At 40.8% G+C, this 70,000-nt stretch overlaps 3 protein-coding genes across 4 annotated transcripts in view; all 3 read right to left on the bottom strand.

Annotated features, from left to right (window-relative positions):
* The window catches only part of LOC123509294, a 3,562-nt gene extending 1,434 nt beyond the window's left edge, over positions 1-2,128 (bottom strand). Inside the window, exons 1-2 of the mRNA XM_045263508.1 lie at positions 2,083-2,128; positions 1,470-1,591 (exon numbers count right to left, since the gene is read on the bottom strand). Coding sequence (XP_045119443.1) covers positions 1,470-1,591; positions 2,083-2,118 — 158 coding nt within the window. The 5' untranslated portion in view covers positions 2,119-2,128. The remainder of the gene's footprint in view (positions 1-1,469; positions 1,592-2,082) is intronic.
* A 14,413-nt stretch (positions 2,129-16,541) lies between these two features.
* LOC123509293 (proline-rich extensin-like protein EPR1) lies at positions 16,542-42,380 on the bottom strand. The gene is made up of 6 exons (XM_045263507.1): positions 42,252-42,380; positions 26,836-26,922; positions 22,994-23,041; positions 22,014-22,135; positions 20,405-20,534; positions 16,542-18,087 (listed from the first exon to the last, which is right to left on the bottom strand). Exons 1-6 carry the CDS (start codon positions 42,282-42,284, stop codon positions 16,960-16,962), a joined length of 1,548 nt encoding a protein of 515 aa, XP_045119442.1. The 5' UTR covers positions 42,285-42,380; the 3' UTR covers positions 16,542-16,959.
* Positions 42,381-68,449: 26,069 nt separating this feature from the next.
* Positions 68,450-70,000, bottom strand: part of LOC123509295 — a 6,470-nt gene continuing 4,919 nt past the window's right edge. The window contains exons 6-7 of one of the 2 annotated variants that reach the window (XR_006676173.1): positions 69,210-69,407; positions 68,450-69,095 (exon numbers count right to left, since the gene is read on the bottom strand). Coding sequence is in view for 1 of the 2 variants with exons in the window: in XM_045263509.1 (XP_045119444.1) it covers positions 69,276-69,407 (132 nt within the window). In the remaining variant the exon portion in view is untranslated. Of the gene's footprint in view, positions 69,408-70,000 lie in introns of both variants that reach the window. The other variant, XM_045263509.1, reaches the window with a different exon arrangement.

Below are 70,000 nucleotides of genomic sequence, written 5' to 3' on the forward strand. Positions count from 1 at the left end.
TATTTGGTGATTTTGTACAGCTTCAGAAACTCATGTGGGGGATTAAAATAGTGAAGACTGTGGCCATTAATCTTCTGACCTCCATAGACCCTTCATAATGTCAATAAAATGATCTAATGGTACACAAATCTCAAGGTAGAAATGTGTCCCAGTACTGAAGGGGTTAAGGTCATGAATATTTCTTGCTCCAACTTTTATCCAAATTGTGGTTGTCTTCTCTCTCTCTCTCTCTCTCTCTCTCTCTCTCTCTCTCTCTCTCTCTCTCTCTCTCTCTCTCTCTCTCTCTCTCTAAGGTGCTGGTGACAGATTATTAAGATTTTCTACATTACTGACACATACTTCCTCTGTGTGTAATTCACCTCGGTCGCCTGTTGGTCACCCAGCCAGTCTTCCCCATTACGGAGCGAGGTCAGAGCTCATAGACCGATCTTCGGGTAGGACTGAGACCACAACACACTCCACACACGGGACAGCGAGGCCACAACCCCTCCAGTTACACCCCGTACCTATTTACTGCTGCCTCAACACACCCTACACATTAACACACCACAACACACTCCACACACCGGGACAGCGAGGCCACAACCCCTCCAGTTACACCCCGTACCTATTTACTGCTGCCTCAACACACCCCACACATTAACACACCACAACACACTCCACACACCGGGACAGCGAGGCCACAACCCCTCCAGTTACACCCTGTACCTATTTACTGCTGCCTCAACACACCCTACACATTAACACACCACAACACACTCCACACACCGGGACAGCGAGGCCACAACCCTCCAGTTACACCCCGTACCTATTTACTGCTGCCTCAACACACCCTACACATTAACACACCACAACACACTCCACACACCGGGACAGCGAGGCCACAACCCCTCCAGTTACACCCCGTACCTATTTACTGCTGCCTCAACACACCCTACACATTAACACACCACAACACACTCCACACACCGGGACAGCGAGGCCACAACCCCTCCAGTTACACCCCGTACCTATTTACTGCTGCCTCAACACACCCTACACATTAACACACCACAACACACTCCACACACCGGGACAGCGAGGCCACAACCCTCCAGTTACACCCCGTACCTATTTACTGCTGCCTCAACACACCCTACACATTAACACACCACAACACACTCCACACACCGGGACAGCGAGGCCACAACCCCTCCAGTTACACCCCGTACCTATTTACTGCTGCCTCAACACACCCTACACATTAACACACCACAACACACTCCACACACCGGGACAGCGAGGCCACAACCCCTCCAGTTACACCCCGTACCTATTTACTGCTAGGTGAACACACCCCACACATTAAGAGGCTTGCCCATTTGCCTCGCCGCTTCCCGGGACTCGAACCTGGGCCTCTCGATTGTGAGTCGAGCGTGCTAACCACTACACTACGCGGTGTGTGTGTGTGTGTGTGTGTGTGTGTGTACCTTTTCCTACAGTCAAATGTCCAGTGGTCCGTCAGTTCTGTTGGTATCTCAGCAGGACAGATGTAGTACTTCAGTTCCACGTAGTTCTTGTCCACGTCAAATGTTGATGCCACTGTTAAATGCTGCAGAGAGAGAGAGAGAGAGAGAGAGAGAGAGAGAGAGAGAGAGAGAGAGAGAGAGAGAGAGAGAGAGAGAGAGAGAATTTTTTAAACAACAATAAAAGAAAGAAAAACAAACAATTTAATACAATATACAAATTAAATATAACAAAAAAACATGCCTAATTTTTTTTTTCATCTATTTTTATTATTGGAACATTTTAAAACAACAAGAATGAAAATGAAGCCAGTCGATAAATAAATAAATAAATAAATAAATAAACAAATAAACAAATAAATTAGTGAATATAAATACAATAACAAAAAAAAGATGGTTATTTTATTTATTTATTTATTTATTTATGAGAAAAAATAATAAATAAATAAATAGATAAATAAATCATATATACACAATAACTAGAATAACATGCTAACTTTATTTATTTATTTATTTATTTTTATTTTATTTAATGTATTTATGAATTAATTGTGAGTTAGTGTGTGTGTTTACTTACTTGTCCAGGCACTAGTTGTGTATCAGGGTCCATCATCACTCCACCGGAGGTCCTTTAATTCCGGCACCATCTTTGTAGCAATCTTCTGTATCCTTTCCAATTTCTTATATCCTTTTTAGAGTGTGGAGACCACACCACTGCTGCATATTCCAGCCTTGGGCGTATCTCTCTTGTGATGATTTTTTCATCATATCTTTATCCATGTAATATGCCACTCTTATATTAGTCAACATCTTATATGATAGTCCAAATATCTTGCTTATGTGTTTATCAGGGCTCAGATTTTCTTGTATGATCACTCCAAGATCTTTTTCCTCTTTAGTCTTCATTATTTGTTCCTCTCCCATCAAATAGTTCCATACTGGTCTTCTCTTACTCTTTCCTAGTTCCATTATGTGGCATTTCTTGGCATTAAACTCCAATTTCCACTTCTTGCTCCATTCATAGATCTTGTTTAAATCTTCCTGCAACAGCAGACAGTCCTCTCTGGTTTTGATAACTCTTAGCAGCTTTGCATCATCAGCATCTTATAATTTTATATAACTGTTTACCCCAATGTTCTTCATATTGTTTACATAAACTTGAAACATAATGGGGACTAACACTGACCCTTGTGGCACTCATGCTAGTTACTTTACCCCAAGATGAGTATGTATCTCTGATCACAGTTCTCATTTCCTATCCTTCAAATAATCTCTTGTCCATTGTAGCAAGGTTCCTCTTTAGTCCTCCTTATTTGTTCCTCTATCAAATTTCCAAAGGTCTTCTCTTAGTCTTCCTAGTGCCAGTGACTTTCTCATTAAACTCCAATTTCCACTTCTTGTCCAGGTATACTGTTTAAATCTTCCCATCCATCTCTGGTTTTGATAACTCTTAGCAGTTTGCATGCAATAACTCTGGAGTTTAGAAGCTTAATAAGTTTACATACACATGGGGGCTAACACTGCCCTGTCCTGAACCCAAATTGTCTGTTCGATATGACTCATTTCTATCCTTCTTCTCTTGTCCAGAAATTTGAGTCCTCATGTTTTTTCTTTGATAATTATTTTTAATGTCCAGGTATACTGTGTCATCCATCTCTGTTTTCCAGTAACTTCACATGACCGCCCTAACCCAAATTGTCTGTTCGATATGACTTGCTCCTCTTCTAGAAATTTGACCCATTTTTCTTTGATAATTATTTCACATAACTTCCCTGACACTAAGTGACACTGGTCTGTAGTTTAGTGGTTCAGTTGCCTTTCCTCCTTTAAATATCGGTATTACGTTGGCTGTCTTCCACTCTTGTGGAACTTTCCCTTCATTTATTGAACTTTTAATTATTTCCCAAATTGGCTCCAGTAATTGCTCTTTACATTCTTTTAACACCCAGCCTGATACACCAGCCACCCCCATTGCTTTTCTGACTTCCAACTTATCCAGTAATCTTCCAATATCCTGTTTGTGCACTGCAATCTCCTGTAATCCTTGGCAATCCAATGTCCTATTAGGTTCTGTGAAATCATCTTGTGCAGTGAATACTGTTTTGAAGCTCTCATTCATTATTTCACACATTTCCTTCTCTGTTTGGTATGTCTTCCCTTCTTTAATTAGTTTTTCAATTGTTTCCTTATTCTTTGTTTTGCCGTCAATTTATAAACTTGTAGAAAAGTTTGGGTTCATCTTTGCTTTTATCCACTACATCCTTCTCAAACTGTCTTTCTTCCTCTCTCCTTACTCTGATATATTCATTTGTAGCATCTTTGTCCTGGCGACTATTAGAGTCATTTCCTGCTTTAAGAGTTTCCTCCACACTTTATCCTTTGCTTTTTTTGCTTGCATGCATCTACCATTGTACCAAGCAGGTATTTTTTCTGAACTCTATAAACAGGAACAAACTTTTTACTCCTTCATTGTATATTGGTAAGAATATGTCACATTTCTCTTGTACAGTCTTCCTGCTCATAATATTACTCCACTCAATATCAGCAAAATAACTTGCATAATTTAGTCTCTCTCCTTTATAGTCAGTCCTCTCTGTAACTTATCTCATCTTCCTCCTGCATTTGCATCTCTAATGTCACCTGATCACTTTTCCCCATTGGACTAAGGTATTGTATGATTGGAGGGGACTCTGGTTTCTTAGTGAAGACAAGGTCAAGCAACGATGGTTCTTCTTCCCCCTGTACCTTGTGGACTCCTCCACCCACTGGTCCATTGTATTAACCATAATCAACTGTAACACTTTCTCACTCCACTGCCCACCATTGTCCATTACTTCCATCTCTCCTCAGTTTATTTTTGTACAGTTGAAGTCTCCAACTAAGAGTATTCTTCTATCTCTTCTTATCATGTTATCTCGGCACTTTATCGCCTCTCTTTGCATATCTTTGTGCTCTTCTGATCCCCATGTATTAGTCTTTGGTGGAACATATGTAACTAATCTTTCTTTTCTTCAAATCTTCTGTTCTGATTGTTACTCCCAATGCTTCCACTTTGTCCTCTCCATATTGCACATCCTCCACACATATGTTATCACCAACCATTATTAGCACTCCTCCTCCTCCTCCCCCTTTATCCTTCCTGTCCCTCCTCCAGGCATTATATCCTTCCTCTTATAAGTTGACATGGATCTCTTCTGTTCTCAGTTTTGTTTGAACGATGCACACTACATCCAGCTTCTTCTCTTTCAAACAATCCTGACCTTCCAATATGCTTGATAACAAACCATCTTTGTTAGTACAAGTCACTCTTCATTCATTGCCTCCTCCACCACCTCCTCTTTCTTCCGTAGCTACCACTTCTTTACTCTCATGTCCAGAACACTACACTAAAAATTCTTCTTCTCTATCTCGGCCCTTTTCTTGTTTTTTTTTTTTTTCTTCTTCTTAGCTTCACTTCTTAGCACTTTCTCCTTTTCCCTTTCCTCTAAGTTCATATCTCTTTTTATCCATGTTTCCTTGTGATCGACTTCATCGGCCAGCTTCCCTTTTCTAGCCATAATTTCCTCCACAGCCACCTGAGATCTCATTTCACCTTCATTGGTCACCTACACCCCTTCACTATATCTTCCCACCCTAGTCTTCCAAATCTAAACGCGGCTTTCTGGCTGGGCTCCTTAGGGAATAGCAGGCCTTCCAGCTCTGCCAAGTCTACAAGAACTAGCAAATTAGACCTCCGTGTACACAAGTAAGAGGCGTATAAAATGTTTTAACGAAAATTTTGTATCTCAAATATTAAAAGAAATTAATTCAAAGAAAAATCAACATTTCACGCTTACGATATGCACATGACAAGAACAAATACTGGCACCTGTGTGATAGTGTTGCTGTGAAAACGTTATAGTCTTTATTCAACGTTCACCATAGTCCTTAGTAAGACAAATGGTGCAACAACTGTGTTCCAAATACAATACAAATGAATATCTAAAAAAGAAAAAAATGAGGTTATTCGTGTATAAGATAAAATATTTTTGACTCCATTCACGCGGCAACACTTATTACTGTCCAAGGCGCGCCCTGCCTGCGTGACACAATGGGGGACAAGGGCACGTGTCACGGTGGTAGATACCTATCCACACACACACACACACACACACACACACACACAGTGCGAATTTAAGGATGGAAATTAGATATAGGAATAAGAAAGGATTGTCACGGAGAGAGAGAGAGAGAGAGAGAGAGCGGAGGTGAGGGAGGAAGGGAGAGAGCGATAAATGAGAGCTGGGTCAGGTCACACACTTGGCCATTCAAATTCTGGGTGAAACGTGGCACCAGTGGAAGGTCTGCTTTTCCCTAAGGAGACACGCCAAAAAAACCGCGTTTATATTTGGAAGAATATAATCACTTCCTCCACCTCCTGGTCAAATTCTTGTGTGGTGTCTTGTACTCGTTTGATAACAGTTTTGGCCATTTCCCTTTCTTCACTTCCCTCATGGTGGTGGTGGTGGTGGTGGTGGTGGGACCGACTGCCACTTTTCCAGGACCTTCTCTTCTTTTATACATGAGGAGGAAAAGGAGGAGGAGGAGGAGGAGGAGGAGGAAGAGGAGGAGGAGTTTCGAAAGATGTTTTCTTTATTTTGTTTTGAAAATTTTTGAAAAAGTCTTGGCGCCAATACTTTTTCTCATTTATATAAACATGTCAGAAGGAGTGAACAGCTACATAAATCTGTTTGCAGATGATACGAAACTGTGCAGAGTTATAAAGCAAAAGAGGATTGTGAAATACTGCAAGAAGACCTAAACAAGAACTGGGAATGGAGTAAGAAGTGGGAGATGGAATTCACTGTGAACAAAAGCCATGTCATGGAAATGGGAAAGAGTGAAAGACGACCCGTGGGAATCTATAAGATGGGAGATGGAGTAGAACTGGAGAAAGTCAAAAAGGAAAAGGACTTAGGAGTGACGATGGAAGAAAACAATCAACCAGTAAGCCATATTGATAGAATTTTTAGAGAAACATATAATTTGCTAAGGAATATTGGAGTAGCATTTCACTACATGGACAAAGAAATGATGAAGAAATTGATAAGTACTATAATAAGACCCAGATTGGAATATGCAGGAGTAGTGTGGACCCCTCATAAAAAGAAACACATAAGGAAGTTGGAGAGACTACAAAAAATGGCTACAAGAATGGTTCCAGAATTTGAAGGGATGACATATGAGGAGAGACTAAAGGCTATGGATCTACCAACCCTGGAACAGAGAAGAGAGAGAGAGGGATCTGATACAAGTTTATAAATTGATCAGCGGAATGGACCAAGTGGATAATGAGAAACTGATCCTGAGAGAAGAATATGACACTAGAAGCACAAGATCACATAGTAAAAAGCTGAGGAAGGGAAGATGTCTGAGAGATGTTAAAAAATATAGTTTCCCGCAAAGATGTGTTGAGACGTGGAACAGTTTGAGTGAGGAAGTGGTGTCACCAACGAGTGTGCAGAGCTTGAAAGAAATTTTGGATAAGTGTAGATATGGAGACGAGGCCACACGACCGTAAAGCCCTGTAAAACTACAACTAGGTAGCTCAGTGGTTAGAGCGCTGGCTTCACAAGCCAGATGACCGGGGTTCGATTCCCCGGCCGGGTGGAGATATTTGGGTGTGTCTCCTTTCACGTGTAGCCCCTGTTCACCTAGCAGTGAGTAGGTACGGGATGTAAATCGAGGAGTTGTGACCTTGTTGTCCCGGTGTGTGGTGTGTGCCTGGTCTCAGGCCTATCCGAAGATCGGAAACAATGAGATCTGAGCTCGTTCCGTAGGGTAACGTCTGGCTGTCTCATCAGAGACTGCAGCAGATCAAACAGTGAATCACACACACACCGTATAGTGTAGTGGTTAGCACTCTCAGCTCACCACTGAGAGGGTCCGGGTCCAAATCCCGGACGCGGCGAGGCAAATGGGCGTGGCTCTTAATGTGTAGGGTGTATTGAGGTAGCAGCAAGTAGGTACGGGGTGTAACTGGAGGGGTTGTGGCCTCGCTGTCCCGGTGTGTGGAGTGTGTTGTGGTGTGTTAATGTGTAGGGTGTGTTGAGGCAGCAGTAAATAGGTACAGGGTGTAACTGGAGGGTTGTGGCCTCGCTGTCCCGGTGTGTGGAGTGTGTTGTGGTGTGTTAATGTGTAGGGTGTGTTGAGGCAGCAGTAAATAGGTACGGGGTGTAACTGGAGGGGTTGTGGCCTCGCTGTCCCGGTGTGTGGAGTGTGTTGTGGTGTGTTAATGTGTAGGGTGTGTTGAGGCAGCAGTAAATAGGTACGGGGTGTAACTGGAGGGGTTGTGGCCTGTGTGTGGAGTATGTTGTGGTCTCAGTCCTACCGGAAGATCGGTCTATGACCTGTGAGCTCGCTCCATAATGGGGAAGACTGGCTGGGTGACTAGCGGGCGACCGTGCACACACACACACACAGACACACACACAGCAAATAGTGGGGCCCGCAGATGGCAGCTGCGTTGCCCCGCGCTACGGCAAGGCTGATGCGTTGCCGCAGCCAAGCAGTCTCTCGAGGCTCCCCGCTGCGTTGGGTGATTCTTCAGCCAATTATGCCAATATCATCCAGTAAGTCACTGAAGTCTGGCCCGAGCACACCGCTGGTCTCCACAGCAAGCGGTGAAAAATCATACCTCCGGGCCAGGTTCTCGTAGCGACGGCGCTTGCGATGTTCGGCGGCGCGAGCGGCTGCCCCAGCAGCCAAGGCACAGTCATTAATGTGGGTGCTGCAGAAGGTGTTGACGCAGGTGGCATCCCACATCAACATCTTGCCTCGTCTGAAGGGAAAGACTGTAATGCCGTCTGGGCGGCGTCCGTCTCCACGATCCAGGCCTCGGGATTCAAGGGTGGCCATTATCCCAGCGGCAGCCAGGGCGCGGTACAGCGTGGCGTGGCAGGCGTCCGGGGTTCCGCTGGCAGGACAGACTGTGGTGGCCTATCATGTTTTATATCCATATGTATAAATAGTAAAGCTATTTAGCCTGAGTGAATGCCTGTGTATGTGCCTGTAGTGGTTAGCACGCTCGACTCACAATCGAGAGGGCCGGGTTCGAGTCCCGGTAAGCGGCGAGGCAAATGGGTAAATGGCAAATGGGTAAATAGGTACGGGGTGTAACTGGAGGGGTTGTGGCCTCGCTGTCCCGGTGTGTGGAGTGTGTTGTGGTGTGTTAATGTGTAGGGTGTGTTGAGGCAGCAGTAAATAGGTACGGGGTGTAACTGGAGGGGTTGTGGCCTCGCTGTCCCGGTGTGTGGAGTGTGTTGTGGTGTGTTAATGTGTAGGGTGTGTTGAGGCAGCAGTAAATAGGTACGGGGTGTAACTGGAGGGGTTGTGGCCTCGCTGTCCCGGTGTGTGGAGTGTGTTGTGGTCTCAGTCCTACCCGAAGATCGGTCTATGAACTCTGAGCTCGCTCCGTAATGGGGAAGGCTGGCTGGGTGACTAGCGGGCGACCGTGCACACACACACACACACACACACACACACACACACACACACACACACACACACACACACACGAGACATTTTTCACGATCTAGATAAAAGGTATCACATATTTGTTTATATTTTTTTTTCTATCACTATGTCTTGAGTCTCTCTCTCTCTCTCTCTCTCTCTCTCTCTCTCTCTCTCTCTCTCTCTCTCTCTCTCTCTCTCTCTGGTATTAGGTTTAAGGTCACGTATTTACAATAACGTGTGATGTCATGGCGCTGTACACTTTAAAGGCCTCTACTTATTGTTTTTATTCTATTTTTTTACTTTTGTCCATAGGTTAGGTTAGGTTATTTATCTAATCTAACTGTATGTGTTTATGTATGTGTATGTGTATGTGTATGGGTGTGTGTGGGGAGCAGGGACAGTGACATTTAGGTTCTCTTCCGATAAGTTGCTCAGTACAAGGTTTGGCAGTCACAGTTCAGGATATTCCGGAAAAATAATACAACTTGATTCTTTCAGTACTGGGACATATTTCTATCATGAGATTTCTGTACCATTTGACCATTTTATTGACATTAGGAAGGGTCTATGGTGGGCAGAAGATTAATGGCCACAGTCTTCACTATTTTAACCCATTCAGTACTGGGATACATTTTTATCTTGAGATTTGTGTACGATTAGACCATTTTATTGACATTAGGAAGGGTCTATGGAGGGCAAAAGATTAATGGCCACAGTCTTCACTATTCTGCTCCCCCACAAGAACTTCTGAAGCTGCATAAAATCAGTAAATAGTTGGCAGAATGAATATGGAAAGGCGTCATGGTACTGAAGGGGTAACAGAAGGCTCGGGGTAAGATGATCAGAAAAGTGTGATTTTTTTCTTGTTCCTTCTTCCGTGTTCGTCTTCGTTCCCTCTGATCCATTTTCCAGTGGCATTCAGTCTGTTTTCCACTCTGAACTCATGTCTGGAAAGAAAAGCCTTCAAGCTGAGAGAAGAAAATAAAACCAGGTAAGCAGGTGACGTCACGTTATCACTGACCAGCCTACTGACCGTCGCTCTCTCTCTCTCTCTCTCTCTCTCTCTCTCTTGGAACACACCAATAAAATAACAGCTTTGTTAACTGAGCGCCTTTATTAAGCAGTTCACCGTTCTCCATCACAAGGTGTTTTGCAGTTTAAGTGCTGAACCACTTAAAGTTGCTTTTTCTTTCTTTCTTTCTTTGTTTTTACATGCTGTACCAAACTTTGGCTCCAGCAGTGGGCCCAGTGGTAGGCTGCCTAGCCTTTTAGTGGTAGCTTGAGGCTGTATTCTTGTTCTGGATCACAAGGGTAGATGGGAACGCACATTCCTTCCACTTCCTTCCAGCAGCCGGTGCACGGCGGCCTCACCACATTGATATAACGATCGTCCCCTGCCAACAGCGGCGTCGGCAGCAGCAGCAGCAGCAGGAAGAAACTGCAGCCCAGCAACAGGAGAGGCTTTGATGTCACCATGACGGTGGTCAGGGTGGTTCTGTGCAGAACACCGTAACTGCAAGGCTATTTATATACAAAGAGGTGTGTGTGTGTGTGTGTGTGTGATTATTGCCAATCCCTGAAAATTTTCTTGCCCTACACAGACTTCGCCTTAGATTCTCGGCGTCGTGCCAGCCAGCAGGGCTACGCAGAGCCTTCTGCAGGTTTCGGAGTGCATGTCTTCGGGTGATATCGGGGCGACAGCTGGAGTTACCGCCCCGTGCCTTCACAAACACAACCTACAATTGTAGTGTACTTATTTATGCCTTACAGTTGCCTGCAGCGCCTTCTACGGCTCAGCATGAAAAGGTTCCTATACTTCTTAGTAAATCCTATTGTGTTGTGTGGAATCTGTGCCGTTTTTCCCTGATGAATAGAATTGATATTGCAGATTACAAACGTGACCATCTTGTGACATAGGCAGTGATACGTACTGGGGAGTTAAAGACAGAAATAAGGCTGCCTTCCTAACAAAATCCAACAGTTTTGTTCAACACAATTCTTGTTTTCTTGCTTTTTTACGCCAAAAAAACAGGAACAGGAAGACTTTTACAGACTAATTCACCTGTTAGGCCTATAGACTTGTTATTATACACACATACAGTAGATACATTGTGCAGATTGCTATGGTTATATGCTTAATTGCTGCTGATTCTCTCTCTCTCTCTCTCTCTCTCTCTCTCTCTCTCTCTCTCTCTCTCTCACACACACACACACACACACACACACACACACACACACACACACATATATATATATATATATATATATATATATATATATATATATATATATATATATATATATATATATATATATATATATATATATATTATCGCACAGTATCCATAATTTTGTTTGTATATGCTGTTTAGAATAGGTTTCGCTGCATTTTCATGATCTCATTAAATAGTACAGTGTACGGTAATTGTTTATAGTACATCCCCGTTCCCCCACTGGCTTTCCCTCCCAGGCTCCCACCCAGTAGTCAGCCTGACTCAGCCACAGCCAGTCCCACGGTGCTGTGTGTACACGACCTGCTGGAATTAGCCTGTTCGCATTTCGTAACTTGGCAGTCAGCATCTTGACACCAGACACCTTCACATTCTTTCAGTTTTGCTGGTAAAATATTAAATACGTGTCTGGGCAAGTTTTACAAGGTAACACAAGTGAATCTTTGCACATTAACGCATCTGAAAGTTAAGTTAATTAATTTGATGATGTTTTGCGGCATATGACATCGTTTGAGGCTCTGATGATATTCTTACAACTTACATTTGCATCATGGCAAGCAATGTGTCACTTTCTGCTGACCTCAACAGCCTATACCGGTATATACTTTCATTGGAATGTACTAAACAATAGGCAAATCCATGTAATGAATAGAAAATATAATTTTGTGATGCATCAGATTTTTCCAGTACGAAAACTGTACCCTCGGCAAGCCACAACAGTGGCACAGCGCGCTCCAACATGGCAGGACTCGACCGTGGCCTCCCCCACACACCTTTCTTTGCTACGTCGTACGTCTGCCAACGATGGTGGTTCTTCACAGGCTAATTAGCTTCGTCTGTAGGAGGTGACAGTGAGTTCCATCATTTTTAACACTTTCACATAAAAGGTATGAACCGAAATCAACATCCTTCTATTGGTACTGCTCACACTTACGGGAAAAGACAACTACTTCTGTAGCTTTATCATACAGTACAGTCAATAAAGCCTAATCGTGCACCAGTGAGTAACAAAGATAACACTAAGGTTGAAGTTTTCCTTTAAATACATCTTTGTAGCGATTCGTGTAGTACTTTTTTCTGCATTTCTTTTTTTTTTTTTTTTTTAGATTAACCAAGTCACCCTTTTACCCGGGAAATCAGAGAAAATAAAAAAAATTGTAGCGTTGATAGGTAGCTGCCGGACTAATTACACCCTCGCTGCGAACTTGTTATTGTTTGTTGCTGACTTGCTGTCTGTCTTGTTCCAAACACACACACACACACACATACGGGACACGATTAGTTTACTCCCCACCCGTAAACACACACAGCCAGCACCAAACACCACCACCACTACTATGTATACATAAGGTGAGTTTATCTGTGATGGGTTCACCATAACACTCCTCCTCCTCAGGCTGCAGTGTCAGGATTTCAGGATAGTTTTTGAGGTTCTTTCTTTCTTTTGTGTGTTTTGGTTAGCTGTGGTGGTGGAAACAGTCGGACAGACAAACATTGACTGAAAGGTCAACAAACAGTCGATCAGGTCAGCGGGAGGCAGGGCGTCCCTATTATGTTGCTTCATTTTTCATTCATTGAGCCAGACATGACTCAGAGTGGAGCCACATGTGTACCCGACAGCCATACTATGTACCCGACATGGCCTGCTATTGGTGTGATGAGAGAATGATTGAGAAAGGGTGCCTAACTCGCCCCATCAACCCCCAGCGGCTGCCTCCCCTGGGGCCTGACCTTACCCCGTCTGAGTTCCTCCTCCGCCCCGCTACCACAGATCCGCTCGGCCGCTGGTTCAAATACTTTTTCATCTTTTCCCAACTCCATTACCCGGTGTCTGTATTGTGTTTTTAGGGTTTCTATGAATGTTTTGTTGCCTTTGAAGTGTGTCCCGCGCCTGTGTGCGGTAAATAAGTCGCGCTTAGCGGTGTTTTGTGGGGTAAATAAGAGACCTCATTACGGTCAAAATTTCCACTTCGCCATTTATGACCTTTTTTTTTATTTCAGGCTATAACTGGGCCTTTTTTTTATACTTGTTTTATACATAAATATGTTTCATTGGTTCACTTCTGGCTGTAGCTAACTGTTGGACGCCTGAGAAGAGAGTTTATATTGTCTAGTATTTTTCAAAAGAAATATGAAGTGGAAATGGCAGCCATTTCCACTTCATATTTAATGGCTGGACAGTCTAGGAGTTTTATAAGTGAATTTTTTTTCATATATATAATTTATAACATAATTAATTTACACAATGCTTTAAAACTAGTGAGGCAGGAAATGTTTTGATATTGTGGATAATAGTTAAAGTATCTATCAAGTCATAAAATATCAAGCATTCTGGTCTGGTTTAATTTCTTTTATAAGTTGATTTTAGAATGAGTTCCGTTACGAACGTAAACTACCAACTGTCACCAGCCCGCCCGCCAGCACCAGGGGTGTGACGTCACCAGGTGGGCGGGGCTGGTTGCCTGGCTTTACTCCCGCCTGTGTTTAGGTAATTTTGGCACACTTAGCATTGTTTTGCCGCCACTGGTGTCACTAAATGGAGCCACATGACTAAACATGGGTATCAAATGTTCAGATACAACTGTCATTGGCAAGTTTTGGTGTGGCGAAGACTTAAATGAGATAGTACTGGTGATGGTGGTGGCGTTGGCGGCGGTGGTAGTGGTATATAGTGACGGTCACGCTGGTCTTCTTGAAATTATTATCTTTGTCTCTTTATCTTTGAATAAACTTTCTCTATCTTTAAATGACGTTTCTTTCTATCTTGAAGCTATGAAGGTGGTAGAAGTGATTGAAAAAGATTTCTGAGTGTTTGAGCTGAAATGTTACCCTGAAAACCGTAAATAGCGCTAACATAACATAAATAATAGGATAACAAAGGGCCACCAGGGCCCATCTAGGTTATCCTGTATCAGTCGCACAGCGACCTTGTCATCAGTACTTAAAGATACACTTACAAGTACACAATACATTATATACTAATTCTAAATATTTGGCCCATTAACAGGGCTAAGTCCTGCAGCGAAATCCTCTACAATTTGTGGTCCCCATACATGGGGATCATGTCTTGTTCTCAAATGATGTTAACTGAATATCCTCTCCTTGTAAGTCCAAATATCATAAAGATGCGCCACTTCAACTAGAACCTTTAAAAATGTGTTTTCTCCCGTCAGTAATGCAGAGATGTTAATCTGTCACTAGAATCATAAAAATACCCTTAAAAACCAGAGTGTCTTCATCTAGAACGTTTAAAAAGTGTTTCTCTTCACAATAATGCAGAAATGTTAATCTGTCACTAGAACAATAAAAACACCATTAAAAACCCATATCACCTCAATGAGAGACTTTCAGAAAAGTGTTTCTCCTCACAACATTAAGGCAGAAATATTTATATTGTTTATTATTATTATGACAGGTCACAAGGAGAGGATGAGGAAGAAAGTGGAGTAGCCGTGACTTATTAAAGAGAAACAGAAGAAGATGATGATGATGATAAAGGAGGAGGAGGACGAGGAAAAAAAGGAAATAATATCACAGCCTCGCAACATGAAGACGAAAAATAAGGAGGGAGAGAAAGTGAAGATGGGAAAAAGAGTGAATGAAGATGAGAAGACAAGGTAAGATGATAAATAAGATGAAGATAGTCACGTAGTAGTAGCAGTAGTAGTAGTTAATAGTAGCCTAACCAAACTAAGATAGAATTGAGTTAGTGTTCATTCTGCAAAAGTAAGCTTGATATCGGAAAAACAAGAATTTTTTTTTTTTTATTAACTTCACGAGACCTAACTGGAGAGACTGTCAAGAAAAGTAGTAGTAGTAGTAGTAGTAGTAGTGTTATGTATTATGAATTTCTAAAGCGTCATGTTTTATTTTCATTTATTTAGTTGTGTGATTTTTTTTCGATGCTGTAACACACACACACACACACACACACACACACACACACACACAAAAAAAAATATATAAGTAAAATAATAAGATAAGCAAAGATAAAAAAAAAAAAAGGAATACTGTATATGTTTTATGAAATTCTGATTCTCTCCTAAAAATAAAAAAGAAAAGAAAAGAAAAATAATGATAATATATATATATATATATATATATATATATATATATATATATATATATATATATATATATATATATATATATATATATATAAAACAGCCAAAGATCACTTAATATAATTTTCTCTTTCCTTCATTTCATTTTTCATTTTTTTATATATATTCATTTGTTTATTTATTTATTTATTTATTTATTTATTTACTTACATCACGTGGGCATTTTATGGGAATTTCTGGGCTAAAGGTGATACTTTTTGTGGCGCCTCCTATCTCAAAGCCCACCCGCTAGGAAACCGTTGCCCGGAGTGAGGAAGCCCAACCTACACTCTGACCGTGGACAGGATTTGAACCCTTGCGCTTGGAGACTCCTCGGACCCCAAAGCACGCAGGGGTCCACTGTACCACTGTAGTGAGGTATTTATTTTATTTATTATTTTGTAAAGATGTGTTGGGTTAAAGAAAAGGAAAGAAATAGTTCAATGGTTTTTATTTCCAAAGGTGCTTGGAAGACACAACGGGGCAAGAGAGTTGCTGCTTTTGTTATTTCTGCATTTTCACAACAGGCTCGGAAATTACTGTTATTATTATTATTATTATTATTATTATTATTATTATTTTCTTAGATCTTTTTCCTCCATTTTCATTTATATAACAAGTCTGGAAAATAAAAAAAATAAAAAGACTGATATTTCCTGTTTCAAGACATTATTATTATTATTATTATTATTATTATTATTATTATTATTATTATTTTCTTAGATCTTTTCCTCCACTTTCATTTATGTATCAAAGTCTGGAAAATGATAAAAGAAAAGAAAAAAATGAATATCTTTTGCTGTATGGAGGCATTTCTACTTTTTCTTTCTTTTTTTTTTTTGCTTTCCATTTTTATAAGTTCAGGAATCAATATTTTTACCAGTTTTTAAGTTCAAACATTTACACACGTCCAGATTTTTTTGTGGCAGAATTAATGTTTTTTTTTTTTTTTCAAAGTTAGGTTAGGTTAAGTTTAATTTTAGTTTAGTTCCAGATTTTGTGCTTTCCAAACTTCATAAATTCCTGATGTTTGAGAATTCTGGGTATTTTCAGTTCAGTTAGGTTAGATTAGGTTAAGTTTCATAATTTCCTGATGATAGAATTTCATGCTTTCCAGACCTCATAGATTCCTGATGTTTGAGAGTTCTGGGTATTTTCAGTTCAGTTAAGTTGGGTTTCTTTCAAGTGTAGTTCCAGATGTTATACTTTCTAGCCTTCATGATTTTCCGATGATTGAGTTTTCATGCTTTCCAGATCTCATAAATTCTTGATGATAGAGCATTTGGTATTTTCAGTTAAGTTAGGTTAGGTTTGGTTAGGTTTCTCTCAAGTTTAATTCTAGATATTGTACTTTCCAGGCTTCATAATTTCCTCATGATAGAGTTTTCATGCTTTCCAGACTCGTAAATTCCTGATGTTTGAGAGTTCTGGGTATTTTCAGGTAAGTTACGTTAGTTTAAGTTAGGTTTCTTTCAAGTTTAGTTCCAGATATTGCACTTTCTAGCTTTCATAATTTCTTGATGATAGTCTTTTGCATTTTTTTGGTGTATTTCCACAGTATTTCCAGCCTTACTAGTTCCAGACATTCACTAAGATTGAGCCGGTTAGGTCAGTGGTGTGTCGTTATAGAAAATATGGCAGATATTTCTTACCAGGGTTAGCGGGTACTGTTGAGGGCTGTGCTGATCGTGGGTGCTCCCCTTCCATATAGTCATCATGGAAGTGCGACAATCCATTCGATCTATAGCCTATCCCATCGCTTTCATCCAGGCTGCTGTGGTCCCTACTGTAGCTGCGATGATAACCTTCCTCCTCGCTGAACTCTGCGTGAAATCCTGGGTTGTCATGTTGATCTGGTGACTGAGTGGATTTATAGGGTAAGGGATGAGGTGGTGGAATTGGGTTGGAATTTGGGTACTCTACATTGCCAGCCTTTGTAGGTAACTGTGATGGAAGGAATTGGCGTTCTGCAGTGCTGTCTGGGTAATGAGGGATGAAACCTGGGTCCAGCAATCTCATGTCCTTATGTACATCAGCAGACTCCTCATTGTCGGAGTGTGTCTCATGTAGCAGTTCGTCACTCAGCTCGGAAGTGTAATGGCGTGCGGATGGGGTCTTTTCTCCCTTTGGACTCTCGGGGAAGTGTTTGAGTGTGAACCTGACGCCTCCATTGCTAGGTGTTGCTGAGCATGCCTTTGAACCATCCTCCTCTCCGGGTTTGTAGAAGTTGATGATGTGTTTGTCTGTCTCACACGTAGTTGTAGGAGTCCTTTCAGGTGTGTCAGGGGTGTGGCAAGGGTTTTCTGGGGCCTTGGGGGCGAACAGAGGACCTGCAGTCTCATGAGTTTCAGGGAATAGGGTCTCAGGTCTTAAAGGGTTTTCTGGGGTGTTAGGGGCAAAGAGAGGACCTGCGGCCTCAGGAGTTTCAGAGAATAGGGTGTCAGGACTTACAGGGGGAGGGAAGGGCTTTGGAAATCCTGGGGGAGGTACTGGCCTTTCGAGTTTCTCAGGGGGAGCTTCTGGCCTTTCAAATCCTTCAGAAGGGAATGGCCTTGTAGCAGGGGGAGGGTAAGGTCCTGGTAGTTTGTTAGGGAGAGGGAATGTTATTGAGGGTCTTGGAGTGGTAAGGTGTTGTACATTGGGTCTTTGAGGGCAGATTGGTGGGAAATGTCTGTTGACGCTGACGAAAGCACAGGACCTCATTTTGTAAGATCCTTTGCATGTTGGGTGCCGCAACATCACTGCCTCCACCTGCACATAGAGAGAGAGAGAGAGAGAGAGAAAATGGATTAGTGTGGTGTATAAGTGTATGATCTGTCTATCTGTCTGTCTTTATACCACACACACACACACACACACACACACACACACACACACACACACACACACACACACACACACACACACACACACACACACACGGTAGCTCAGTGGTTAGAGCGCTGCTTCATAAGCCAGAGGACCGGGGTTCGATTCCCTGGCCGGGTGGAGATATTTGGGTGTGTCTCCTTTCATGTGTAGCCCCTGTTCACTGTTCACTGTTCACCTAGCAGTGAGTAGGTAGGGGATGTAAATCGAGGAGTTGTGACCTTGTTGTCCCAGTGTGTGGTGTGTGCCTGGTCTCAGGCCTATCCGAAGATTGGAAATAATGAGCTTTGAGCTCGTTCCTTAGGGTAACGTCTGGCTGTCTCGTCAGAGACTGCACCAGATCAAACAGTGAAACACACACACACACACACACACACACACACACACACACACACACACACACACACACACACACACACACAGAAGAGGAAGGTCATACTCCTCAAATTTGTTGTTGTTCTATTCAAAAGTAATAGATGCTGTACAGGAAAGGGATGGTTAGGTAGACAGTGTCTACCTAGATTTAAAAAAAAAGCTTTTGACAAGGTACCACACAAAAGCTTCTATGCAAGATTAAGAACAATGGAGGATTTGGAGAACAATTATTGGAATGGATGAAGGATTACCTTAGTGAGAGGGAAATGAGAACAGTGATAAGAAATAGTAGTTCTTCCTGAATAAAGGTCACTAGTGGAGTACCTCAAGGGTTGGTGTTGGGACCAGTCATGTTTGGCATTTATTTTTTATTTATTTTTTTTTTTACGGTAAGGCCTATAGCGCCTGTAGGCTCACTTGAAGAGTGTATGGGAAGCGCTGTTCAGCTTCCGCCCAATAGTGGCGCAGGCAATTTTATTTATAGTGGTGGGCATATTAGGGCCCATATCACCACCCAAGCTCATCTTGAGTGTAACCACCTAGAACCTGGGTATCATGGTGATATGTAGGTAACTTTAAACCACTCCACAAATGGCAAAGTGTTTTAAGGCTGTACGTGGTGGGATTCGAACCTACGCATGGACGTCTGCCTGATCCCACGCTCAGTCGCTCACCACCTTATCCACTATGCCACCACCTCCCTATGTGAATGACCTGCCTGAAGGAATTGAGAGTCATATCAATTTGTTTGCGGATGATGCCAAGATAATGAGGAGAGTGAAAAATGTGAATGACTGTATGAAACTGCAAGAGGACCTTGATAAAATTGGTAGATGGAATAGAACTTGGCAAATGGAATTCAATCTGAATAAGTGTAAAGTCATGGAATTTCGAAAAAGTAAATGGAGAGTACACGGCAATTACAAAATGGAAAATTTGAGTTTGGAAAGGTCTAAAGAGGAAGTGGATTTAGGGGTGACAATTACAGAAGGCTTAGCCTCAGACAGGCATATAAATAAAATCACGGGAGAAGTAACAAATCTGCTAAGGAGAATTAAAATAGCCTTCTTATATTTTGATGGTGATATGATTAAAAAGTTAATTAGTTCTATGATAAGACCAAGACTGGAGTATGCAGCGATCGTGTGGTCCCCTCACACTAAGAAGAATATTAGAAAATTGGAGAGGGTGCAGAGGGCAGCCACCAAGTTAGTACCGGAACTGAAGGATTGGACTTACGAGGAGCGGTTGAGAAAACTGGAAATTCCTACACTTGAAAGTAGGAGAGAAAGGGGAGACTTGATAGGTATTTATAGAATGGTGAATAACCTGGAGACTTTTTAAGCCTGGAAACAAGGGCCACCAGGGGACATGGGAAGAAATTGAAAAAGGTGCAGTGTATAAGAGACATTAAGAAGTACAGTTTGCCTCATGGACCTATGGACACCTGGAATGGATTAGATAAAGACATCGTAAATGCAGTCAGTGTTCACAGTTTCAAAGCTAAGCTGGACGAAACAAGGTATAAAGACGGGTCAATATGAGCTTGCTCCCCTCCTGTAAACTACAACTAGGTAAATACAACTAGGTAAACACACACTGGCCTCAACACCACCACCACCACCACCACCACCATCACCACCACCAACACCACCACCACCACCACCACCACCACCCCTGCCCCTTCTCAATGAGACCGTTCTCTACCCTGCACCTCCTCCAACCCTGACAACACCACAGCAAGGCCACACACACACACACTTCCCTACCACACCCCCTGCACACAATCCCTCACACACACCTCCCTCCCCTCCCCCAAGCTTACCATGAGACCACAGCGCCTGCATGAGATGTGGCGAGGAATCCTGATGGTGGTGAGGGTTACGTTGAAGTAGTACATCATCTTAACGTCCAGTGTTGCTGAGTGCATGTCCTGAATGATGGTTACTGGGACTCTGCCAGGGAGAAAGAGAGTGAGTGAGTGAGTGAGGGAAAGAGTGAGAGTGTGAATGAGTAAGTGAGTGAGTGAGTGAGAGAGTGAGTGAGTGAGTGAGTGAGTGAGTGGATCTTCATTATGCTTCATTCTAGAATCTCCAGTACTTTCTACAGGCTCTGCTTGAAGTGATGCAGGTTTTTAAGGGTGTTTTGAGAGAGAGAGAGAGAGAGAGAGAGAGAGAGAGAGAGAGAGAGAGAGAGAGAGAGAGAGAGAGAGAGAGGAAGTGTGTGCATATGTGTGTATATAGTTGTACTTTGCAAAGGCTCTGGTTGAAGTGATGGAGGTTTTTCAAGGGTGTTTTTAGAGAGAGAGAGAGAGAGAGAGAGTGTGTGTGTGTGTGTGTGTGTGTGTGTGTGTGTGTGTGTGTGTGTGTGTGTGTGTGTGTGTGTGTGTGTGTGTATTTTTACCTAGTTGTATTACCTAGTTGTATTGTAGAGGGTTTGAGTGTGGCTCATAGTGTCCTGTCACCATATCTCCATTTATCTAGTTTTTCTTTAAAGTTATGCACACTCTGTGCTGTGACAATTCCATTATCCAATGCATTCCATTTTTCCAGTGTTCTGTGTGGAAAACTGTATTTTGCAACATCCTTCACACACTGCCTCATCCTGATCTTCTTTTCACGTCCTCTTGTCCTTCCATCTTCTTCCGTCAACAGCACCAGGTCTTCTTTGTCTATCTTTTCAATATCATTTACTATCTTATACATTGTTATTAGGTCCCCCCGTTCTCTTCTATCCTGTAAGGTTGGCAGTCCCATTTCCTTCAGTCGTTCTTCATATGTGAGGTCCTTTAATTCCGGCACCATCTTTGTAGCAATCTTCTGTATCCTTTCCAATTTCCTTATATCCTTTATAGAGGTGGCAGACCACACCACTGCTGCATATTCCAGCCTTGGGCGTATCTTGCTTGTGATGATTTTTTTCATCATATCTTTATCCATGTAATGAAATGCCACTCTTATATTAGTCAACATCTTATATGATAGTCCAAATATCTTGCTTATGTGTTTATCAGGGCTCAGATTTTCTTGTATGATCACTTCAAGATCTTTTTCCTCTTTAGTCTTCATTATTTGTTCCTCTCCCATCAAATAGTTCCATACTGGTCTTCTCTTACTCTTTCCTAGTTCCATTATGTGGCATTTCTTGGCATTAAACTCCAATTTCCACTTCTTGCTCCATTCATAGATCTTGTTTAAATCTTCCTGCAACAGCAGACAGTCCTCTCTGGTTTTGATAACTCTTAGCAACTTTGCATCATCAGCAAATAAATTTATATAACTGTTTAACCCAATGTGAATGTCGTTTACATAAACTTGAAACATAATGGGGGCTAACACTGACCCTTGTGTGTGTGTGTGTGTGTGTGTGTGTGTGTGTGTGTGTGTGTGTGTGTGTGTGTGTGTGTGTGTGTGTGTGTGTGTGTGTGTACTTACCTTTTCCTACAGTCAAATGTCCAAGGCCTGTTCACTTCTTTTGGTATCTCAGCAGGACAGATGTAGAAACTCAATTGAACATAATGCTTTTCCACCTCATATGTCGATGCCACTGTTAAATGCTGCCAAGGGAGAGAGAGAGAGAGAGAGAGAGAGAGAAAAAAAAAAATTTAAACAACAATAAAAGAAAGAAAAAAACAATTTAATATAATATACAATTTTGATATAACAAAAAACATGCCTAATTTTTTTTTCCATCTATTTTTATAATTGGAACGTTTTAAAACAACAAGAATGAAATAAAAATTAAAAGAAGTCATTGAATAAATAAACAAATAAACAGATAAATTAGTGAATATATAAACAATAACAAATAAAGATGGTTATTTTATTTATTTATCTACAGTCAACCCTCGGCTATTGCGACTTCAGCTATCGTGTTTCATTGCTATCACACACCCATGAAAAGCTGCTAAAATTTCATTATCGCGACCTCAGATGCCTACTATCGCGCACCCAGCCATGACGTCAGGGGATATCTGAGCGCTCATTGGCTAAAACCGCCTTCCCGCCAAGATCAATTCGGCTATCGTTTTCGGCTATGGCGCGGCTATTTTGACCCCGATTGGGCCATAGTCGAGGGTTAAGTGTATTTATTTATTTATTATTATTTTTCTCTACAGCAATGAGAAAAATGATAAATAACTAAATAAATGAATAAGTTATATATACACAATAACTAAAAAAACATGCTAACTTTATTTATTTATTATTATTATTATTATTATTATTATTATTATTATTATTATTATTATTATTATTATTATCTGTTCACAAAAGAAGAAAAAATGGAAATAAAAAAAATCTTTAAACCTAAAAATAGAAAGAATCTTATTTATTTATTTATTTATTTATTTATTCATTTATTTTATTTAATGTATTTATGAATTAATTGTGAGTTAGTGTGTGTGTTTACTTACTTGTCCAGGCACTAGTTGTGTATCAGGGTCCATCATCACTCCACCGGGCTGATTCATGCAAAGAAAATGGGACAAACATTAGTGTGTGTGTGTGTGTGTGTGTGTGTGTGTGTGTGTGTGTGTGTTTTTATTCTATTCTGTGTCCTGTCAAATATTTCTCTCTCTCTCTCTCTCTCTCTCTCTCTCTCTCTCTCTCTCTCTCTCTCTCTCTCTCTCTCTCTCTCTCTCTCTCTCTCTCTCTCTCTCTCTCTCTCTCTCTCTCTCTCTCTCTCTCTCTCTCTCTCTCTCTCTCTCTCTCTCTCTCTCTCTCTCTCTCTCTCTCTCTCTCTCTCTCTCTCTCTCTCTCTCTCTCTCTCTCTCTCTCTCTCTCTCTCTCTCTCTCTCTCTCATCATTTCACTGGCATTTATTTATTTATTTGTTATTCAGTGTGTGTGTGTGTGTGTGTGTGTGTGTGTGTGTGTGTGTGTGTGTGTGTGTATTTACCTAGTTGTTTTTACCTAGTTGTAGTTTTCCAAGGCCTGGGCTTTACGCTGGTGTGGCCCCGTCTCCATATCTACACTTATCCAATCTTTCCTTAAAACTGTGTACACTCGTTGCAGACACTACTTCTTCATTCAAACTGTTCCACGTCTCAACACATCTTTGTGGGAAACTATACTTTTTAATATCTCTTAGACATCTTCCCTTCCTCAGTTTCTTACTATGCGATCTTGTGCTTCTAGTGTCATATTCTTCTCTCAGGATCAGATACTCATTTTCCACTTGGTCCATTCCGTTGATCAATTTATAAACTTGTATCAGATCCCCTCTCTCTCTCTCTTCTCTGTTCCAGGGTTGGTAGATCCTCATATGTCATCCCTTCAAATTCTAGAACCATTCTTGTAGCCATTTTTTGTAGTCTCTCCATTTTCTTATGTGTTTCTTTTTATGAGGGGTCCACACTACTCCTGCATATTCCAATCTGGGTCTTATTATAGTACTTATCAATTTCTTCATCATTTCTTTGTCCATGTAGTGAAATGCTACTCCAATATTCCTTAGCAAATTATATGTCTCTCTAAAAATTCTATCAATATGGCTTACTGGTTGATTGTTTTCTTCCATCGTCACTCCTAAGTCCTTTTCCTTTTTGACTTTCTCCAGTTCTACTCCATCTCCCATCTTATAGATTCCCACGGGTCGTCTTTCACTCTTTCCCATTTCCATGACATGGCTTTTGTTCACAATGAATTCCATTTCCCACTTTTTACTCCATTTCCAGATCTTATTTAGGTCTTCTTGCAGTATTTCACAATCCTCTTTTTGCTCTACGACTCTGCACAGTTTCGCATCGTCCGCAAAGAGATTTATGTAGCTGTTCACTCCTTCTGGCATGTCGTTTATATAAATGAAAAAAGTATGTGTGTGTGTGTTGTGTGTGTGTGTATTTACCTAGTTGTAGTTTACAGGGCCTGGGCTTTATGCTGGTGTGGCCCTGTCTCCATATCTACACTTATCCAATCTTACTTTAAAAGTATGCACACTCGGTGGTGACACCACTTCCTCATCTAAACTGTTCCACGTCTCAATACATCTCTGCGGGAAACTATATTTTTTAATATTTCTCAGACATCTTCCTTTTCTCAGCTTTTTACTATGCGATCTTGTGCTTCGGATGTCATAGTCTTCTCAGGATCAGTTTCTCATTATCCACTTGGTCCATTCCGTTGATCAATTTATAAACTTGTATCAGGTCTCCTCTCTCTCTTCTCTGTTCCAGGGTTGGTAGATCCAAAGCCTTTAGTCTCTCCTCATATGTCATCCCTTCAAATTCTGGAACCATTCTTGTTAATATTCTTTGTAGCCTCTCCAATTTCCTTATGTGTTTCTTTTTATGGGGAGTCCACACTACTCCTGCATATTCCAATCTGGGTCTTATTATAGTACTTATCAATTTCTTCATCATTTCTTTGTCCATGTAGTGAAATGCTATTCCAATATTCCTCAGCAAATTATGTTTCTCTAAAAATTCTATCATTATGGCTTACTGGTTGATTGTTTTCTTCCATCGTCACTCCTAAGTCCTTTTCCTTTTTGACTTTCTCCAGTTCTACTCCATCTCTTATCTTATAGATTCCCACGGGTCGTCTTTCACTCTTTCCCATTTCCATGACATGACTTTTGTGTGTGTGTGTGTGTGTGTGTGTGTGTGTGTGTATTTACCTAGTTGTATTTACCTAGTTGTAGTTTTACAGGGCCTGGGCTTTATGCTCGTGTGGTCCCGTCTCCATATCTACACTTATCCAATTTTTCTTTAAAACTATGTACACTCTTTGCTGATACCACTTCCTCACTCAAACTGTTCCAAGTCTCAACACATCTTTGCGGAAACTAAATTTTTAACATCTCTCAGACATCGTCCCTTCCTTAGTTTCTTACTATGCGATCTTGTGCTTCTAAAGTCATATTCTTCTCTCAGGATCAGTTTCTCATTATCCACTTCATCCATTCCATTAATCAATTTATAAACTTGTATCAGATCCTCTCTCTCTTCTCTGCTCCAAGGTTGGTAGATCCATTGCCTTTAGTCTCTCCTCATATGCCATCCCTTTAAATTCTGGAACCATTCTTGTAGCCATTTTTGTAGTCTCTCTAATTTTCTTATGTGTTTCTTTTTATGGGAGTCCACACAACTCCTGCATATTCCAATCTAGGTCTTATTTTAGTACTTATCAATTTCTTCATCATTTCCTTGTCCATATAGTGAAATGCTACTCCAATATTCCTTAGCAAATTATACGTCTCTCTGAAAATTCTATCAATATGGCTTACCGGTTGATTATTTTCTTCCATTGTCACTCCCAAGTCCTTTTCCTTTTTACTTTTTCTAGTTCTACTCCATCTCCCATCTTATAGATTCCCACTGGTCGTCTTTCACTTTTTCCCATTTCCATGACATGGCTTTTGTCCACATTGAATTCCATCTCCCATTTTTTGCTCCATTTCCAGATCTTGTTTAAGTCTTCCTGTAGTATTTCACAATCCTCTTTTTGTTTAATGACTCTGCACAGTTTCACATCGTCCATAAACAGATTTATGTAGCTGTTCACTCCTCTGGCATGTCATTTATATATATGAGAAAAAGTATTGGTGCCAATACTGACCCCTGTGGCACTCCGCTGTCTACTGTTCTCCACTTGGACTTCATATCTTTAACTATCGTCCTTATTTCTCTCCCCCTTAAGTAATTCTTCATCCATCTCAATGTGCTTCCTTTTAAGCCACCCTTCTCCTCTAACTTCCATAGTAATCTTTCATGTGGCACTTTATCAAAAGCCTTTTTTAGATCTAAATAAATACAGTCAACCCATCCTCTCTCTCTTGTACTTTATCAACTATTCTAGAGTAGAAACTCAATAAATTTGTCACACATGACCGACCTTTTCTAAAACCAAATTGGCTATTTGATAATATTTTGTTGTCTTCAAGAAACTCGATCCATTGCTTCTTTATTATTTTTTCACACATCTTGCATATTACACTAGTTAGTGATACCGGCCTGTAATTTAAAGGTTCTTCCTTCCTTCCGCTCTTATATATGGGAACCACCTCAGCTCTTTTCCACTCCACTGGCACTGTTCCATTTTCTATTGAGCATTTTATGATGTTGTATATTGGACTTGCTAGTTCTTCCCTACATTCTTTCAGTATTCTGCCTGAGACTTCATCCGGTCCCATTGCCTTTTCCTCATCCAATTCCGTCATCAACTTTTTTATTTCAAGCTTGGTTACTTTAATCTCTTTCATATAGACAGTCTCTCTATTACCCTGTGTGTGTGTGTGTGTGTGTGTGTGTACATACCTCAGCATATCTGCAGTTATATCCCGTGGGGTGGAACATTTTCATGAAGGGATAATGCCAAAATATTCCATAGGCTCCTTGCATCACCTGTGAGAGAGAAAGAGAGAGAGAGTCATTAAATAAAATTAATAAATAAATCATTTATCTCTCTAAAAAATATATATATATATTAGATTTATTTTTCCTCTTCTTTTATCTTTTTTAGGTTGTAGTATTAGAGACATACAGACAGACAGACAGACAGACAGTGAAAAGACAAACAGTACCTTAAATTAATCAATAAATTGAGGAACAAACAGAAAGAAATGAATAAAAAAAAAAAAAATCATATCTGGTTGATTAATGGAGATCTTTTGTTAAATTTTCCTCTAAGTCAAGTTTGAGGAAATATTTTAATGTTTAAGAGTGTTTTCAGGACACTTAACCCCTTCAGTACTGGGACACATTTTTACCTTGAGATTTGTGCACCATTAGACCATTTTATTGATATTCAGAAGGGTTTATGGGGGCAGAAGATTAATGGCCACAGTCTTCACTGTTTTAACCCTTCAATACTGGGACACATTTTCACCCTAGGATTTGTGTACAATTAGACCATTTTATTGACATTAGGAAGGGTCTATGAAGGTCAGAAGATTAATGGCCACAATCCTCACTATTTGAACCCTTTCAATACTGGGACACATTTTTATCTTGAGATATGTGTACAATTAGACCATTTTATTGACATTAGGAAGGGTCTATGGAAGGCAGAAGATTAATGGCCACAGTCTTCATTATTTTAATCTCTTTCCTCTTAAGTTTTGAAGCTGTGTAAATTCGCCAAATAGTAACCAGAATGAATATGGAAATGCGAGATTTGTGTATGATAAGACCATTTTATTGACATTAGGAAGGGTCTATGGAGGTCAGAAGATTAATGGCCACAGTCTTCTCTATTTTAACCCCTTCAGTACTGGGACACATTTTTACCTTGAGATTTGTGTACCATTAGACCATTTGATTGACATTAGGAAGGGTCTATGGAGGGCAGAAGATTAATGGCCACAGTCTTCACTATTTCAACCCCTTCAGTACTAGGACACATTTTTACCTTGAGATATGTGTACCATTAGACCATTTTATTGATGTTAGGAAAGGTCTATGGAGGTCAGAAGATTAATGGCCACAGTCTTCACTATTTTAATCCCCCACATGAGTTTTTGAAGCTGTAGGAAATGACCAAATAGTCACCAGAATGAATAGGGAAATATGTCATGCTACTGAAGGGGTTAAAGAAAGAATGATATTATCTTAGTTTTTTTTTTTTTTTTTTTTATTAATTTATTTTTTTCAAGTAAGTAATAATCTTCTGTTAGCTTTTGGTGTGGTTAAGAAATTGTTTTGAAAGAAGAGAACCCACTAACCAAACCACCAACCACCACCAACCAAACCACCACCACCACCACCATGTTCACAATGAGACCATTCCCTACCCTGCACCTCCTCCACCCGTGCCACCACAGCAAGGCCACACACACACACACACACACACACACACACACACACACACACACACACACACACAACTATAATGATGGGAGATTTTAATTGTAAAGAGGTGTGTTGGGAGGACTGGTCAATGGAAGGATCAGAGACAACATGGGGAAATACACTATTGACACTGGCAATGGAAAATGTGTTAACTCAGTGGGTCAAAGAAGATACTAGGTTTGGAGGAGAGGGAGCATCGTCAAGACTGGACTTGGTCTTTAGTACAGAGCCAATGGTCATTGAGGAGATGAGGGTGGAGTGCCCTTTAGCAAAGAGTGATCATGCAGTTTTGGAGTTCAAGGTGATAGACAAAGAGAAATCTAGAAGAAATGAAGAATATAAAGTGGGAAGATGGAATTATGCCAAGACAGATTTTGGAAACCTAAAGAAATTCTTTCAAGAGACAAATTGGATGAAATTCAAGAGTGCTAAGGAGCAAATGAAAAGTGGAAGGAATTTATAAAAATATACAAAGAAGGTGAGAAAAATTTGTACCAATAAGACAACATAGAAGTTGGAAAGCAGGACTGGTTTAACGATAGATGTGAAAAGGCTAGAACAAGAAAAGAGGATGCATGGAAGAGGTGGAGAAGGAAAAGACGGATTAAGCAGTGGGAAAGTTACAAAAGAGCAAGAAATGAATATGTGTTGATTAGAAGAGAAGAAAGAAAGAAACAAGAAAAGGATATAATTGATAAATGTAAAGACCAACCAAGGCTTTTTACAGACATGTGAACAACAACATCAAAAATAGAAAGTATTGAAAGTTTAGAAGTAAATGGAGTATACAGTGAAGATCCCAGGGAAATGGCAGAGGCTATGAATGGATGCTTTCGGAAGGTATTCACAAAGGAGACTGCTTTTGACAAACCACTGGTAATGGAACAGAAAGGGATTATGAAGGAGTTTCAAGTAACGGTGGAGGAGATCAAGAACATGATGGGGAGTTTAGAAGTGAGAAAAGCTGTGGGACCTGATGGGGTATCAGGATGGATTTTAAGAGAATGCAGGGAGCAATTGGCAGAAAAAGTTTGTGAAGTAATTGATGCCTCATTAAGGGAAGGCGTAGTGCCCCAAGACTGGAAAAGAGCTAACATTGTCCCAATCTATAAATCAGGTAACAAGAGACCCATTGAACTATAGACCAGTGTCACTTACAAGTGTGGTAGCTAAGATGTGTGAGAGGGTGGTGAAGACTAGATGGACAGACTTCTTGGAGAAAAATGACATACTTTGTGAGTGTCAATTTGGTTTTAGGAAAGGGCGTTCATGCACGACAAACCTGATATGTTACTATTCGAGGGTGATAGATGTAATACAGGAAAGAGATGGTTGGGCTGATGGAATATATCTGGATTTAAAAAAGGCCTTTGATAAGGTACCACACCAGAGACTGATCTGGAAACTTGAAATGGTAGGAGGAGTGCATGGCAGTTTACTAAAATGGATGGAAGACTTTTGGTAGGAAGAGAAATGAGAACAATAATTAAGGACAGACCATCAGAATGGGGATTGGTGGAGAGTGGAGTTCCACAGGGATCAGTGTTGGCACCAGTAATGTTCGCAGTCTACATAAATGACATGGTGGATGGGGTGTCCAGTTATGTGAGCCTATTTGCAGACGATGCAAAATTGTTACGAAAAGTGAGATGTGACAAAGATTGCGAACTACTCCAGGAAGACTTGGACAGAATATGGAAATGGAGCTGTACATGGCAAATGGAGTTCAACACGACAAAATGCAAGAAAATAGAGTTTGGCAAGAGTGAAAGAAGAATCAGGAGTATGTACAAGATAGGAAATGAAGACATAAAACCAGTCATGAAGAAAAAGACCTTGGGGTGACAATTACCAATGACCTATCGCCAGAGAGACATATAAACAAAATAATTGGAGAAGTATTGAACTTATTGAGGAACATAAGAGTGGCGTTCGTATATCTAGATGAAGAAATGATGAAGAAAATAATTACTGCAATGATAAGACCGAGGCTTGAATATGCAACAATACAGTGGGCTCGAACTTAAAGAAACACATAAGGAAACTAGAGAAAGTACAGAGGGCTGCAACAAAATGGTGCCTGACTTAAGAGATTTGACTTATGAAGACAGACTGAAAAGAATGCAACTTCCAACCCTGGAAAACAGAAGAAAGGGAGACCTGATAGCAATATACAGAGTGATGATTGGCATGGAAAAAATGGATAGGGAAGATCTGTGTATGTGGAATGGAAGAATGTCGAGAGGGCATGGGAAAAAACTAAAATGGCCACTTATAGGAGAGATGTGAAAAATATAGCTTCCCTCATAGAAGGGTGGAAGCATGGAATAGTTTAGACGTGGAAGTGGTCAGCGCAAGGAATATTCATGATTTTAAGAAAAAGCTGGACATTAATAGATATGGAGCGGGACAACACGAGCATAGCTCTTTTCCGTATGTTACAATTAGGTAAATACAATTAGGTAAATACACACACACACACACACACACACACACACACTGTTAACTCAGTGGGTCAAAGAAGATACTAGGTTTGGAGGAGAGGGAGCATCGTCAAGACTGGACTTGGTCTTTAGTACAGAGCCAATGGTCATTGAGGAGATGAGGGTGGAGTGCCCTTTAGCAAAGAGTGATCATGCAGTTTTGGAGTTCAAGGTGATAGACGAAGAGAAATCTAGAAGAAATGAAGAATATAAAGTGGGAAGATGGAATTATGCCAAGACAGATTTTGGAAACCTAAAGAAATTCTTTCAAGAGACAAATTGGATGAAATTCAAGAGTGCTAAGGAGCAAATGAAAAGTGGAAGGAATTTATAAAAATATACAAAGAAGGTGAGAAAAAATTTGTACCAATAAGACAACATAGAAAAGTTGGAAAGCAGGACTGGTTTAACGATAGATGTGAAAAGGCTAGAACAAGAAAAGAGGATGCATGGAAGAGGTGGAGAAGGAAAAGACGGATTAAGCAGTGGGAAAGTTACAAAAGAGCAAGAAATGAATATGTGTTGATTAGAAGAGAAGAAAGAAAGAAACAAGAAAAGGATATAATTGATAAATGTAAAGACCAACCAAGGCTTTTTACAGACATGTGAACAACAACATCAAAAATAGAAAAGTATTGAAAGTTTAGAAGTAAATGGGTATACAGTGAAGATCCCAGGGAAATGGCAGAGGCTATGAATGGATGCTTTCGGAAGGTATTCACAAAGGAGACTGCTTTTGACAAACCACTGGTAATGGAACAGAAAGGGATTATGAAGGAGTTTCAAGTAACTGTGGAGGAGATCAAGAACATGATGGGGAGTTTAGAAGTGAGAAAAGCTGTGGGACCTGATGGGGTATCAGGATGGATTTTAAGAGAATGCAGGGAGCAATTGGCAGAAAAAGTTTGTGAAGTAATTGATGCCTCATTAAGGGAAGGCGTAGTGCCCCAAGACTGGAAAAGAGCTAACATTGTCCCAATCTATAAATCAGGTAACAAGAGACCCATTGAACTATAGACCAGTGTCACTTACAAGTGTGGTAGCTAAGATGTGTGAGAGGGTGGTGAAGACTAGATGGACAGACTTCTTGGAGAAAAATGACATACTTTGTGAGTGTCAATTTGGTTTTAGGAAAGGGCGTTCATGCACAACAAACCTGATATGTTACTATTCGAGGGTGATAGATGTAATACAGGAAAGAGATGGTTGGGCTGATGGAATATATCTGGATTTAAAAAAGGCCTTTGATAAGGTACCACACCAGAGACTGATCTGGAAACTTGAAATGGTAGGAGGAGTGCATGGCAGTTTACTAAAATGGATGGAAGACTTTTTGGTAGGAAGAGAAATGAGAACAATAATTAAGGACAGACCATCAGAATGGGGATTGGTGGAGAGTGGAGTTCCACAGGGATCAGTGTTGGCACCAGTAATGTTCGCAGTCTACATAAATGACATGGTGGATGGGGTGTCCAGTTATGTGAGCCTATTTGCAGACGATGCAAAATTGTTAAGAAAAGTGAGATGTGACAAAGATTGCGAACTACTCCAGGAAGACTTGGACAGAATATGGAAATGGAGCTGTACATGGCAAATGGAGTTCAACACGACAAAATGCAAGAAAATAGAGTTTGGCAAGAGTGAAAGAAGAATCAGGAGTATGTACAAGATAGGAAATGAAGACATAAAACCAGTCATGAAGAAAAAGACCTTGGGGTGACAATTACCAATGACCTATCGCCAGAGAGACATATAAACAAAATAATTGGAGAAGTATTGAACTTATTGAGGAACATAAGAGTGGCGTTCGTATATCTAGATGAAGAAATGATGAAGAAAATAATTACTGCAATGATAAGACCGAGGCTTGAATATGCAACAATACAGTGGGCTCGAACTTAAAGAAACACATAAGGAAACTAGAGAAAGTACAGAGGGCTGCAACGAAAATGGTGCCTGACTTAAGAGATTTGACTTATGAAGACAGACTGAAAAGAATGCAACTTCCAACCCTGGAAAACAGAAGAAAGGGAGACCTGATAGCAATATACAGAGTGATGATTGGCATGGAAAAAATGGATAGGGAAGATCTGTGTATGTGGAATGGAAGAATGTCGAGAGGGCATGGGAAAAAACTAAAATGGCCACTTATAGGAGAGATGTGAAAAATATAGCTTCCCTCATAGAAGGGTGGAAGCATGGAATAGTTTAGACGTGGAAGTGGTCAACGCAAGGAATATTCATGATTTTAAGAAAAAGCTGGACATTAATAGATATGGAGACGGGACAACACGAGCATAGCTCTTTTCCCGTATGTTACAATTAGGTAAATACAATTAGGTAAATACACACACACACACACACACAATCAGGAGTATGTACAAGATAGGAAATGAAGACATAAAAACCAGTCATGAAGAAAAAGACCTTGGGGTGACAATTACCAATGACCTATCGCCAGAGAGACATATAAACAAAATAATTGGAGAAGTATTGAACTTATTGAGGAACATAAGAGTGGCGTTCGTATATTTAGATGAAGAAATGATGAAGAAAATAATTACTGCAATGATAAGACCGAGGCTTGAATATGCAACAATACAGTGGGCTCCGAACTTAAAGAAACACATAAGGAAACTAGAGAAAGTACAGAGGGCTGCAACAAAATGGTGCCTGACTTAAGAGATTTGACTTATGAAGACAGACTGAAAAGAATGCAACTTCTGACCCTGGAAAACAGAAGAGAAAGGAGACCTGATAGCAATATACAGAGTGATGATTGGCATGGAAAAATGGATAGGGAAGATCTGTGTATGTGGAATGAAAGAATGTCGAGAGGGCATGGGAAAAAACTAAAAATGGCCACTTATAGGAGAGATGTGAAAAAATAGCTTCCTCATAGAAGGGTGGAAGCATGGAATAGTTTAGACGTGGAAGTGGTCAACGCAAGGAATATTCATGATTTTAAGAAAAAGCTGGACATTAATAGATATGGAGACGGGACAACACGAGCATAGCTCTTTTCCCGTATGTTACAATTAGGTAAATACAATTAGGTAAATACACACACACACACAGCTCAGTGGTTAGAGCTGGCTTCAAAGCCAGAGGACCATGATTCTTGGATTTGCCGGTGGAGATATTTGGGTGTGTCTCCTTTCATGTGTAGCCCTGTTTACCTAGCAGTGAGTAAGTAATGTAAATGGAGGAGTTGTGACCTGTTGTTGTGTGTGGTGTGTGCCTGGTCTCAGGATATGAAGATGGAAATAATGAGCTCTGAGCTGTTAACAGGGTAAGTCTGGCTGTGAGAGACTGCAGAAATCAAACAGTGAAAAAAAAAAAAAAAAAAAAAAAAAAAAAAAAACAACAAAGTTGCAAGTCTGGAAAAGGAAATCAAAGAGTCAGGGAGAAAACTTTGGGCCTTGCTGAAATTATAGATCAACAGATCATAGAAGAGAAGATAGCTGAGAAAGTGGTGAAGGTTATTAAGTCAAATGAGACATTGGTGAGGAAACTGTAGACAAAAGAGATGTGTGGTGATATTTGGTGTGGAGGAGGATAAGACACCGAGTAAAATGGAGAGAGAAAAACATAAAAAGGTGATAAATAATATCATTAATGTGGTGCAAGAGGAGGAAAAGACCTAGTACAAGAAATAGAGGACTTCCATAGAATTGGAAAGTTCACAAGAGAAGGTATGAGGCCAATAAGAATCAAACTTAAGTCACAAAAGGATGTAGATGAATTGGTGGAGAAGTCATGGAGGCTAGCCCAGCAGGAAACAACAAGGAAGATTTGGTTGAGAAGAGATCTCGGTGAAAAGGAAGAGAAATGTTAAATGAGTTGAGAAAGGAGGCTTTGAAAAAAATGAAGAGAGGACAGAAGAGGAGAAGAAAGAGTTTTCTGGAGAATCTTGGATATGAGACTGAGGAAGTGGTTCATAACCCAGAAAAGTACAGCAAGAAAGGACTAAAGAAACTTACATATGAGCGAAATGTAATGTATTCCAACATAAATGGAGTGATATCGGGGATTTTAGAACTCAACGATTACTTGAGGACAAGAACCCAGATATTGTGGGTCTTACTGAAACAAAACTGAGAGAGGAAGACCTGATGAAGGTTGGAGAAGGAAATATAACGTTTGGAAAAGAAATAGAGTAGGTAAGATGGGAGGAGGAGTGATGTTGCTGGTTAAAAAAGATATAAAGGTGGATCAAGTGAAAAAAGGTATGGGAAAGGCAGAAGTGCTAAAGATCAGAGCAGAAACTAATGAAGGAAAAAAGAGGCACTACATAGTGGTGTACGTACCACCTAAGACAAATGCATGGTCAGTACAGGAATATGAAGAAATGATAAGTGATACAGGAACATGTCTGGAAGAAATGTTGGGTGGCTGTGAACGAACTATAATGATGGGAGATTTTAATTGTAAAGAGGTGTGTTGGGAGGACTGGTCAATGGAAGGATCAGAGACAACATGGGAAATACACTATTGACACTGGCAATGGAAAATGTGTTAACTCAGTGGGTCAAAGAAGATACTAGGTTTGGAGGAGAGGAGCATCGTCAAGACTGGACTTGGTCTTTAGTACAGAGCCAATGGTCATTGAGGAGATGAGGGTGGAGTGCCCTTTAGCAAAGAGTGATCATGCAGTTTTGGAGTTCAAGGTGATAGACGAAGAGAAATCTAGAAGAAATGAAGAATATAAAGTGGGAAGATGGAATTATGCCAAGACAGATTTTGGAAACCTAAAGAAATTCTTTCAAGAGACAAATTGGATGAAATTCAAGAGTGCTAAGGAGCAAATGAAAAGTGGAAGGAATTTATAAAAATATACAAAGAAGGTGAGAAAAATTTGTACCAATAAGACAACATAGAAGTTGGAAAGCAGGACTGGTTTAACGATAGATGTGAAAAGGCTAGAACAAGAAAAGAGGATGCATGGAAGAGGTGGAGAAGGAAAAGACGGATTAAGCAGTGGGAAAGTTACAAAAGAGCAAGAAATGAATATGTGTTGATTAGAAGAGAAGAAAGAAAGAAACAAGAAAAGGATATAATTGATAAATGTAAAGACCAACCAAGGCTTTTTACAGACATGTGAACAACAACATCAAAAATAGAAAGTATTGAAAGTTTAGAAGTAAATGGAGTATACAGTGAAGATCCCAGGAAATGGCAGAGGCTATGAATGGATGCTTTCGGAAGGTATTCACAAAGGAGACTGCTTTTGACAAACCACTGGTAATGGAACAGAAAGGGATTATGAAGGAGTTTCAAGTAACTGTGGAGGAGATCAAGAACATGATGGGGAGTTTAGAAGTGAGAAAAGCTGTGGGACCTGATGGGGTATCAGGATGGATTTTAAGAGAATGCAGGAGCAATTGGCAGAAAAAGTTTGTGAAGTAATTGATGCCTCATTAAGGGAAGGTGTAGTGCCCCAAGACTGGAAAAGAGCTAACATTGTCCCAATCTATAAATCAGGTAACAAGAGACCCATTGAACTATAGACCAGTGTCACTTACAAGTGTGGTAGCTAAGATGTGTGAGAGGGTGGTGAAGACTAGATGGACAGACTTCTTGGAGAAAAATGACATACTTTGTGAGTGTCAATTTGGTTTTAGGAAAGGGCGTTCATGCACGACAAACCTGATATGTTACTATTCGAGGGTGATAGATGTAATACAGGAAAGAGATGGTTGGGCTGATGGAATATATCTGGATTTAAAAAAGGCCTTTGATAAGGTACCACACCAGAGACTGATCTGGAAACTTGAAATGGTAGGAGGAGTGCATGGCAGTTTACTAAAATGGATGGAAGACTTTTTGGTAGGAAGAGAAATGAGAACAATAATTAAGGACAGACCATCAGAATGGGGATTGGTGGAGAGTGGAGTTCCACAGGGATCAGTGTTGGCACCAGTAATGTTCGCAGTCTACATAAATGACATGGTGGATGGGGTGTCCAGTTATGTGAGCCTATTTGCAGACGATGCAAAATTGTTACGAAAAGTGAGATGTGACAAAGATTGCGAACTACTCCAGGAAGACTTGGACAGAATATGGAAATGGAGCTGTACATGGCAAATGGAGTTCAACACGACAAAATGCAAGAAAATAGAGTTTGGCAAGAGTGAAAGAAGAATCAGGAGTATGTACAAGATAGGAAATGAAGACATAAAACCAGTCATGAAGAAAAAGACCTTGGGGTGACAATTACCAATGACCTATCGCCAGAGAGACATATAAACAAAATAATTGGAGAAGTATTGAACTTATTGAGGAACATAAGAGTGGCGTTCGTATATCTAGATGAAGAAATGATGAAGAAAATAATTACTGCAATGATAAGACCGAGGCTTGAATATGCAACAATACAGTGGGCTCGAACTTAAAGAAACACATAAGGAAACTAGAGAAAGTACAGAGGGCTGCAACGAAAATGGTGCCTGACTTAAGAGATTTGACTTATGAAGACAGACTGAAAAGAATGCAACTTCCAACCCTGGAAAACAGAAGAAAGGGAGACCTGATAGCAATATACAGAGTGATGATTGGCATGGAAAAATGGATAGGGAAGATCTGTGTATGTGGAATGGAAGAATGTCGAGAGGGCATGGGAAAAAACTAAAATGGCCACTTATAGGAGAGATGTGAAAAATATAGCTTCCCTCATAGAAGGGTGGAAGCATGGAATAGTTTAGACGTGGAAGTGGTCAACGCAAGGAATATTCATGATTTTAAGAAAAAGCTGGACATTAATAGATATGGAGCGGGACAACACGAGCATAGCTCTTTTCCGTATGTTACAATTAGGTAAATACAATTAGGTAAATACACACACACACACACACATGTGTGTGTGTGTATTTACCTAATTGTATTTACCTAATTGTAACATACGGGAAAAGAGCTATGCTCGTGTTGTCCCGTCTCCATATCTATTAATGTCCAGCTTTTCTTAAAATCATGAATATTCCTTGCGTTGACCACTTCCACGTCTAAACTATTCCATGCTTCCACCCTTCTATGAGGAAGCTATATTTTTCACATCTCTCCTATAAGTGGCCATTTTAGTTTTTCCCATGCCCTCTCGACATTCTTCCATTCCACATACACAGATCTTCCCTATCCATTTTTCCATGCCAATCATCACTCTGTATATTGCTATCAGGTCTCCCCTTTCTCTTCTGTTTTCCAGGGTTGGAAGTTGCATTCTTTTCAGTCTGTCTTCATAAGTCAAATCTCTTAAGTCAGGCACCATTTTCGTTGCAGCCCTCTGTACTTTCTCTAGTTTCCTTATGTGTTTCTTTAAGTTCGGAGCCCACTGTATTGTTGCATATTCAAGCCTCGGTCTTATCATTGCAGTAATTATTTTCTTCATCATTTCTTCATCTAGATATACGAACGCCACTCTTATGTTCCTCAATAAGTTCAATACTTCTCCAATTATTTTGTTTATATGTCTCTCTGGCGATAGGTCATTGGTAATTGTCACCCCAAGGTCTTTTCTTCATGACTGGTTTTATGTCTTCATTTCCTATCTTGTACATACTCCTGATTCTTCTTTCACTCTTGCCAAACTCTATTTTCTTGCATTTTGTCGTGTTGAACTCCATTTGCCATGTACAGCTCCATTTCCATATTCTGTCCAAGTCTTCCTGGAGTAGTTCGCAATCTTTGTCACATCTCACTTTTCGTAACAATTTTGCATCGTCTGCAAATAGGCTCACATAACTGGACACCCCATCCACCATGTCATTTATGTAGACTGCGAACATTACTGGTGCCAACACTGATCCTGTGGAACTCCACTCTCCACCAATCCCCATTCTGATGGTCTGTCCTTAATTATTGTTCTCATTTCTCTTCCTACCAAAAGTCTTCCATCCATTTTAGTAAACTGCCATGCACTCCTCCTACCATTTCAAGTTTCCAGATCAGTCTCTGGTGTGGTACCTTATCAAAGGCCTTTTTTAAATCCAGATATATTCCATCAGCCCAACCATCTCTTTCCTGTATTACATCTATCACCCTCGAATAGTAACATATCAGGTTTGTCGTGCATGAACGCCCTTTCCTAAAACCAAATTGACACTCACAAAGTATGTCATTTTCTCCAAGAAGTCTGTCCATCTAGTCTTCACCACCCTCTCACACATCTTAGCTACCACACTTGTAAGTGACACTGGTCTATAGTTCAATGGGTCTCTCTTGTTACCTGATTTATAGATTGGGACAATGTTAGCTCTTTTCCAGTCTTGGGGCACTACGCCTTCCCTTAATGAGGCATCAATTACTTCACAAACTTTTTCTGCCAATTGCTCCTGCATTCTCTTAAAATCCATCCTGATACCCCATCAGGTCCCACAGCTTTTCTCACTTCTAAACTCCCCATCATGTTCTTGATCTCCTCCACCGTTACTTGAAACTCCTTCATAATCCCTTTCTGTTCCATTACCAGTGGTTTGTCAAAAGCAGTCTCCTTTGTGAATACCTTCCAGCATCCATTCATAGCCTCCACTTGATCCATTCTGATAATCTGTTTATAAACTTGTATCAGATCCTTTCTCTCTCTCTCTCTCTTCTCTGTTCCAGGGTTGGTAGATCCATAGCCTTTAGTCTCTCCTCATATGTCATCCCTTCAAATTCTGGAACCATTCTTGTAGCCATTTTTTGTAGTCTCTCCAACTTCCTTATGTGTTTCTTTTTATGAGGGGATCACACTACTCCTGCATATTTCAATCTGGGTCTTATTATAGTACTTATCAATTTCTTCATCATTTCCTTGTCCATATAGTGAAATGCTACTCCAATATTCTTTAGCAAATTATACGTCTCTCTGAAAATTCTATCAATATGGCTTACTGGTTGATTATTTTCTTCCATCGTCACTCCCAAGTCCTTTTCCGTTTTTACTTTTTCTAGTTCTACTCCATCTCCCATGTTATAGATTCCACATGGTCGTCTTTCACTTTTTCCCATTTCCATGACATGGCTTTTGTGTGTGTGTGTGTGTGTGTGTGTGTGTGTGTGTGTGTGTGTGTGTGTGTGTGTGTGTATTTACCTAATTGTATTTACCTAATTGTAACATACGGAAAGAGCTATGCTCGTGTTGTCCCGTCTCCATATCTACTAATGTCCAGCTTTTCTTAAAATCATGAATATTCCTTGCGTTGACCACTTCCACGTCTAAACTATTCCATGCTTCCACCCTTCTATGAGGAAGCTATATTTTTCACATCTCTCCTATAAGTGGCCATTTTAGTTTTTCCCATGCCCTCTCGACATTCTTTCATTCCACATACACAGATCTTCCCTATCCATTTTTCCATGCCAATCATCACTCTGTATATTGCTATCAGGTCTCCCCTTTCTCTTCTGTTTTCCAGGGTCGGAAGTTGCATTCTGTTCAGTCTGTCTTCATAAGTCAAATCTCTTAAGTCAGGCACCATTTTGTTGCAGCCCTCTGTACTTTCTCTAGTTTCCTTATGTGTTTCTTTAAGTTTGGAGCCCACTGTATTGTTGCATATTCAAGCCTCGGTCTTATCATTGCAGTAATTATTTTCTTCATCATTTCTTCATCTAAATATCTGAACGCCACTCTTATGTTCCTCAATAAGTTCAATACTTCTCCAATTATTTTGTTTATATGTCTCTCTGGCGATAGGTCATTGGTAATTGTCACCCCAAGGTCTTTTCTTCATGACTGGTTTTATGTCTTCATTTCCTATCTTGTACATACTCCTGATTCTTCTTTCACTCTTGCCAAACTCTAATTTCTTGCATTTTGTCGTGTTGAACTCCATTTGCCATGTACAGCTCCATTTCCATATTCTGTCCAAGTCTTCCTGGAGTAGTTCGCAATCTTTGTCACATCTCACTTTTCTTAACAATTTTGCATCGTCTGCAAATAGGCTCACATAACTGGACACCCCATCCACCATGTCATTTATGTAGACCCGAACATTACTGGTGCCAACACTGATCCTGTGGAACTCCACTCTCCACCAAGCCCCATTCTGATGGTCTGTCCTTAATTATTGTTCTCATTTCTCTTCCTACCAAAAGTCTTCCATCCATTTTAGTAAACTGCCATGCACTCCTCCTACCATTTCAAGTTTCCAGATCAGTCTCCGGTGTGGTACCTTATCAAAGGCCTTTTTTAAATCCAGATATATTCCATCAGCCCAACCATCTCTTTCCTGTATTACATCTATCACCCTCGAATAGTAACATATCAGGTTTGTCGTGCATGAACGCCCTTTTCTAAAACCAAATTGACACTCACAAAGTATGTCATTTTCTCCAAGAAGTCTGTCCATCTATTCTTCACCACCCTCTCACACATCTTAGCTACCACACTTGTAAGTGACACTGGTCTATAGTTCAATGGGTCTCTCTTGTTACCTGATTTATAGATTGGGACAATGTTAGCTCTTTTCCAGTCTTGGGGCACTACACCTTCCCTTAATAAGGCATCAATTACTTCACAAACTTTTTCTGCCAGTTGCTCCCTGCATTCTCTTAAAATCCATCCTGATACCCCATCAGGTCCCACAGCTTTTCTCACTTCTAAACTCCCCATCATATTCTTGATCTCCTCCACAGTTACTTGAAACTCCTTCAAAGTGTGTGTGTGTGTGTGTGTGTGTGTGTGTGTGTGTGTGTGTGTGTGTGTGTGTGTGTGTGTGTGTAATTCACCACGGTCTCCTACTGGTCACCCAGCCAGTCTTCCCATTCGGAGCGACTCAGAGCTCATAGACCGATCTTGGTTGGACTGAGACCACAACACACTCCACACACCGGAAAGTGAGGCCACAATCAGTTACACCCCGTACCTATTTACTGCTGCCTCAACACACCTACATTAACACACCACACACTCCACACACCGGGACAGCGAGGCCACAACCCCTCCAGTTACACCCCATACCTATTTACTGCTAGGTGAACAGGGGCCACACATTAAGAGACTTGCCCATTTGCCTCGCCGCTCCCGTGTGTGTGTGTGTGTGTGTTAGCTGCACAAGTCAATATACATGCAGGACACACACAAACACACACACTGCCGTCTCGTAGCAGCGTTTCGGCAAACTTTATTTTGGGAAATTTGAATCATTCCCGCAAATTCAAATTATTCCGGATTATTGAATTTGTCGGATTACGGAATTCCGGATTTAGGAGGTCCAGCCTGTACTGATGATGCTACTACTACTACTACTACTACTACTACTACTACTACTACTACTACTACTACTACTACTACTACTACTACTACTACTACTACTACTACTACTACTAACTACCACCACCACCATCACTACCACCAGTACAGCTAATAGTTATCGGCAAATAAAAAAAATAAAGACTTATAAAAATGTGCCGTTATTTTCTTACCATAAGGAGTAAAAGGATGACTGGTTCCCTCATGGTGGTGGTGGTGGTGGTGGTGTGATGGTGGTGGTGGTAGTAGTGGTGGTGGTGGTGGTGGTGGGACCGACTGCCACTTTTCCAGGACCTTCTCTTCTTTTATACATGAGGAGGAAAAGGAAAGAGGAGGAGGAGGAGGAGGAGGAGGAGGAGGAGGAGGAAAAGGAGGAGAAGGAGGAGGAGGAGGAGTTTCGAAAGATGTTTTCTATATTTTGTTTTGAAAATTTTTTGAGTTTGTGCAAATGTTCTCTGTCTCTCTCTCTCTCTCTCTCTCTCTCTCTCTCTCTCTCTCTCTCTCTCTCTCTCTCTCTCTCTCTCTCTCTCTCTCTCTCTCTCTCTCTCTCTCTCTCTCTCTCTCTCTCTCTCTCTCTCAGGACAACCACATAGTGAATCCATATTGTTATCATTATTATTATTATTATTATTATTATTATTACTGAATTTTTCTTAATATTATTCACACACACACACACACACGCCGTGTAGTGTATCAGTTAGCACACTCGGCTCACCACTGAGAGGTCCTTCAAATCTGGCTCTTAATGTGTAGGGTGTGTTGAGGTAGCAACAGTATGCATTGTAACTGGATTGTGGCCTCGCTGTCCTGGTGTGTGGAGTGTGTTGTGGTGTGTTAATGTGTAGGGTGTGTTGAGGTAGCAGCAAGTAGGTACATGTAACTGGAGGGGTTGTGGCTTGCTGTCCCATGTGTGGAGTGTATTGTGGTGTGTTAATGTGTAGGGTGTGTTGAGGCAGCAGTAAATAGATACAGGGGTGTAACTGGATTGTGGCCTCGCTGTCCCTGTGTGTGGAGTGTGTTGTGGTGTGTTAATGTGTAGGGTGTGTTGAGGTAGTAGCAAGTAGGTACATGTAACTGGATTGTGGCCTCGCTGTCCTGGTGTGCGGAGTGTGTTGTGGTGTGTTAATGTGTAGGGTGTGTTGAGGCAGCAGTAAATAGGTACGGGGTGTAACTGGAGTGGTTGTGGCCTCGCTGTCCCAGTGTGTGGAGTGTGTTGTGGTGTGTTAATGTGTAGGGTGTGTTGAGGTAGCAGCAAGTAGGTACGGGGTGTAACTGGAGGGGTTGTGGCCTCGCTGTCCCGGTGTGTGGAGTGTGTTGTGGTCTCAGTCCTACTTGAAGATCAGTCTATGAGCTCTGAGCTCACTCTGTAATGGGGAAGACTGGCTGGGTGACCAGCAGATGACTGTGGTGAATTACACACACAAGGAAAAGGAAATGGGACTGCCTAATAACAATGTACAAGATAGTCTAATGACATTGAAAAGATAGACAAGGAAGACCTGGTGCTGGTGACAGAAGAAGATGGAAGGACAAGAGGACATGTAAAGAAGATCAGGATGAGGCAGTGTGTGAAGGATATTGGAAAATACAGTTTTCCACACAGAATAGTGGAAAAGTGGAATGCATTGGATAATGAAGTTGATACAGCACATAATGTGCAAACTTTACAGAAAAATTATATAAATGGAAACATGGAGACAGGACACTATGAGCCCCACTCCAACCCTGTACAATACAACTAGGTAAATACATAGTGTAGTGCTCAGCACATTGGGCTCACAACCAAGAGACTTGGAGTTGGAGTCCCTCCGGTCAAAGCAAGGCAAATGGGTGTGGCTGTTAATGTGTAGGGTGTGTTGAGGTAGCAGCAAGTAGGTACGGGATGTAACTGGAGGGGTTGTGGCCTCGCTGTCCCGGTATGTGGAGTGTGATGATCGGTCTATGAGCTCTGAGCTCACTCCGTAATAGAGAAGGCTGGCCGGATGACCAGCAGGACACCGTGGTGAATTACACACAGAAAGAGAGAGAGAGAGAGAGAGAGAGAGCGATGTGGTGTGTGATGTCACCCTCTCATCTGAAGATACCTAATAATCATCTCTGAGTCTGCACTGAGACACACACACACACACACACACACACACACACACAATATTGATAATCTGAATTAAAACTGGTTTAGAATTTTTTTTTTTTTTTTTTTTTTTTGTGTTTGTTTTTTATTGTTTTGTGTTTTTTGTCTGTTTTTGTTTGTTTTTGTTGATTGTTTTATTTATTTATTTTTTTTTTTTTTTTGTGTGTGTTTATGATTTGTTGTAAGTGTATGTACTCGTAGGTGTGTTAATCCATTGTGTTTTGTATTACTCTCTCTCTCTCTCTCTCTCTCTCTCTCTCTCTCTCTCTCTCTCTCTCTCTCTCTCTCTCTCTCTCTCTCTCTCTCTCTCTCTCTCTCTCTCTCTCACACACAAGGTAAATAGTTTTGTCTCCTCATGGTTTTGTTTGCATTCAGATAAGTATGTATAGAAAAACACCAGTCTTGTTTGTGTGTGTGTGTGTGTGTGTTGCAGGGGGAGCTTTGGTGGTGCTGTCCTGTATGTTTCTCTTATCCCCAAAAATTGTTCAACTTCATCTTAACCCCTTCACTACCTTGACGTGTTTCCCTATTCCTTCTGGTGACTATTTGGTGATTTTCCACAGCTTCAGAAACTCATGTGGGGATTAAAATAGTGAAGACTTTTACCATTAATCTTCTGCCCTCCATAGACCCTTCCTGATGTCAATAAAATGGTCTAATGGTACACAAATCTCAAGGTAAAAATGTGTCCCAGTACTGAAGGGTTGAAATTATATATTGTTGTTGCTTTGGTCACTTTTGTATCTAAATATATTTCAAGTTAAGGCAGTTCTGTTTGGAAAATTGTATTGCTTCATGTACCTCCTGCATGTTTCCTTCTTCAGTGTGTGTGTGTGTGTGTGTGTGTGTGTGTGTGTGTGTGTGTGTGTGTGTGTGTGTGTGTGTGTTTTACCTCCAAGACTGTTTAAAAGTTTGAGGTCCAAGACTGTTTAAAAGTTTGAGATCCGAGACTATTGCCAGTTTTGAAATACATGTACTCTTTATTTACTAATCCAACAATTAAATAACTCGAATGCAAGTACCTAAAAATATAAGGACTTAGGGAAATAAGAACCAAGTAATTTCTAATGCTTTTATTTAACATTGTAGGTAGATAGTTTTTAATATATGCCTAAGAAAAGGTGGCCGGGTGCATCGACACATCACGCTGTCAGTAAACATTTCACAGCTCTAGAGAGACAAGCCCACTCGGTCTTGCAGCCAATGAACTGTGTGTATAATGTCGTAATGTACATGTGTGTGTGTGGCTGCAGTTTGTATCCCGTGGCCCTTAATCCCATCAGTAGCAAGACGTGTTTCTATATTCATTCTGGTGATTATTTGGTGATTTTCTACAGCTTCAGAAACTCATGTGGCAGATTAGAATAGTGGAGACTGGCTATTAATCTTCTGACCTCCATAGACCCTTCCTAATGTCAATAAAATGGTCTAATCGTACACAAAACTTGCATTTCCACATTCATTCTGGTGACTATTTGGTGATTTTATATAGCTACAGAAACTTATGTGGCAGATTAGAATAGTGGAGACTGTGGCCATCAGTCTTCTGACCTCCATATACCCTTCCTAATATCAATGAAATAGTCTAATCATACACAAAACTCGCATTTCCATATTCATTCTGTGTACTATTTATTGATTTTCTTTAAATACTCTTCTCTCTCTCACCATGACTATTTTCAAGGCCACAGAGATGATTAACTAGGTTTTCAAGAGTGTTTCTCCAGTTAATAATGCAAAAATCTTGTCACTCTGCCTGTAGAACTGTAAAAACACCTTAAAAACTGTTATTACTTCAACTAGAACCTTTTAAGAGTGTTTTTCTCTGTTTTTTCTCTATTTTCTCTCTCTCTCTCTCTCTCTCTCTCTCTCTCTCTCTCTCTCTCTCTCTCTCTCTCTCTCTCTCTCTCTCTCTCTCTCTCCTCCCTCCCTCTCTCTCGGGACGGACAAATGCTTACACCTTATAGCATTACTGATATGGAAACCCCTCCAATGCTTGTCTCAGTGGGCTGGCTGGTCTCAAAGAGCTCGTTGTGGTTACTGGTCTCATTGGTCTCTGGGGCCCCACTGGTCTGGCTTGCTTCACTCCTTTCTGAGTCCATGGAGGGTAGGTAATATAGGGAGGGGTAGGAGGTGGTGGTGGTGGTGGAGGTGGTGGTGGTGGTGGTGGTGGTGGTGGTGGTGGTGGTGGTGGTGGTGGAGGCTCGACAACTCCTGGTTTCCTAATGGTGATGAATGCGCAGGATGTCAAGGAAGAGTGTGCTGGGCAGTCCATGCATTCACGGACCTCGGCCTCCACCTGACACAAAGAGAGAGAGAGAGAGAAAAGTAATGTAACATAAGAGTATAATTGCAAAAGAGGACAAAATGAAAAAAAAATACCAGAGAGAGAGAAAGAGAGAGAGAGAGAGAAAATATATTAGTATGGTGTGTAAAAGTATGATCTGTTTGTGTATCTGCCTCTATACCAGGCAATACCACACACACACACACACACACACACACGCATGGAAGAGGTGGAGAAGGAAAAGACGGATTAAGCAGTGGGAAAGTTACAAAAGAGCAAGAAATGAATATGTGTTGATTAGAAGAGAAGAAAGAAAGAAACAAGAAAAGGATATAATTGATAAATGTAAAGACCAACCAAGGCTTTTTTACAGACATGTGAACAACAACATCAAAAATAGAGAAAGTATTGAAAGTTTAGAAGTAAATGGGTATGCAGTGAAGATCCCAGGAAATGGCAGAGGCTATGAATGGATGCTTTCGGAAGGTATTCACAAAGGAGACTGCTTTTGACAAACCACTGGTAATGGAACAGAAAGGGATTATGAAGGAGTTTCAAGTAACTGTGGAGGAGATCAAGAATATGATGGGGAGTTTAGAAGTGAGAAAAGCTGTGGGACCTGATGGGGTATCAGGATGGATTTTAAGAGAATGCAGGAGCAACTGGCAGAAAAAGTTTGTGAAGTAATTGATGCCTCATTAAGGGAAGGTGTAGTGCCCCAAGACTGGAAAAGAGCTAACATTGTCCCAATCTATAAATCAGGTAACAAGAGAGACCCATTGAACTATAGACCAGTGTCACTTACAAGTGTGGTAGCTAAGATGTGTGAGAGGGTGGTGAAGAATAGATGGACAGACTTCTTGGAGAAAAATGACATACTTTGTGAGTGTCAATTTGGTTTTAGAAAAGGGCGTTCATGCACGACAAACCTGATATGTTACTATTCGAGGGTGATAGATGTAATACAGGAAAGAGATGGTTGGGCTGATGGAATATATCTGGATTTAAAAAAGGCCTTTGATAAGGTACCACACCGGAGACTGATCTGGAAACTTGAAATGGTAGGAGGAGTGCATGGCAGTTTACTAAAATGGATGGAAGACTTTTGGTAGGAAGAGAAATGAGAACAATAATTAAGGACAGACCATCAGAATGGGGCTTGGTGGAGAGTGGAGTTCCACAGGGATCAGTGTTGGCACCAGTAATGTTCGCGGTCTACATAAATGACATGGTGGATGGGGTGTCCAGTTATGTGAGCCTATTTGCAGACGATGCAAAATTGTTAAGAAAAGTGAGATGTGACAAAGATTGCGAACTACTCCAGGAAGACTTGGACAGAATATGGAAATGGAGCTGTACATGGCAAATGGAGTTCAACACGACAAAATGCAAGAAAATAGAGTTTGGCAAGAGTGAAAGAAGAATCAGGAGTATGTACAAGATAGGAAATGAAGACATAAAACCAGTCATGAAGAAAAAGACCTTGGGGTGACAATTACCAATGACCTATCGCCAGAGAGACATATAAACAAAATAATTGGAGAAGTATTGAACTTATTGAGGAACATAAGAGTGGCGTTCGTATATTTAGATGAAGAAATGATGAAGAAAATAATTACTGCAATGATAAGACCGAGGCTTGAATATGCAACAATACAGTGGGCTCCGAACTTAAAGAAACACATAAGGAAACTAGAGAAAGTACAGAGGGCTGCAACAAAATGGTGCCTGACTTAAGAGATTTGACTTATGAAGACAGACTGAAAAGAATGCAACTTCCGACCCTGGAAAACAGAAGAGAAAGGGAGACCTGATAGCAATATACAGAGTGATGATTGGCATGGAAAAAATGGATAGGGAAGATCTGTGTATGTGGAATGAAAGAATGTCGAGAGGGCATGGGAAAAAACTAAAATGGCCACTTATAGGAGAGATGTGAAAAATATAGCTTCCCTCATAGAAGGGTGGAAGCATGGAATAGTTTAGACGTGGAAGTGGTCAGCGCAAGGAATATTCATGATTTTAAGAAAAAGCTGGACATTAATAGATATGGAGACGGGACAACACGAGCATAGCTCTTTTCCCGTATGTTACAATTAGGTAAATACAATTAGGTAAATACACACACACACACACACACACACACACACACACACACACACACACACACACACACACACACACACTCTTTTCCGTATGTTACAATTAGGTAAATACAATTAGGTAAATACACACACACACACAGGAAGGAAGAACCTTTAAATTACAGACCGGTATCACTAACTAGTGTAATATGCAAGATGTGTGAAAGAATAATAAAGAAACAATGGATCGAGTTCCTTGAAGACAACAAATTAATATCAAATAGCCAATTTGGTTTTAGAAAAAGACGGTCTTGTGTAACTAATTTATTGAGTTTCTATTCTAGAATAGTTGATAGAGTACAAGAGAGAGAGGGATGGGTTGACTGTATTTATTTGGATTTAAAAAAGGCATTTGACAAAGTGCCACATGCAAGATTACTGTGGAAGTTAGAGGAGAAGGGTGGCTTAAAAGGAAGCACATTGAGATGGATAGAAAATTATTTGAGAGGGAGAGAAATAAGGACGGTAGTTAAAGATATGAAGTCAAAGTGGAGAGCAGTAGAAAGCGGAGTGCCACAGGGGTCAGTATTGGCACCAATACTTTTCCTCATTTATATTAACGACATGCCAGAAGGAGTGAACAGCTACATAAATCTGTTTGCAGATGATATAAAACTGTGCAGAGTTATAAAGCAAAAAGAGGATTGTGAAATACTGCAAGAAGACCTAAATAAGATCTGGGAATGGAGTAAAAAGTGGAAATGGAATTCAATGTGAACAAAAGCCATGTCATGGAAATGGGAAAGAGTGAAAGACGACCTGTGGGAATCTATAAGATGGGAGATGGAGTAGAACTGGAGAAAGTAAAAAGGAAAAGGACTTAGGAGTGACGATGGAAGAAAACAATCAACCGGTAAGCCATATTGATAGAATTTTCAGAGAGACATATAATTTGCTGAGGAATATTGGAGTAGCATTTCACTACATGGACAAAGAAATGATGAAGAAATTGATAAGTACTATAATAAGACCCAGATTGGAATATGCAGGAGTAGTGTGGACCCCTCATAAAAAGGAACACATAAGGAAATTGGAGAGGCTACAAAGAATAGCTACAAGAATGGTTCCAGAATTTGAAGGGATGACATATGAGGAGAGACTAAAGGCTATGGATCTACCAACCCTGGAACAGAGAAGAGAGAGAGGAGACCTGATACAAGTTTATAAATTGATCAACGGAATGGACCAAGTGGATAATGAGAAACTGATCCTGAGAGAAGAATATGACATCCGAAGCACAAGATCGCATAGTAAAAAGCTGAGAAAAGGAAAATGTCTGAGAGATATTAAAAAATATAGTTTCCCGCAGAGATGTATTGAGACGTGGAACAGTTTAGATGAAGAAGTAGTGTCTGCAACGAGTGTGCATACTTTTAAAGTAAGATTGGATAAGTGTAGATATGGAGACGGGACCACACGAGCATAAAGCCCAGGCCCTGTAAAACTACAACTAGGTAAAATACAACTAGGTAAATACACACACACGCCCGGTAGCTCAGTGGTTAGAGCGCTGGCTTCACAAGCCAGAGGACCGGGGTTCGATTCCCCGGCCGGGTGGAGATATTTGGGTGTGTCTCCTTTGACGTGTAGCCCCTGTTCACCTAGCAGTGAGTAGGTACTGTGATACAACCGAAATTGGAACATGTGGCTGTCATGTGGTCTCATAAAAAGAAAAATATTATGAAGATGGAGAGAGTGCAAAGAGCAATGACAAAGATGGTTCCAGATTGCAGTACTTTGATTGAGGAAACTGGACATTACTACACTGGAAGAGAGAAGGAAAAGAGGAGATTTGATACATGTTTACAGAATGGTTAATAGTATGGAGAATGTGGATAAAGAAGACTTTTTGCTATTGGACACACACAGTACAAGAGGACATGGTTCAAAGTTGATAAAGGGGTTTTATAGAGATGTCAAGAAGTCTAGTTTCCCTCAAAGAGTTGTGAACAATTGGATTGAACTTAATGAGGAGGTTGTAATGGCCGGCACTGTGCACACTTTTTGATGCGAGATACAGAGACAGGACACCTTCAGTTTACTCCCCTCCTGCAAACCACAACTAGGTAGATAAATACAAAAGTGGAAATTATAATTCAATACCAGAAAATGCCATGTAATAGAAATGGGTAAAATTAATAGAAGGCCTACATGGGAATACAAAATGTGAGAAGAGATTATAATGTGTAGTGAAGAGCAAGACCTGGGAGTGATTATACAAGACACCCTGACTTCAGAAAGACATAACAATGGGCTATTTCCTTCAACACACAGGACACTATCAAATATCAGGGTGGCTTTCAATGGATAAGAGTGTGATGAAAAAGATAATAACCACAATGATAAGACCCAGACTGGAATATGCAGCAAGAAACTAGAAAGAAACCAAAGGACTGCTACAAAGGTGGTGTCAGAAATGAAGGACCTTCCCTATGAAGAAAGGCTGAAGGAAATGGAACTGTTAACTTTGAAGGACAGACAGGAGAGAGGAGACCTGATAATGATGTATAAGTTAGTAAACTGTATGGAAAAGATAGATAGACAGACAAGACCTGGTGCCACTGACTGAAGATGGAGACAGACAAACAAGAGGACACTCCAAGATCATGAAAAGTCAGTGTCTGCGGAACATTAACAAGTTCAGTTTTCCACACAGGACAGTGGACATCTGGAATGGACTGAGTGAAGAGATTGTAGCACTGGAAAGTGTGCACAAATTGAAGGAAAAGATGGATAAATGTAGATATGGAGACAGGTCACTAGGAGCCCCACTCGAACCATGTAACATACAACTAGGTAAACACACACACACACACACTACCTCCCCCCCACCACCACCACCACCACCACCCATGCCCTACCCTACACCTCCAACCCTGGCACCACAGCAAGGCCAAACACACTCACCACCACCACCACCCCTTCACACACTCCCTCACACACACACAGGTGGACAGACTCAAATTGTCAGCTTACTTGCAGACCACAGCGACTGCAGGTGAAATTACAAGGTATTTTAATCGTGGACAGTGCCAGATTGTAGTAGAACATAAACTTGAGGTCCAGCAAGGCACCATGGGAATCCTTAGTTGTTGGCACTGGTATTCTGTAGAGAGAGAGAGAGAGAGAGAGAGAGAGAGAGAGAGAGAGAGAGAGAGAGAGAGAGAGAGAGAAAAGGAAAAGAGGAAAACGAGAGGAAGAGAGAAGGAATAGAGAGAAAAGGATGAGAGAGAAAGGAATGGAGGAAGAGAGTGAGAGAGAGAGAAAGAAGGAATAGAGAAAAGAAAGAGAAGAGAAGGAATGGAGGAAAAACCAACATAGACAAAAGGAAAGAAGGAAAAGAGAGAGATAGGAGATAGAAAGAATAGAGAAAGAGAGACAGAGAGAAAGAGAGAGAGAGAGAGAGAGAGAGAGAGAGAGAGAGAGAGAGAGAGAGAGAGAGAGAGAGAGAGAGAGAGAGAGAGAGAGAGAGAGAGAGAGAGAGAGAGAGAGAGAGAGAGAGAGAGAGAGAGAGAGAGAGAGAGGGAGGGAGGAGGAGGGAGGGAGTCATTACAACAATATTTCCAGCCACTCTAGTTTCTAAAGGCTCTTGTTGAAGTTATATATGTTTACAAATGTCTAGTTTTATAGTGACAGAGAGAGAGAGAGAGAGAGAGAGAGAGAGAGAGAGAGAGAGAGAGAGAGAGAGAGAGAGAGAGAGAGCACCCACCTGTCATTGCAGAAGAAGTACCAAGGTGACGAGAGCTCCCACGGGATCTCGGACGGACAGACGTAATATCTTAAGGTCACATAATCCGTCCCAACTTTGTACCGAGCGGCTGTTGTGAAGTTCTTGAGAGAGAGAGAGAGAGAGAGAGAGAGAGAGAGAGAGAGAGAGAGAGAGAGAGAGAGAGAGAGAGAGAAGGAATCAACGAATAAAAAGAAAGATTGAAATGAATGGAGGAAAAGAGAGAGAGAGAGAGAGAGAGAGAGAGAGAGAGAGAGAGAGAGAGAGAGAGAGAGAGGGGAAGGAAAAAATTAACCAAATAAAGATAGAATACGAAGACAAAAAAAAAGAAAGAAAAAAAGAAAACAAAAGAAACAAATAAATAAATTTTAATTATTATTATTATTATTGTTTATTTATTCATTTATTCATTTATTTGTTTATTTATTTGTGTATTTATTTACTTACCTCGCCAGTTATTATTTCTACATCACCATCAACCAACACACCACCGGGCTGATTAGAGAGAAAGAAAACGAGATACATTAGTCCTGAGAGAGAGAGAGAGAGAGAGAAAGTGCATGTGTGTGTGCCTGTCTGACTGACTCTCTAGGTGTGTGTGTTTACCTAGTTGTAGTTTTACAGGGCCTGGGCTTTACGCTGGTGTGGCCCCGTCTCCATATCTACACTTATCCAATCTTACTTTAAAGCTCTGCACACTCGTTGGTGACACCACTTCCTCACTCAAACTGTTCCACGTCTCAACACATCTTTGCGGGAAACTATATTTTTTAAAATCTCTCAGACATCTTCCCTTTCTCAGCTTTTTACTATGCGATCTTGTGCTTCTAATGTCATATTCTTCTCTCAGGATTAGTTTCTCATTATCCACTTGATCCATTCCGTTGATCAATTTATAAACGTGTATCAGATCCCCTCCCTCTCTCTCCCTTCTCTGTTCCAGGGTTGGTAGGTCCATAGCCTTTAGTCTCTCCTCATATGTCATCCCTTCAAATTCTGGAACCATTCTTGTAGCCATTTTTTGTAGTCTCTCCAATTTCCTTATGTGTTTCTTTTTATGAGGGGTCCACACTACTGCATATTCCAATCTGAGTCTTATTGTAGTACTTATCAATTTCTTCATCATTTCTTTGTTCATATAGTGAAATGCTACTCCAATATTCCTTAGCAAATTATATGTCTCTGAAAATTCTATCAATATGGCTTACTGATTGATTGTTTTCTTCCATCGTCACTCCTAAGTCCTTTTTCTTTTTGACTTTCTCCAGTTCTACTCCATCTCCCATCTTATAGATTCCCACAGGTCGTCTTTCACTCTTTCCCATTTCCATGACATGGCTTTTGTTCACATTGAATTCCATTTCCCACTTTTTACTCCATTCCCAGATCTTATTTAGGTCTTCTTGCAGTATTTCACAATCCTCTTTTTGCTTTATAACTCTGCACAGTTTCGTATCATCTGCAAACAGATTTATGTAGCTGTTCACTCCTTCTGGCATGTCGTTAATATAAATGAGGAAAAGTATTGGTGCCAATACTGACCCCTGTGGCACTCCGCTTTCTACTGCTCTCCACTTTGACTTCATATCTTTAACTACCGTCCTTATTTCTCTCCCCCTCAAATAATTTTCTATTCATCTCAATGTATGTGTGTGTGTGTGTGTGTGTGTGTGAGAGTGAGAGTGCATGCCTGTCTGTCTTTCTAAGTGTGTGTGTGTGTTTACCTAGTTGTATTGTACAGGGTTGGAGTGGGGCTCATAGTGTCCTGTCTCCATATCTCCATTTATCTAGTTTTTCTTTAAAGTTATGCACACTCTGTGCTGTGACAATTCCATTATCCAATGCATTCTATTTTTCCACTGTTCTGTGTGGAAAACTGTATTTTGCAACATCCTTCACACACTGCCTCATCCTGATCTTCTTTTCATGTCCTCTTGTCCTTCCATCTTCTTCCATCAACAGCACCAGGTCTTCCTTGTCTATCTTTTCAATATCATTTACTATCTTGTACATTGTTATTAGGTCCCCCGTTCTCTTCTATCTTGTAAGGTTGGCAGTCCCATTTCCTTCAATCGTTCTTCATATGTGAGGTCATTTAGTCCCATTTCCTTCAGTCGTTCTTCATATGTGAGGTCCTTTAATTCCGGCACCATCTTTGTAGCAATCTTCTATATCCTTTCCAATTTTCTTATATCCTTTTTAGAGCTTGGAGACCACACCACTGCTGCATATTCCAGCCTTGGGCGTATCATACTTGTGATGATTTTTTTCATCATATCTTTATCCATGTAATGAAATGCCACTCTTATATTAGTCAACATTTTGTCAGGGCTCAAATTTTCTTGTATGATCACTCCAAGATCTTTTTCCTCTTTAGTCTTCATTATTTGTTCCTCTCCCATCAAATAATTCCATACCGGTCTTCTCTTACTCTTTCCCCAGTTCCATTATGTGGTATTTCTTGGCATTAAACTCCAATTTCCACTTCTTGCTCCATTCATAGATCTTGTTTATATCTTCCTGCAACAGCAGACAGTCCTCTCTGGTTTTGATAACTCTTAGCAGCTTTGCATCATCAGCAAATAAATTTATATAACTGTTTACCCCAATGTCAATATTGTTTACATAAACCTGAAACATAATGGGGGCTAACATTTGACCCTTGTGGCATTCCGCTAGTTACTTTACCCGAAGATGAGTATGTATCTCTAATCACAGTTCTCATTTCTCTATCCTTTAAATAATCTCTTGTCCATTCGAGCAAGGTTCCTTGCAGTCCTCCTATGTACTCTAGTTACCAAAGAAGTCTTCCGTGCAGGACTTTATCAAAGGCCTTTTAAATGTCCAGGTATACTGTGTCCACCCATCCATCTCTGTTTTCAAGTCCTGCAATAGCTCTGGAGTAGAAGCTTAATAAGTTTGATACACATGACTGCCCTGTCCTGAACCCAAATTGTCTGTTCAATATGACTTGCTCCTCTTCTAGAAATTTGACCCATTTTTCTTTGATAATTATTTCACATAACTTCCCTACGACACTTGTAAGTGACACTGGTCTGTAGTTTAGTGGTTCAGTTGCCTTTCCTCCTTTAAATATCGGTATTACGTTGGCTCTCTTCCACTCTTGTGGAACTTTCCCTTCATTTATTGAACTTTTAATTATTTCCCGAATTGGCTCCAGTAATTGCTCTTTACATTCTTTTAACACCCAGCCTGATACACCAGCCACCCCCATTGCTTTTCTGACTTCCAACTTATCCAGTAATCTTCCAATATCCTGTTTGTGCATTGCAATCTCCTGTAATCCTTGGCAATCCAGTGTCCTATTAGGTTCTGTGAAATCATCTTGTGCAGTGAACACCATTTTGAAGCTCTCATTCATTATTTCACACATTTCCTTCTCTGTTTGGTATGTCTTCCCTTCTTTAATTAATTTTCAATTGTTTCCGTTTTGCCGTTTATAAACTTGTAGAAAAGTTTGGGTTCATCCTTGCTTTTATCCACTACATCTTTTTCAAACTTTCTTTCTTCTTCTCTCCTTACTCTAATACAGTGATACCTCGAGATACGAAATTAATTAGTTCCAGAGTGGCTTTCGTATCATGATTTTTTTAATAATGAGTCGCGTTTTACATGTAAATTGCCTAATTGGTTCTAAGCTCTATGAAAACACCACATTCCATTTTATAATAAGGGTAAAACCAGAATGAAATGAGAGCCAAATACATTTGAATCATTCACTATACCAACCCTAATCGTTAATACCTGGAAATGAAGTAGATAATAGAATATAATGCAATAATAAAGGAAAAATAATGATACAAAAATGTGGAATCTTGCCTTTGGAGTGAGGCAATGTCCCAAAGCAAAAGTGGCAGCAGAGGAGGAGGGCAAACAGCAGAAAATATAAAAAAATGGCAGGAAATATTAACACTTAACTTTACAAAACACTTAAGATTATTATTGTTAGCTGTTACAAGTACAGTAGGTCCTCGTTATACAGTACTTCTTTATCCGGTAAATTCACAGTTACGGTATTTGGGAATTACTACCCTCGATTCGATATACGGTAAGAGAAATTCACAGATGCGGTATCCACTCGTAATCCGAGAGGGCCCAGCTCGGGGGAGCAGGGGTGATGACGTCATCCACGCCACACCTCCCCACCAGTCCAGTACTGACTTTAACTTGACCACCTGTTATCTCTTCCTCTTCCCCCCGCCCCGCCCTTTTTTTTCTTTTTACTGCATTAAAAATTACTTACATGCATTACTAATTATATGAATAAATGGAATATTAAAGGGTCTTTGTAAGCAAAAATATATTCATAATAATTATGGCAAACATTTAAAGCCAACTACCAGTGGCGAACCATGCAGCAACTGATAAAGGGCACAGATGGGCCTGGCAAGCCCACTATCAAGGAATGGTGGAAGTCGTATAACATCAAGCACGCCTTAGATAACATCCAGTCATCTTGGGACAAAGTGAAGACGTCTACCATGAACTTTGCGTGGAATAAAGTATGGACAGAATGCGCGCATGACTTCCCAGGCTTCGCTGAAGATGACACCGGTGCGATCAGAAGTGACATAGTAAATCTGTGCCATAGGGCTGGCTTCGATGTAGTTGATGATGATGTTCAAGATCTTTTGGAAAGCCATGCTGAACCTCTCTCAAATGATGAACTTAAAGAGCTGGACAAGGCATCACAGGAGGCAGAAAAAGAGGGAGACGAGGAAGAAGAATCTGTGTGTGGCTTGAACAACAAAACTCCTAGAGAATGTCTCGGTGGTATCGAAAAAGCTCTGGAAACCCTAAAGGTATGTGACCCAAATCCTGCCAGGAGTAGCAAAGTGGCTCATGACGTAGAGAAAAGTGTCAAGATTTATCAAGAAATATATAATGAAAAACAAGAAAAACCAAACAGTCCTCCATCTACTCGTTCTTCAAGCCAGTCAGACATGCTGTCCCTGTCACACCTGCCGACCCTGCTACAGCTGGCCCTTCCACATCCACTGCCGACAGTTCTACAACTGGACCTTCCTCCATATCCTTTTTCTTCAAACCAGTGAAATGTGCCAACCCTGCTACATACAGCTGGCCCTTCCTCCATATCCTCTTTCTTCAAATCAATGAAACATGCCGACCCTGCTACATACAGCTGGCCCTTCCACATCTGCTGCCGACAGTGAAGACGGCGACATCTTATCCTCGTCTGCCCACTCAGAGGAAGATGAGTAAGGGCTGAAATCCCTACTGTCCCTTTGCCTCGGGAGGGACATCATCTGATAGAATACATAGCGAATGAAAGGTAAATAAAAAAATTTTGTTTATTTTGGTTGCGCAATACGTTACATTTTTTTTTTTACTATTTTCGTGTATTTTCATTTCTGTAGGGATGACTTTTGACGTGCTGGAACGCATTCCCTATCATTACATGTTTTAAGGGATTCTTTATACGGTAATTTCGATTTGCGGTAAGGTTTTCAGGAACACATGTGTACTGTATAACGAGGACTTACTGTATTTCCAATACCATAATCCTTCCTGTAGCGTACTCAGCGTGTGGAGAAAATGGCCCGCTCCCTCGTCTCATAGCAACACACGTACGTAAGTACATGCACACGAATGCACACACATTCCAGGTGCCTTTATACTTTTATTAATAGAACATCCAAATGGCTTACTTGTTCAAGCAAGAGTCAAAACTCCACTTGTGAATTGTATTCACATTGATAAAGTCTGTGAAGCACCATTGCAAAATAAAATCAATACAAACTGCAGCACTGACGCGTTCGGTTTGGGCGACCGGACAAAAAGGTGATTCCGTACTGTGAACAACAACATGTCCAAAACATGCCGCTGCCCATTGCCCGCGGCCCGCTGCCTGCCACTAACACAACGACAGATGGACTGCTTCACTGTGGATATGTATTTACCTATGGTGTTTTTATTTACATGGTTTGAAATTAGTGGTGAGTGCAAATTAGTGGTTAGTGCTCCAGCAAATTTGTAATGAGTGGTGACACAATAGTGTCTTGTTGACTCCTTGCTTCACATGTGTTTGTGTTCACTGCTCGCTATTTGGTGAATGTGTTCTTGTATCAGAAGGAATTTTTTTCTTAGAAATTTCTTTCAAATATTATGGTGCGTCTTCCAAGCCGTAAGATATGGTATTTATTTATTTATTTATTTTCAGTTTCTAAATGGCGAGAATTTTAAAATTTTCAGCACAGGAATTTTCGAGTTTTGTTTTGTATCTTTCGTATGCTGAGTAATTTTTCGTAATATGAAGCAAAACAATCTTTGCATACCATTTCGTAAAATGAAATTTTCGTATACAGAAGCTTTCGTATCTAGAGGTACCACTTTATATTCATTTCTAGCATCTATTTACTGCTGTCTATTATAGTCATTTGCCTGCTTTAAGAGTTTCCTCCACGCTTTATCTTTTGCCTTTTTTGCTTGTAAGCATCTAGCATCGTACCAAGCATGTATTTTTTCTCAACTCTATAAACAGGAACAAACTCTTTTACTCCTTCATTGTATTTCTGTAAGAATACCGTAATACCTCGAGATACAGTTGCCCTGACATACAATTTTTTTTATATGCGACGAAAAATTTCATATAATTTATTTATTGAAATATGAAGATATTTTTAAGATACAAGCAACCATCGGTAGGTGGAGCAGCCATCGCTGGGCTGCCCTCGTCCACCCAAACATTCAGCCCACGTTGTGTATCGTTGTTGATCCTTTGTACTTGTATGTGTCTGTGCTCCTCGGCGGTGCGTATTTTTTCTTAAGTTTTGTGAACTCAAGACCCTCTGATCATGAGTCCCAAAAGTAAAAGTTTGGCGAGAAACACACAAAGTAGTCTGTATTCACATACTGATTACACTTAGAAATTCAATAAACGAATGAGTACAAATGGTGTTCTGCCCACAAGCAACTCTTCCTCTTTGCAATGCAAAAAACCAGAAGTTTCTAGATGTCATGGTTACCAAAATATCACAGGTTGAATGAGGTGGTATCATCAGTTTACGTGGCCTTGCGTCCGATCGGGTTCAGCGGCCTTGGCTAGAGCGATAAAAAAAACGGACTTCTTGTATCCTCTCTCTCTCTCTCTCTCTCTCTCTCTCTCTCTCTCTCTCTCTCTCTCTCTCTCTCTCTCTCTCTCTCTCTCTCTCTCTCTCTCTCTCTCTCTCTCTCCTGTTTTGATACCACTCTCCTTCAAAAGTTGTCTCCCCGTCACATGGCGAGAGAGCCGAGGTATAGAAGTAAGGCACACAGGAGAGGTGGCGGAATCAGACAGTGAAATCAGTGTCACTCCCGCCATCCATCGTTGGTGACACAGTGACGTAGAGCATATGTTTACTCCTGATGAGTGTTGCCACCTCACAAGCAAAGAAAACGGGAAAAAATAGCCAAAATATAGCCGTAAAAAGCCTAAGCGTCTATGGACGTGCTCCGAGTCTTGCGTGATGAACGTCTATCGATGTGTCCCAACTTTTGCGAGTTAAGTTGTTATTTTGAGCATTATAGTTCATTTATATCATGCATACAATAAACATTGTATTTATCTTATATTAAATCTATATTTGGTTGGTATTTAAAGCATGTTAATTTTTTTCTGGTGGGGATAAATTCATATCACATGAACGAATTAATTCTATTTCCATTAATTTCTATGAGAAAAATTGATTTGATATACGATTTTTTTTTTATATACAACGATCGTCACGGAACGAATTAAATTGATATGTCGAAGTACCACTGTATGTCATATTTCCCTTGTACAGTTTTTCTGTACATAATATTACTCCACTCAATATCAACGAATTACGTATATACTGTACTTAATTTTTCAAAATCCACTCTTGCATAATTTAGTCTCTCTCCTTTATAGTCAGTCCTCTCTGTAACTTATCTCATCTTCCTCCTGCATTTCCATCTCTAATGTCGCCTGATCACTTTTCCCCATTGGACTAAGGTATTGTATGATTGGAGGGGACTCTGGTTTCTTAGTGAAGACAAGGTCAAGCAACGATGGTTCTTCTTCCCCCTGTACCTTGTGGACTCCTCCACCCACTGGTCCATTGTATTAACCATAATCAACTGTAACACTTTCTCACTCCACTGCCCACCATTGTCCATTACTTCCATATCTCCACAGTTTATTTTTGTACAGTTGAAGTCTCCAACTAAGAGTATTCTTCTATCTCTTCTTATCATGTTATCTCGGCACTTTATCGCCTCTCTTTGCCTACCTTTATGCTCTTCTGATCCCCATGTATTAGTCTTTGGTGTGTGTGTGTGTGTGTGTGTGTGGTGTATGTTTGTGTGTGTGTGTTTGTACGTACCAATGCACCGCTACAGTTGAATCCCGTTGGGTGGAACATCTGCATGAAGTGTTGATGCCCATACACTCCTTCCATTACCTGAGAGAGAGAGAGAGAGAGAGAGAGAGAGAGAGAGAGAGAGAGAGATTAAGTAAAATCAACATATGGAACAATAACATCTATAAAAAAAAAAAACTTGAGAGAGAGAGAAAGACAGTAAGACAGAGAGAGAGACAGATAGAGACAGAGAGACATATCTTAAACTTATTATCTATATAGCTTGTAGTATTAGAGAGAGAGAGAGAGAGAGAGAGAGAGAGAGAGAGAGAGAGAGAGAGAGAGAGAGAGATTAAAGTTGCCATTATTTTCTTACCAGTAATAGTAGAAGTAATTTTAGTCTCATGGTGGTGATGATGGTGATGGTGGTGGTGATGAGATGGACTGTCTGTGCTTCAAACTGTCTCTTCTTTATATACAGAGGAGGGGAAGGAGGAGGAGGAGGAGGAGGAGGAGGAGGAGGAGGAGGAGGAGGAGGAGGAGGAGGAGGAGGAGGAGGAGGAGGAAAAAGATTAGTTATAAAGATGTACCTTGTGTTTTGTTTCTCTTATTTTTTTTCTCCTCTTTGGATTTTGTTATGATTCGAATAAATGTTTCTCTCTCTCTCTCTCTCTCTCTCTCTCTCTCTCTCTCTCTCTCTCTCTCTCTCTCTCTCTCTCTCTCTCTCTCTCTCTCTCTCTCTCTCTCTCTCTCTCTCTCTCTCTCTCTCTCTCTCTCTCACACACACACACACACACACACACACACACACACACACACACACACACACACACACACACACACACACCGCGTAGTGTAGTGGTTAGCATGCTCGACTCACAATCGAGAGGGTCCGGGTTTGAGTCCCGGCGCGCCGAGGCAAATGGGCAAGCCTCTTAGTGTGTCGGGTATGTTCACCTAGCAGTAAATAGGTACGGGGTGTAACTGGAGGGGTTGTGGCCTCGCTGTCCCGGTGTGTGGAGTGTGTTGTGGTGTGTTAATGTGTAGGGTGTGTTGAGGCAGCAGTAAATAGGTACGGGGTGTAACTGGAGGGGTTGTGGCCTCGCTGTCCCGGTGTGTGGAGTGTGTTGTGGTGTGTTAATGTGTAGGGTGTGTTGAGGCAGCAGTAAATAGGTACGGGGTGTAACTGGAGGGTTGTGGCCTCGCTGTCCCGGTGTGTGGAGTGTGTTGTGGTGTGTTAATGTGTAGGGTGTGTTGAGGCAGCAGTAAATAGGTACGGGGTGTAACTGGAGGGTTGTGGCCTCGCTGTCCCGGTGTGTGGAGTGTGTTGTGGTGTGTTAATGTGTAGGGTGTGTTGAGGCAGCAGTAAATAGGTACGGGGTGTAACTGGAGGGTTGTGGCCTCGCTGTCCCGGTGTGTGGAGTGTGTTGTGGTGTGTTAATGTGTAGGGTGTGTTGAGGCAGCAGTAAATAGGTACGGGGTGTAACTGGAGGGGTTGTGGCCTCGCTGTCCCGGTGTGTGGAGTGTGTTGTGGTGTGTTAATGTGTAGGGTGTGTTGAGGCAGCAGTAAATAGGTACGGGGTGTAACTGGAGGGTTGTGGCCTCGCTGTCCCGGTGTGTGGAGTGTGTTGTGGTGTGTTAATGTGTAGGGTGTGTTGAGGCAGCAGTAAATAGGTACGGGGTGTAACTGGAGGGGTTGTGGCCTCGCTGTCCCGGTGTGTGGAGTGTGTTGTGGTGTGTTAATGTGTAGGGTGTGTTGAGGCAGCAGTAAATAGGTACAGGGTGTAACTGGAGGGTTGTGGCCTCGCTGTCCCGGTGTGTGGAGTGTGTTGTGGTGTGTTAATGTGTAGGGTGTGTTGAGGCAGCAGTAAATAGGTACGGGGTGTAACTGGAGGGTTGTGGCCTCGCTGTCCCGGTGTGTGGAGTGTGTTGTGGTGTGTTAATGTGTAGGGTGTGTTGAGGCAGCAGTAAATAGGTACGGGGTGTAACTGGAGGGTTGTGGCCTCGCTGTCCCGGTGTGTGGAGTGTGTTGTGGTGTGTTAATGTGTAGGGTGTGTTGAGGCAGCAGTAAATAGGTACGGGGTGTAACTGGAGGGGTTGTGGCCTCGTTGTCCCGGTGTGTGGAGTGTGTTGTGGTGTGTTAATGTGTAGGGTGTGTTGAGGCAGCAGTAAATAGGTACGGGGTGTAACTGGAGGGGTTGTGGCCTCGTTGTCCCGGTGTGTGGAGTGTGTTGTGGTCTCAGTCCAACCTGAAGATCGGTCTATGAGCTCTGAGCTCGCTCCGTAATGGGGAAGACTGGCTGGGTGACCAGCAGGCGACTGTAGTGAATTAAATAGAGAAGACTGGCCATTAATCTTCTGACCTCCATAGACCCTTGCTAATGTCAATAAAATGGTCTAATGGTACACAAAACTAAAGGTGTAAATGTGTCCCAGTACTGAAGGGGTTAAAATAGTGAAGACTGTGGCCATTAATCTTCTGCCCTCCATAGACCCTTCCTAATGTCAATAAAATGGTCTAATGGTACACAAAACTCAAGGTAAAAATGTGTCCCAGTACTGAAGGGGTTAAAATAGTGAAGACTGTGGCCATTAATCTTCTGACCTCCATAGACCCTTCCTAATGTCAATAAAATGGTCTAATGGTACACAAAACTCAAGGTAAAAATGTGTCCCAGTACTGAAGGGGTTAGCAGTCTCAAATCCTGCAATTCATATTTGGAAACTTATTTTTTTCACCCAGATTTTCCTCTTACCTTTTTTAAATTTGTGTTGTGGCATTGTTTTGTAGAGGCAGTGTTTGATGCTTTGTTACAGTAGTAGTAGTAGTAGTAGTAGTAGTAGTAGTAGTAGTAGTAGTAGTAGTAGTAGTAGTAGTAGTAGTAGTAGTACAGAGAGACAAAGAAATAATGAAGAGAGTTAAAAGAAATCAAGAATCTCGGCTAATAAAGAAATCTAGTAGTTTTTCAAGTCCTGAGCTAGATTTTTCATACTGACCTGTAAGTAATGATAGTAGTAGCAGTAGTAGTTGTAGTAGTAGTAGTAGTAGTAGTAGTAGTAGTAGTAGTAGAAGAGAGAGAGAAAGGAAGAAAGAAAGAAAAATGAAAGAAAATAAGAAAAATAATGAATGAACGAATGAAGGATTAAAAAAACAAAACCAACAAAAATAAAATCAAGAGAAAAAGGAAAACAATTACAGAGAAAAGAGAGAGAGAGAGAGAGAGAGAGAGAGAGAGAGAGAGAGAGAAAATGAAGAAAATTGTAACGTATAATCTCTCTCTTTCAGTTGCAAGATTGAGTGTGTAGAAGAGATCGGAATACATTGCAACATACATCCAGCCCCCGTCCCCACAGCCTTTCACAGCCCCCCCACAGGCCTCAACACCCCCCACAGCCCCCCACCAAGACCTCCCGTACTTCAGGTGCAGAGTGGTGACAGGCTGGTGTTTGGCTCAAGTGTTTGTCCGAGGCATGAACACTCTCCTTGTTTTGTTTTTTTTTTTCCTCATTTAAAACAGTGAGTTGATTTTTATTTTCTCTCTCTCTCTCTCTCTCTCTCTCTCTCTCTCTCTCTCTCTCTCTCTCTCTCTCTCTCTCTCTCTCTCTCTCTCTCTCTCTCTCTCTCTCTCTCTCTCTCTCTCTCTCTCTCTCTCTCTCTCTCTCTCTCTCTCTCTCTCTCTCTCTCTCTCTCTCTCTCTCTCAATGAAAACAGTTTAGTCTATCTCAACACTGTTTTTCTTGTGTTAAGTATGTATAGAGAAACACACACTTGTTTGTACAGGTGGCAGGAGCAAGCAGTGTGTGTGTGTGTGTGTGTGTTGGCAATGACAGAATGTGTACCTATGTGTGCGTGTATATGTTGGGCAATAACGATGTGTGTGTGTGTGTGTGTGTGTGTGTTTAGTTCTGGTCGGGAAAATGAGTACTGGTGGTGTCCTTATCTGCATATCCTTTCTTGTCAAACACATCCTTAACCCCTTCAGTACCATGACGTATTTTCTTATTCCTTCTGGTGACTATTTGGTGATTTGTTCAGCATCAGAAACTCATGTGGTGGATTAAAATAGTAAAGACTGTGGCCATTAATCTTCTGACCTCCATAGACCCTTTCTAATGTCAATAAAATAGTCTAATTGTACACAAAACTCACATTTCTATATTCTTTCTGGTTACTATTTGGTGATTTGTACAGCTTCAGAAACTCATGTAGGGATTGAAATAGTAAAGACTATGGCCATTAATCTTCTGCCCTCCATAGACCCTTCCTAATGTCAATAAAATGGTTTAATCACACACAAATCTCAAGGTAAAAACGTGTTTCAGTACTGGAGATGTTAAATGAAAAATAGTTGTAGTAAAACAAACTCTATGTACAGCTCTATCTTGGTGACTTTTTGGTAACTACAGGTAACTCGATTTACACAATAGATGCGTTCCAAGAGGCATCGCGTATTTCAAAATTGGCATAAAACAAACTTGTAATTCTTCTAAGAAACACTAGATAATAAGGGAGATGTGGGATGTGGTCCAAATTGTGTAGAAGCAAACCGATTATGCAAATTTAGTCAATTGTAATATTTTTTTGGTCACGTATTAACAAAAATGTGTAAATTAAACACGCGTAAATTTATGAATGAGGTTATGAGGTTTTCCCAGAAGGTACCACTTGTTGGGGTCACTCTCTATGTAGGGGGTGGTCCCGGCAAGACATGAGTGTGCAACAAACACCAGCTAAACAGTGGCACTCCTAAATGAAGTATTAGTTAAAGGCACTAGTGATATTCCTAAGCCCTTATGTGGGGATTAAAATAGTGAAGACTGTGGCCATTAATCTTCTGACCTCCATAGACCCTTCCTAATGTCAATAAAATGGTCTAATAGTACACAAATTTCAAGGTAAAAATGTATCCCTGTATTGTAGGGGTTAAAATAGTGAAGATTGTGGCCATTAATTTTCTGACCTCCATAGACCCTTCCTAATGTCAATAAAATGGTCTAATGGTACACAAAACTCAAGGTAAAAATGTGTGCCAGTACTGAAGGGGTTAGAATAGTGAAGACTGTGGCCATTAATCTTCTGTCCTTCATAGACCCTTCCTAATGTCAATAAAATGGTCTAATGGTACACAAATCTCAAGGTAAAAATATGTCCCAGTACTGAAGGGATTGAAATAGTGAAGAGTGTGGCTATTAATCTTCTGCCCTCCATAGACCCTTCCTAATGTCAATAAAATGGTCTAATGGTACACAAATCTCAAGGTAAAAATGTGTCCCAGTATGGAAGGGGTTAACTTGATTGGGAAATATGTTTATCATTGATAGGGCAGACACTATGCATGCTGGTTGTTACACCACCATATTCGATTTGCCCCAATCTTACCCTGTACCTAGTTGTGTTCTATGGAAAAATTAGCTACATTATTAACTGGAGAAACACTTGAAAACCCCGCTTATCATCTCTGTGGCCTTAGAAAATAGTCATGGTGAGGGAAAAGAGGATTTTTAAGGTTTTTATGGTTTTAGTGGTAGAGTGACTAGATTTCACCATTATTAACTTGAGAAATGCTCTTGTAAACCCTGCTAGTCATCTTTGTGGCCTTGAAAAAAAGTTGTGGTGAAAGAGAAGAGGATTTTTAAGAAAGTTTTTATGGTTCTAGAGGCAGAGTGACAAGATTTCTACATTATTAACTGCAGAAACACTCTTTTTATAGGCTCTAGTTGAAGTAATAAGGGTTTTTAAGGGAGATTTCTGCATTATTAAGCAGAGAAATACTCTTGAAAACCCCCGCTTGTCATCTCTGTGGCCTTGGAAAACTGTCATGGGGGAGAGAGCAGAGCGTTTCTCAATATAGACCTTACTCTTATACAAGCTGAAACTATAAACTGTGTGATATTAACCCTTTCAGTACCTGGACACATTTCCTTATTCATTCTGGTTACTAGTTGGCAATTTTGTACAGCTTCAGAAACTTATGTGTAGGATTGAAATAGTGAAGACTGTGGCCATTGATCTTCTACCCTCCTTAGACCCTTCCTAATGTCAATAAAATGGTCTAATGGTACACAAATCTCAAGATAAAAATATGTCCCAGTACTGAAGTGATCCTTCAGTCATTCCATTGGTCCATAGTTATCAGGGAAGAAGAAAAAGAGTCTCCAAATTACTTTTACTGTCATAAGATAAGAATTGGATAGAAAAATTTAAGGAAAGCAAATGTTAGTTCAATTATTTTTTTTACATTGGTTTGGTGTGTGATGGTGGTGGTGAAGTTGTGATGGTGGTGGTGGTGTGTGATGATGGTGTTGTGCGGTGGTGTGGTGAAAGAGTGTTTTAGTGTGCTGCTTCTGCTGCTGCTGCTGCATCATCATCATCATCATCATCTTACTGTTTAATGACAACTACAGTTCTTCATTAGTGTGTGTGTCATGATACAGCTCAGAGTGTTCTTCCTGTCTCACCTCATGTACTTTTGACACTGACATCCTCATCTTGTAGTAGTAGTAGTAGTAGTAGTACATCTGTGTATGTGTGTGGAGGACAATAAGCAGAAAGATTTGTGCTTTTGGTAAATTTATTTCATACATACAACAGAATATTCTCTCTCTCTCTCTCAAAATGGTAGTACTAGTGGTGGTGGTCGTGGATGAAGACATCAATAATTGTCAACTCACCAACACTCACTTCTGTCTATTGCCTCCCTCCTCCCTTCTGTGTGTGTGTGTGTGTGTGTTTACCTTGTTGTACTTACCTAGTTGTATATTACTGGGTTCTTAGTGACCTGTCTCCATATCTACATTTATCCAACTTTTCCTTCTATTTGTGCACACTCGCTACGATCTCTTCATTCAAGCTAATTTGGCTGTCCTGTGTGGAAAACTGAACTTCTTAATGTTCCTCACACACTGACTTATTATGATCTTGGAGTGTCCTCTTGTTCATCTCTCTCCATCCTGTCAGTGTTACCAAGTCTTTATCTATCTTTTCCATATGGTTTACTGACTTATACATCGTTATTAGTTCTCATTCTCACGTATCCTTCTGTATATGTGTAGTGATGAATGTCGCAGTGCAGTTGTTATGGTCAAAATGTCTTGTTTGTTTAGCCAGAGAGTGATGAGACAGTCTTGCATTAAAGTTTGTTTGCTTTGTGTGTGGCAGTCTTGAAAACACCAGGAGGGGACACCATACACCATGCTCCATGCACCATACACCATTCACCATTCACCTTACACCATACACCATGCACCATTCCTCACCCAGAAGCACGTACATCAAAGTCAGGAGTTTCAACAAGTGTTAGTGTCATGTGTCGAGTGTCATTTGCCATGGTATGTCCCGTCTCAAAGGACAATTAATACAAAAAGTTTATCAGTAGTTTTATACTTTACTGCAGGAAGGATACCACTGTGTCCGTCAAGTATCAAGTGTCATGTGTCGAGTGTCAAGTGTCATCTGCCATGATATCTTCCTTCTCAAAGCATAATCAGTACAGAAGTTTCATAGTTGACTGCAGGAATGATACCAGTGTGTGTCTGTGTCAAGTGTCATGTGTCATGTGTCAAGTGTCATGGTATCTTCCATCTCAAATGGCAAATAATACAAATGGTCTATCAGGAGTTTTATAGTTGACTTCAGGAAGGATACCAGTGTCCATCTAGTATCAAGTGTCATTTGTCGAGTGTCAAGTGTCATTTGCCATGGTATCTCTCATCTCAAAAGGCAATTGATACAAAATAGTCTATCAGGAGTTTTATAATCAACTGCAGGAAGGATACCAGTGTGTGTCCATCAAATATCAAGTGTCGTGTGTCATGTGTCAAGTGTCAAGTGTCATCTGCCATGGTATCTTCCGTCCCAAAGCATAGTTAATACAGAAGTTTCATAATGACTGCAGGAATGATACTAGTGTGTGTCCAAGTATCAAGTGTGTCAAATGTCATGTGTCGAGTGTCAAGTGTCATCTGCCATGGTATTTTCCTTCTCAAAGCACAGTTAATACAGAAGTGTCACAATTGACTGCAGGAATGATACCAGCATGTGTCTATCAAGTATTGTGTGTCATGTGTCGAGTGTCAAGTATCATCCATCTTGAAGTGCAATTAATACAGAAGTTTCAAAATTGACTGCACGAATGATACCAGTGTGTGTCTGTCTGTCAAGTGTCATGTCGAGTGTCATGTGTCGAGTGTCAAGTATCATCCATCTTGAAGTGCAATTAATACAAAAATTTCATAATTGACCACGAATGATACCAGTGTGTGTCTGTCTGTCAAGTGTCGTGTCGAGTGTCAAGTATCATCCATCTCGAAGTGCAATTAATATAAAAATTTCATAATTGACTACACGAATGATACCAGTGTGTGTCTGTCTGTCAAGTGTCGTGTCGAGTGTCAAGTATCATCCATCTCGAAGTGCAATTAATATAAAAATTTCATAATTGACTACACGAATGATACCAGTGTGTGTGTGTCTGTCAAGTGTCGTGTCGAGTGTCATGTCGAGTGTCATGTCGAGTGTCATGTGTCGTGTATCATCTCCCGAGGTATCTTCCGTCTCAAAGTGCTAGTAGTATGGGTAGTATGTATCCCTCTCAATAGGTTCCTTGTTCCATATTTGGCCAATGGAGAGGAAGGTGCAGGAGTCCTCTAGGTAGGTTGGTGGACAGTTTCGACATGGTAAGTGCGCCACCTCTGCCTGGAAAGGAAATGATTAGGTTACAGAGGTACTTTGTGGGGAAAAGTGGAGTTACAGAGGTGGTATATGGGAATAAAGGGGAAAATAGTTGTCTTACAGAGATGCGATGTGAGGAAATGGTCAAGTTACAGAGGTGCTTTGTGGGGGAAATGTGGAGTTACAGAGGTACTTTGTGGGGAAATGTGGAGTTACAGAGGTGGTATGTGGGGATAAAGGTGAAAATAATTGTCTTACAGAGGTGCGATGTGAGGAAATGGTCAAGTTACAGAGGTGCTTTGTAGGAAAATGATTGGGTTACAGAGGTACTTTGTGGGGAAATGTGGAGTTACAGAGGTGGTATATGGGAATAAAGGGGAAAATAGTTTGCTTACAGAGGTGCGATGTGAGGAAATGGTCAAGTTACAGAGGTGCTTTGTGGGGGAAATGTGGAGTTACAGAGGTGGTATGTGGGGAAAATGGTCAAGTTACAGAGGTGCTTTGTTGGAAAATGATTGGGTTACAGAGGTGGTTTGTGTGGAAAATAGTCAAGTTACAGTGGTGCTTTGTGGAGGAAATATGGAGTTACAGAGGTGGTATGTGGGGATAAAGGGGAA

Source organism: Portunus trituberculatus, chromosome 26 (assembly GCF_017591435.1).
Source record: "Portunus trituberculatus isolate SZX2019 chromosome 26, ASM1759143v1, whole genome shotgun sequence".
Classification (NCBI taxonomy): Eukaryota; Metazoa; Arthropoda; class Malacostraca; order Decapoda; family Portunidae; genus Portunus; species Portunus trituberculatus.

Coding starts and splice junctions, on each gene's coding strand:
- LOC123509293 (XM_045263507.1), bottom strand. CDS start 42,284: ATGAGGGAACCAGTCATCCTTTTACTCCTTATG. Junction 26,923..42,251: donor TCATCCTTTTACTCCTTATG/GTAAGAAAATAA, acceptor TCTCTCTCACAG/GTGATGCAAGGAGCCTATGG. Junction 22,136..22,993: donor CACAACTAGTGCCTGGACAA/GTAAGTAAACAC, acceptor CTCCCTTGGCAG/CATTTAACAGTGGCATCGAC.